The 72,089-nt window shown below is 34.4% G+C and overlaps 1 long non-coding RNA gene across 1 annotated transcript; it reads right to left on the bottom strand.

Moving 5' to 3' along the window:
* Positions 1-29,273: 29,273 nt before the first annotated feature.
* On the bottom strand, positions 29,274-47,983 carry LOC143440178 (uncharacterized). The gene is made up of 5 exons (XR_013108025.1): positions 45,690-47,983; positions 45,444-45,522; positions 44,618-44,718; positions 40,572-40,616; positions 29,274-32,984 (listed from the first exon to the last, which is right to left on the bottom strand). It is a non-coding gene; the product is annotated as an uncharacterized LOC143440178 (long non-coding RNA).
* Positions 47,984-72,089: the final 24,106 nt, after the last annotated feature.

Below are 72,089 nucleotides of genomic sequence, written 5' to 3'. Positions count from 1 at the left end.
GACCTTTCTACAACTCTACGCAGTCCTCAAATTTAACATTACCTTACTTTTGGTTGCTGTAACATACTCAATGATCATTTTGTGATTCTGCTGTTCTAAACCCACAATTCTTATTTAATGTAAGAAAGGTAAAAGTCATATTGTTGAAGAAAATAATTGAGAAAGCATGGTCTGAGTACTACGATCATTGTTGTAGGGGTCCTTTTGCTTTTTCATTGGTCAGAAGATATACATGTACAATAGGTAATGTCTATATATACATTTATAACTCCTCTAATGCTTGTTTGTCTCTTCATGCCCATTAAACCAAACTGTATTCATTAGGTAACCCTGATTCTAGCACAGTTAACACTTCAGTTTATTGCTTGCATATAAATAAGTTTCTTTCTCACAGTCTTGCTTTTAACCTTTAAATATTTTATCCATTTGTTATTAATTCAATGCTTATTTACACATAGAATGCTTTAGGAACTGTTAAAGTGTGGCACCAATTCACCAAGTGTATGATTCATGCACATTACATTCTTGGAGTTTCTGATCAGAGCCCCATAATCTAGTTTACATACATCAGCTTCTTTGTGTTCTTGTGTGCTTACTCCAGTCATTTTTCTGTGGTATACTATATATGTGCAATATGCCTTTGTGTTCTTTTCTGGCCATCTGTGTATCATTTAAGCCTTCTTCAGCATTCTGTTTGATTTATTTTATGTCCTATTAATATTTTAAAATTTTGGTTTAATTATTCTGGGTTGTCTAAGGGTATCACACTTAAAACATGTATTAACTATACATCTAATAAAAGTTATTGATGATAGAACATTAGATATGGTGAAAAATATATTAATAACAAACATAAGAACAACTTTCTGTCTCTGTCTCTCTCTGTCTCTGTCTGTCTGTCTGTCTGTCTGTCTGTCTCTCTCTCTCTCTCTCTCTCTCTCTCTCTCTCTCTCTCTCACACACACACACACACACTTCAGTAGAATACATGCATTCAACAGTTTATTGTAAAGGCAGCATGGTATGTATCCAAGGAGGGTAGGAGATATTATTCAATGATGCTGGTAGAACCATGACAATATGTGCTGGGATGGAGAATGTAAATTATTGATGGTGGTATGGTTTCACCAATTGAGTTCAAGAGGTGATGTCAATACAGTGAGTAAAAATAGACACTAAGTGATTTATAAAATATTGTTCTGATGTGGAATAGAAACACTCATGACTCACTTAAGAGATGCCTGAAAATAAAGATTTTTATTTAAAAGTAAAAGTGGTATTGTATCTGATTTCTATAGTGATATAATTGATTCAGTGTACAACAAAATCATGGCATGAGAAGTGATAGAATTTCAAGAACCAGTCATCAGAAAAAGATGGATTAATGTGTTTGAGGGGGTGGGAGAACCATCATTTACTTTAAACAGGAAAGAGCAGCAAAAGAAAAAAAGTAACTGCATGGGAATAAAATGAATATTAGCAGATACAGTAAAATAATGCACTGAAGGGTAAATTTTCCCCAATTCTCTCCCTAATGTTTCTTCAGCCAAGTGATAACAATGATTATTAGTTACTACTTACAAGAGGAGAAGATAACAAGTTAAAGAAGTAGGGGGAGAAGTGGTAAGTATATTAACAATGACCAGAATATGGCTGTTCATCAGCATTGACTAGTTGCTTAAGAGTATAGTCATGACTTAATGTAGGTAAAGTGAACATAAATTTTTAAAATACTATCTACATTCAACTCCATTTGCTCCTTCAGCAGTCATCAACTACCAGTAGTCAAAGAAGCAACTTTGAGTCTTTAAAAAAAAAATGTGATAATTAGTGATGTGGAAAATAAACTAGTTTCTAATATCTGTGAGGGAAGGTGAACCAAACGTTAAATAATTTAGAATTATAAAGTGTTGTTGCATATAGTTTTATGCTATGCCATTTGCTCCAGGACTGGCCGTGTCATCACCCCCTCCCGTCGTCTTCCTGTTTTGCTCTACCTGCTTTTGTTCCAGGAGGTGACCAGCTCTCACTCGAGACCCTTGAATCCGTGGATAAAACACACACATACCGTTTGTTACTTTACAACTTGCCTTCTTGGCACAATTGCTGTGCTTATATATTTCCTGCCTAGAAACGTGTGCCTTTCCCAATTTATTATCTCTGACTCTCCACTTGCCCTTAACTTCAGTGGCTAGTCTTGCCTAGACCCTGCCAAACATCCTTGGCCACTCACCTATAGCATAGGCCACAGGCCCCAACCTCCTGCAAGACCTCACATGGTTGCTATGTTCTTCTTCTTCCAAGCATGTCAGAAAAGCCCTCTCTCCTTCCTTGTTTCTCCCTTTTCCTCCAGGTTCCCTAAGTCCCACCTGTTCCTTCCACCCAACAATTAACCCTGGCTTTCTTTACTGACAAATCAAGAACCAAACAGGAAGAAGATCTTAGCATCAGAACTGCCCCCTTCAAAGTGTAGCCCCTCTAGGTACAAAAGCACCTTATTTCAGCAGATAGAAAGAACTGTGGTGTCATAATGCGACTAGTCTACAGAGAAGAGAAAACTCCTTAAAAATTAGCCAAACAGCGTTAAGTACTAATTATCTCATGCAGTTGATCAGCATACTTTCAGGCATCCAGTTATGCAAGATTATATGCTTCTGTAACGTGTGCTGCATTTGTTCTTATGCACATATATGGGCATGTTGGATAATGACAACGTGAAAAAGATGGCGTTTTGTCTTTAGTTTCCTTGAATGGTTTTTTAATCATTTATATACTGAAAAGTAATATTTTAAAAACATTTATATATTCTGTTTTCTGAAAGTAAAAACTTTCAAAATCCTTCTTATAGCATTTCTAAATGTAGAACCCATTATCTTCATTGGTACTACTACTCAGAGCATAGCCCCACCGTAACAGGGGCTGTGGAGCATGGTCCACTCCACGGACTTTCTTTGCCTCAGAGTCATCATTCTTTCTCAGTCTCTATTGATCAACATTTTCAGTTCCACATATAAAGGAAATCACATGCTAAGTAAACTAATTGTAGAGATATTTTTATATATGTTAGTGTTGGACCTCTGCTTTTACATTGATGTTAACAATCTTATATTACCAAATTAAATGAATGGCCAACACTGTTTATTTTACACAGGAATAAGTCAAACAAACGGTAACTGCATGTCTCTAGAGAGACTGAAAAAATGTCCGGTAAAGCCATAAACACTTACAAATTTTAATTTAAAGAAAACATTGATAGTATGTTAAGTTTACCATTTACAGTTCTTCTAATAACAAATGTGGTTATGAAGTAGAATTAATGGGACTGTAAGCTTGATTGTATACTATTTTCACCCTCACATTAGATTGGCAAACCGCTTTCTAGATAATTTTGCTTGATGACTACTGCATTAAAAGAGTTATATCTAAAAGATATCTGTTACTTGTGTTTAGAAAATTAGAGATAACTGCAAATCAATTTTAAGTCAAAACACTGTATTTTCCATTGTAAATGTTAGGAATGTGTATATAAAATGTACTACAAAAATTCAACAGTAAGTTCATATACGGAGTTGTGGGTGGGTATATTTATTTTAAAAAACTGTGTTAGGTTATTTTATCATGGTTGTGCATATGATGTGTATATATGTATGTATGTATGTATGAGCACATACTGGCTATGATACTTGAGGTCAGAGGAAATTCTTTTATGAGTAATTCTTTCCTGGAATTTTTATATAGGGTCAAACGATGAAGCTCAGCTCCCTTGGCCTTTAAATGAGAGATTTTCCTCCTGACACTTTTCACTGACCTCCATTAGAGGTTTTCTAAAACAAAGAATCATTTTAAAAAGCATCACAAGGAAACCTTGAAACTTGTTAGAGTTCAACTCTATTTAACATTATACGGGTAGTTAGGTTTAATTATAAAGTATTCATTTTTTTCCACCTTAAGGGAAATGTGTATTTAGTGTTGTTCAATTAGTATAAGCAATTAACACCTGACTATGATAAGATACATTATTTAAATTATTTTTAGATTTCCAAAGTAGAGCATGCCTGTGAGTATTTCCAACTGCTGCAAAGGAAGATTATTTTGAGTAGTCTATTAAGAATTGATTCAACATATTACTTCACCTAAAGAATTTATTTTATCCACAAACAAACCGAAGAAAGGCAGTATAAATTCCCTTACTTCAAGTCTAAAATTTGAGCTTCTGTCTATGAGTCAGTTATTACCCATGTGAATAACTTGTGGTATCTTTGTTAACTCCTAAGATCAGATTCAGGAGCAGCAAAGCTTGTTATTATAAAAAATAAACAAGAAAACCTGATATTACTTTTGTTCATACACTTACACAATTCCACTTGAAGCTAAATTCTAGAGTATAATTTTTTTCCACATATTTCTAATTCATACATTTCAAATCATCAAAATTATCCATCCTCTAATTAAAGAAATATATTAAAAACGTAAAATGGTATTAAATCAAGAATGTGAAACAAACAATTGATATTTTGGATAGCACCAACTGATCGTTAATAACATTGAATAGGGAAGAAGGTACAATTTTAGGATACTACCAAATATGTATATACATTCACTCACTCACTGAATACTCAGACTGGATATTTTCTATGTGCTAAATATTATGCTAGCTGTAAGGTACATACAAAGCAAAGCAAAGAAACAGCATTGTAAATCGGAGCAGGAGAAATTCTCCACTGGTTAAGAGCACTGGTTGCTTTCCTGACTACCAAGTTTTGATTCCCAACATCCAAATGGTGGCTCACAGTCATCTGTAATTCCAGCTCCAGGTGGTCCATTTAGATCTACTGGCTTTCTTGGGCACCAAACACACATGGAGGTACACAGACATATGTGCCAGAAAACTATCCATGCACATAAATTAAAATAACTAAAAATAAAAAAGAAAGAATATTGTCAACATTCAAGCATTACAAGAGTCTAAAAATTAAATTTAAAAAACTCCTCAAACATATATGAAGCTATAAGTTTAATAATAGGTATGTAACAAAGACATATTACATTTAAATGTCACAGAATAGTCAAGTTAACAATTTAAAACATAAATGTGTTTGTTATGATTTAAAGTATTAATCCATAACTTTTTATGTAGTACATATTTTGTGTTAAAAATTCTACTTAGCATGAAGTCCTCATGTTATTCTCACAAACCTTTGTGAACTATGTATTTCCATTCTGTTTTCCCATGAACTGAGATCAAATGAACTAAACAAATTTGTAAAGAATACAAAACCATAAGATGATATGCCTAAGAAGGAGCTCTTATTGGTGTTTATATTTGGAAAGAACAAATTTTTAAAGAATACAAAACCATAAGATGATATGCCTAAGAAGGAGCTCTATATTGGTGTTTAGCATGCAGTTTTAACTCATAATATAAGATTCCCCAATGAAATAAGGTCCCATTAATATCCTAACTGTAGTATCAGTCAAGATAAAGAGTTAATTAGGTAAGACATATTCTGTTTATTAAGCAGGTCATCCAAGTAACACAAAGCCAGTTAAATTATAAGAATCAACTTAATTATAAGTCAAAGAAGCAGTGGCCCGATGAACTGATAAGGGTAGAGATCCGAAGAGAAAATGAAAAACATGGATGATGTCCTGGAGTATGTTGATGAATACACCCTAATATTATCACTTAGCTCCTAACATACAACCTACATTATTCAACTCACAGAATAAATAAATGTAAATCACTATCAATTATCACCCTTGTGATAAGATCACTTGGCATCTCTGAAAATATTATTAAATAAATATAAATGTTCTCAAGAAATTTCTCAAATTCTACTTTGTTAACAATATTCAGGGTAACTAAAATCTCATTTTTGGATCAAAATCACCTAATTTCTTCACATTATTCTTAAACTGACATTTCCAATGTGGGATACATTGAGTATACAGAGGTCTGGGCCTAATGAGGTCCCAGAACTGAGAGGGAAAATGGACACAAATCCAATCCCCTACTTTAGAAGCTATCTTCAGTTGATAACCACTCACAAATGAAAAATTGGAATTTTTTCTAACAAAGTCTTAATGGATATACAAGCTACTCTGACGACCAGACTATATGCCCAGCAGTAGATTGTCAAGACAAAGCTAACTCAATGGCATTTTTGGAAGTATTTTGTCTGAAATGCTTTGAATCCAGCATTTCCTTTTCCAACCAGTCATCAGAGTCCATATTAATTAATGACTAAATAATTTAATAAATAAATAAATAAATTATATAATACTTAAATAGTTTATATTTAAATATAATACCTTAAAGCATAAAAATATTTTAATGTTACTATTTCATGTTATGGTTTGCCTACTATTTTAATTTTCTAGAATCACAGATAAATATGCATAAAATATTTATAATACTATATGATGCTGTAGGTGAAAATCTAGTTGACACTGGACATTATAAAGTTTTCATTTTATAAAACTACTTAATTCCTTTATATAAGCACATTTTCTATAACCATCAGATACTGACAAGTAGTTATTATATATGTTGTTTTCTTTAAAGTGAATATATCATATCATTTTACTGAAAGGATTAAAATGTACTTTCATTTACATGTCCAGGCTCTCAGTAATCTCCGACATGTTCCACATTCCCACAGTTATTTAGTAGTGTATAGTAACCATCCTTCACATAAAATAAGTTTTGTAACTCCCTTTGCTAGTCAAATTTCTCTTAATTTATTTTTAGGTGTAATTGCATTTCTCATCTTTGAAAGTGTCAACCATCTTCAAATGTCAGCTAAAGCCATTACTTAAGAGGTCTTTTTAAACTAATTTAAATATGAATACATTCAGATCACCTTCTTGCACAAGACTCCAATGTTTTTCTTCATCTATCACATTTTACATCTGAGGACTCAGGTCTTTAATATTCACTTTCTATACCAGTGTCAAGCGAGGCTCATGTTCTCTCTCAGTGAAGAGGAAGTTTGTTCGCTGTTATCTAACCAGAGTACCCTGTATAGTTTGGAAAAGCAGATTTTTTTTTGTGAATAGTTGATGAGCATCCAGTACCGTAGTCCATGCTATTGGGGGAAAAAATGCCCCATTATTGTTTCTTTCTCTGACATTGGAACTAATTCAGAATGGTTTCTCATTTCTCTGTGCACTAATAAGTATCTTTTTGACCACAGGTAAAGTCTTATAATTGTAAATATAAGAACTAAATGCTTGATATGTCCACTAGTGGATAAATTCATTATGATTATGAATTTGGAACCATATAATGTGCACACTGGAAGTACAGTAGAGGATTAGGTTCAACTTCTATCTCTCTAACCTATAGTGTCCAAGGTTTTATGACCTAATTTTACGATTTCAAATGATATTAAATATGACCTTTATTTTGTTAAATGTACCTGGTAGATACATTTTTATTCTTCTCTAATTTCAGGCGCATAGTATTCTTTTTTTGTGCTTTATTGATTTTGATTGTAAAGTTTTTTATCTTTTTACTTTTTCTAAGTTGATTTAGGAAAAGAAATTTTAGAAGAAATCTATTTTCCCCCATTTTGCTCTTTGTTGCAACAGTTACAAATGATTTATGGTAAATACAAGCCTGAATGATTAAAAAATATAAACACTAGTCTTGGTCAGCCTTTTTTAAATTTCAGGATTATTTATCAGATGTATTTTATGCATATAGGTATTTTGCCTGCATCTATGTTTGTACAGCACATGTGTGCAGTGCCCATGGTAGGCAGAAGATGTCAGATTCTCTGGAATTGAAATCACAACAGTGAGCCTCCATGTGGAAGCTGAGAATTTAAATTGGATTTTTTGAAGGAAAGCCAATGCTAATAACAGTTAAGCCATCTCCCCAGTCCCTAAAAAGTTAGTTTTATAAAAATCAAAAAATAATTTAGCACCTGTCAGAGGACATTGAGTAACAAATGTATCTACACAGACTGAGTAACTTCACTCAATTTTTAAATAGAGAATTCTCTTGTATTAGCTATTTTGTCATTATGATGACACAGATTCCTGTGAATAACAACTCAGACAGAAAATACTTTGTCTAACATTTTTGGATGATTTTCATCCAAGGCAGAGAAGTCATGATCAGTATGTGGTAGATGTGGCTCAGGAAGAAGAAAGAGCTATAGACCTAGTGTTGGTCCTCAATACCTGCTTCTCACCACTACTCCTGTTTCCTGAGGTTACACAGCTTCTCAAAATCATCTTACCAGCCTGGAGTTAGCATTGGAGCTGTGGTATCCAAATGAGAGCTCTATCTGAAATGCTGGTAAAATGGTGACAGAGCTGTTTTGTGAATGTTATTTCACTGATGACTAATGTTGCTCATTTTATTTCAGAAAATAAAATATTATTTAAAGAAACTGCATGATTGTTATATAAAAATATCCTTCCCAGATTATTCTAAATTTAAAATATATGGAAAGAAAATTTTATAATTTATAGATAATATTTTCTTTGCAACATATCCTCACCAGTACAATGTTGCATTTGTATGTATTTACTTGTATGGATTTTGTACATGTTTGTCCACATTTTGTATGTATTTAGCAATTGCTGTGCTGTGAGTTATCAGCAGCATGATTATACAGACACCTAATTTAAAAACTTGTTTATATCTTGCTAACGTGTATTAATAAGGAATCTATCAATAAATAGTTTGTATAAATTGAATTTTAGTGAAATAAAAGTTAGAACGTTGAATTTTTAAATGTCTTGACTAAAATCAATTCATGTATACTATTTAAAGAGTAGCTACCATTTCATTTTAGAGAAAAACTCAAGCGTTTACCCACAGAGAAATTCTGATTTTGTTCTATTTAGCTTTGGTCATTTGTTCCCAAACTCTCAGGAGCTCCAGAACACAATGCCTCCTACTCCTGGGTTTTGTCAGCAGTATTTTATGAGGCAGCAGTTTTTGAGCTAACCCCGAGGCTCTGTATTGGGCCACACATTGTTCTGTGAGGCTCACAGAACCACATCATATAATACTGTAATTATATCCTTACTGCTATTGAGGAAATTGAAGGTATAGATCTAGGACTTGAAGTAAACAATTCTCAGGCCACTTATGAACCAACATTGCTCACTGACAAAATGGCTCTCTGAATCAAGCCACAGTGAAGAAAAGCATTATTTTAAAACAATGATGAAAAATATACAATTCACCTATTTTAATTTTTTCAGAGATGAAAAATATGTAAGTCATCTAATTAAAATTTTATCAGATATGTTATATCAAATGTTTCTGTTGGTGTCATTAGTGGATATCTGTGTATATTAATATGTGTCATGGCTCTAAGATTTGTAAGGTGTTTCTTGTAGGGAGGTCCTTCATATGTCGTGGATTCAAACATGAACCTGACTTCAAATGTCTATAAATACAGACTTGCATACAAATTGCTCTATATTATTCAAGATTTCATCTCTAATTTATTCCTTCTGTTGCTAGAGTTGAGAAGACCAGATGACACAGACAAAGCCACAAAATCGACTAACTTGGCCTCAAAGAGATTGAACATTCAATCAGAAACCCTGCATGGGTCTGGCCTAGGCATATATGTTATAGTTGTGAAGCTTAGTTGTCTTGACTACTAATGATGGGAGGAGGGGCTCTCTGACTCTTTTGCCTGCTTTGGGAACCATTTGCTTCTTAGGTTGCTTCATCCAGCCCACTAGGAGAGAAAGTATCTAGTCTTGTTTCAGCTTGATATACATTTGCATGTTGATATCCATTAGAGTGCTGCCCTTTCTGAAGAGAAAGCAAGAAACAGTGGGTGGAGGAGGGGAGAAGAGAGAGGTTGGGGAGAGTGACTGGAGGAAGAAGGGGAAAGTATGGTTGAGGTATAGAAAGAAAGGAAGAAAGAAACAAAGAAACAAAGAAACAAAGAAAGAAAGGGAAGAATAAATATACTCTTATAAGACCCTTCTAAATTTTTCATACTTATATGATTTAAATATCCAACATTATTTTATTCCAATAATAATGTATATGTTGAGTTTCTGAAAAACAAAAAAAAAATTATTAAAAGGGCAGAAAAAGTTTGATGTAGGCAACAATGTAAAAAAAAAAAAAAAAAAAGAATCCACCCATCTAAACCAACAATGAAGTTTTCAGCATTGTTGTACTATATATATACATACATATATATGTATCTATATGTATATATGTATGTGTGTATATATATGTATGTATATAGTGTGTATAATTATGTATATTATTATGTATTATACAAACAATTATAAATACATATAACTAACTGAAGAATAGTCTCACTTGCTATTGTCTATTGAACATAAGGCAATATAAAAAATTAGGTAATAATAAAAGATACTTTTATGATTATTATTTAAAAATTTGATTATAGTGTGAACATGGTAGCACAACAGGTCAAATACCTGCCTTGCAATAAGGAGCTATGTTCACTTCCTTAAAGCCCATCATTTAAAAAAGAAGCCATGCATGTTAACATATATTTCTCATCTCTTAGTTCTAGTGTTAAGAAGGTTGAAACAGATTAAGTGCTTGTTCTCATTGGCTGACCAGTCTAAGCTACTTGGCCAACCAAAACCAATGCAGGACATGGTCAAAAGTAGGGTCCAGGGTCCAGGAAATGATCGAACATTTAAAGTTCTACTAGAGAAAGCTTCATGACCTAAGGTCTATCCCCATCTCTGAAACCACCTACAAGTAGAAGGAAAGACTGGACTTTATAAAGTGCCTCTGACTTCCACACACTTACCATGCCATATTTGCTTTTACACACACACACACACACACACACACACACACACACACACCATACTCACAAGTCCCAATAACTGGAAGGAAAAAGCCACACACCGAGGGTTTTCAAGTAGGGACTTGGAAGAATTGAGTTGGAACACCATGGAAGAGTTCTCTCTGTGAACTAATACTTATCAAATCAAAAAGTGTTATCAAGCTTCCCAGGGTAAAGAGTAGTAAGTAATCACACTAAATTAAAGTCACACTCAAATAAAACTTCTAAACCACCATAATTATCAGCATGGCAAGATGTCACAAGAATACAATAGCAGCGTTTGTATCTTGAGCTCACCAATAGCTGTCTAACTGGATTTAAGACATTCTCAATAAAATGTAAATCATGTCTGGTGCTATAAACCTAACCAACTACTTGCAACTGATGAGTTCACCCTTGAAGAGAATCTGCTACAGCCACTTTCTTTAAAAAGACCAATTTCTAATTTTATTTAAAATGTTTATATTTATTCATAGTTAAGAGTAGCTCTCAGCCCTCATAAAAGTGGCTTCTTATAACAATAGACAGAGAATATTAAAAAAAAAAGTCACAACTAGTCAAAATGAAAAGAACAACTAAACATGGTGCCCAACCTTATTTGACACATCTTCCAAGGCAACTCCTAGATTTTGGGACCATCTTGGGAAAAGGGTAGAAATATTTTAAGAACCAGAGCACCAGGACTTCCACTACAATAGTGATTTCTATGTGCAACATAGAAGCTGCTTCCATGAAATCTCAACATCAGAGTTACCAAACAAGATGAGTATAATGACAGCACCAATTGATTAGGCACATGAGCAGAGGAAATGTTACAAGGCTCCAGCCCTAGATACAGAGTGGTCCAGAAATGAATGCTCAGAAAGTAGAATAAGCTATCATCCAATGGATGACTTCCACAACAGATGATCCAAGCCCAAGTTGCATATACATATGAAAAACACTAAAAAGACAAAGCAAATTGTATGTGTATTGTATGCACATATGCATGTGCATGGTGTTTGTGTGTGTGTGACAATACAAGAAGTCATAAATTGGAGACATATGGAGAGTATATATGAGGAATTCAGGTAAGAGAAAGTGAAGGAAAAATGACCTAGTAAAGATTTATGCATGTAATTAGATAAAATTTGATTAAAGTACATTTACTTATGAAACAAAACACAAAGAATCTTTCAAAGTATTTGTCTTAGTTAATATTTAATTAAAACCCATTAATATGGAAAATAAATATGTACAAGATGGTCTTTGGGAAATTAATGCCAATACATGAAAAAAATACAAACGTTGCCTTTACAGTGTGATTTACACAATCCTCTGCATAGTGGTTAATCTGTAGGTAAATATGTGGTCTCAGGACTGTTTGATTCCTGTTTACTGAAATGTACATTTTATTTTGGAAACTCAGCAATCCATTTTTGATAGTGCTACTCAGTTTTGATTATTGCTAATTTATTTTATCAACATGCTTGAAAATTTTGAAGAGATTTCTAAATGGAAGAAAAGGAATTTTATTTTTGCTGTAAGAAAAGATTAAAAGGATGAAGGCCCACGTTCTTTTGTTATTTTGTCTTTCTGTAATTTACACCTCTAACACTCGCCTGCAATGCAGCACTACAAACACCTGCTTCATGGAGTCATTGTTTCCATGGTGCCACTTTTCATCACCTATTTTTAATAGTTTACACAACAAGATCAAGGGTGTCCCAGCTGTTACTGCCACTGTTGCTAGGCAACCTTTAAATCAGAGTTCAAGAAGACAAAGAATCATGCTTGAAATTTTCTCAAGTGTCTATTTATGCTCCCCCACCCGTGCTTTCTTCATGTTACACTCCTTTCAGTGTTCATTCTGTGATGCAGTTTCCATCCTTTAATTATATATGTATATGTATGTGTGTTAAATATATATATATATATATATATATATATATATATATATATATATGCATGCTGCTGGAATGAACTTAATACTTGTGTTGATTTTCAGAAGGTAATAAGTATGTTCAATCACAATCTCTAACACAAAGCAAACAATTGGGATGAATTTACTTTCTTTTAATAATCAGGATAAGAGACTATTTTTCAAGTATAGGATATGTTTTTAGACTGTAGCACTGCTCTGCCTGGGGAGATTGAGAAGTGACACTCAGATCAATGGCTGGAGATTCACTGCCTGCAGAGAATGACAATGCCCTCTGAGCATTCTGTAATCTAAATATCCTCTCCTGCAAGACAGAGGTCAACCGGCTTTAAGAAAACACAGAAGTTGCAGGACATTGAACTTAAAATCCCTGATTGATTGATACTTGTAGCTATTCATTAGAAATGCTAAAAATATACTTCAAATGTTTCTATAAAAATAAGGCCATTTTCTCTACAGAAGGAATTTTTTAGGCCTCTTGACAGTACTCTTTTTATGCATTAATACCATTAATCACTGACCAGGAAGGTAAAGAAAATGAAAGTGAGACCTTAGTTTTACATGTAGCATTTTGAATTTAAAAAAAAAATGGGGTCTAGAATATCTTAACCTATAACTAAAAACTTATGCCTGATTATAAATGAAAGGACTCAATGTTTACTTATGGTATGAGTTGCAATATGCATCAGTGATAGAAGATGAAAGTTCTGGGCCTATGATAGTATCCCACTTTAGGGTCCGAAATTTTATTTTCATCTTCTAATGAAGTACAATACTATAATACCAATATCTAGATATCTATATCTGGATATATATGGAAAGCAATAAACTCATTTACAAATTACTTGACATATCTGTCCCACTTTGGCTTTTCATAATTCTGTTAAAATTTCAAATATTACCTATTTTTAATTTTTTGATTTGTATTCTTTACATGTATTATACCCCAACCACAGTTTTCTCTAATTCTCTCTTTCCAGCCTCTCCCTGCAACCTCCCCTCTCCCCTAGACTACTCCTCATTTTTTCCCATCAAGATAGAAAGAAAAAAGAAAGACGGAAAGAGAGAGACAGAGACGACACAGAGAGGAAAGAAAGAAAAGAAAAATAAAGAAAAGAATGTAAAAGAAAAGAAAGCAGGCAAGCAAGCAAGCAGTGCCCCTTTTACCTCCTAGATATCAACCAAACACAGCATAACAAATTACAATAACAATAGGCTTATACCCTTATACCAAGGCTGGGCAAGGCAACCCAGTAAGAGAAAAAGAACCCTAAGCTCAGGCAAAAATGTCAGATATACTCCCAGTCCCACTATTAATAGTCCCACAAGACCACCAAGCTATATATCATAGATGCAGAGGACCTATCTCAGACCCATACAGGGCCCAAGATTGTCACTTCAGTCTCTATGAGCCACTATGAGCCCTGCTTAGATGATTCTATAGGTCACATTCTAGTGATGTCCTGGACCCCTTCTGGCCTCCACAATCCTTCCTCATCCTCTTCTTTGGGGTTCCCCTATCCTTGAGGGTTTTCTAACCTTGTGTTTGTTTGGCTATGGGTCTCTACATCTGCTCCTTTGCATATGCTGGAGAATGCCTTTCCAATGACAATTGAGCTAGACACTGATCTATGAGTATAGTAAAATATCATTAAAAATCATTTTATTGCCTTTTTGACAGTTTTATACCTGATTAACTCAAAACATAAACGAATAGCCTTCCTATACACAAATATTTCCTACTTTAAGTATTTTACTTATCTATTTTATTTTTTCATATACTGCTTTATCTGAAAAAATATATGTAACTGTCACAATGTCTATCAGTATATTTTTTACATTTTGTACTCAAATCTATGCATATGATGTTGATGAATTTCATAGAGACAGGTGTGAAAACTGTTCATATGTCCTCCAGGACAAAATTGATGTTGCTGGTGACACCCATGAAGGTGAGAGAGAATCCAAAGTCTAAACACCTTATGACTATGGCAGATTCAACATTCAGAAATTTGTCTTAGTGGCTCAAGACAAACATGTAGAACTTGAAGATGGCTATGCGCATTTGCTTTCACCGTAAATTTTCCTAAGAAAGATTATAAAAAGTATTCTCCATTTCAACTTCACCATAACACCACTAGATACATGGTATTCCATGCTTTGTTTTTCCTTCCTTGTTTTAAATATTGCCTCCCTTTTGCATCTATTTATCTGGATTCTTCTCTATTTTTTCTTTAGTTCAAGAAGGAGACTGCATTATTTTACTTAGCTTTCTTCAAGAACATATCACTGATTGGGCTAATTTAAACAGCAGAAATATAGTCCCTCTCAATTACAGTGAAGAGAATTTAAGATCTGGATGTCAACGTATTCTTCAGTGGGACTACCTTTGCCTTGTTGTCTGCATGCATTTTTCTGATAGCAAGTGTTCATAATCTTTTTGTTTTAAAAGAACACAAATTACATGAAAGAAAAGCTCATTCCAATGATGTTACATAACTTTAATCAACGCTTTACAAACCCTGGTTATAAATGCAATCACAGTTTATTGCACTGGAGACTAAAATTTCAACATCTTAATTCTAGAGGATTAAATTTGTACACATTATACACACCTAGAAATTTTTCCTAACCCATATTCTCCATTGAGTCCCTTCCCCACTTGCTTTCAAAGTATATTGCATAGTTCTCATCTCTGAAGAGACGTGCATGGGATAAATTTGCCTTCACACTGCCTGTAAAGAACTTCTGTGTTTCTGAACTCTTTGGAAATTACTTTCTATTAAGAAAATGTATTTGAAACTGCAGCAACATTATCTTTTTTATATGTATAATTGGGTGCTAATACTTTATTTCATTAGAGTTCACACATTTTTCTTTTCCTTTTAATTATATAAAATGTTGTTTATTTTCTTTAAAGTTCTGCTTCCCCTTTTGAAATCTTTACTTCTTGCTTTTTAATACCTTTTCCTCCTGAGAGTACAAATTATTACCTACTGTGATAAGTGGTATTTATCAGATATACTGATACTATTTTCTTCAAAACCTTACAATTTAATGTCAATCTCTGTTGCAGCATCTCTCTGAGATACACTATAAAGTGCATTTGTTTCTGCACGAGTTTTAGGGTTAATAATTTTCTTCTATGTTATGTTGGTGTTTAATTATTATGTTGAATAATGTTTGCAAGATTTTCAGAGCCAAAACTTCATACTGGTCTTAGATGAAAAGACAAGAATTTGAGGACCAAAACAAAGCAAAGAAAGGCGAAAGTGTGGGAGGACATAATCCACATCTGTTAATTAGGGAGTATTTTGTTTAATATTACCAAGGACTACACAGTGTGCTGGGTCCTGCTGAGGGTTCTAATTATGTAATGCATAAGTTTCCACGCAGAAAATAATCTACTTAAGAGTGGGAGACACTATGAATATCAATGCAAAAATACTCAATAAAATTCTCATAAATGGAATTTAAGAACACATCAAAATAATCATCCATCAGGATCAAGTAGGCTTTATCCCAGGAATGCAGGGATAGAACTTCATGTAGAACTTGAAGATGGCTATGTGCATTTGCTTTCACCGTAAATTTTCCTAAGAAAGATTATAAAAAGTATTCTCCATTTCAACTTTACCATAACACCACTAGATACATGGTATTCCATGTTTTGTTTTTCTATGTTATGTTGGTGTTTAATTATTATGTTGAATAATGTTTGCAAGATTTTCAGAGCCAAACTTCATACTGGTCTTAGATGAAAAGACAAGAATTTGAGGACCAAAACAAAGCAAAGAAAGGCGAAAGTGTGGGAGGACATATGGTACAGGGATGGTACAATATTTGGAGATCCATAAATGTAATCCGCTATATAAACAAACTCAAAGAAAAAAACTACATGATTTTCTCACTAGAAGCCGAGAAAGAATTTAACAAAATTCAACATCCCTTCATGGTAAAAGTCTTGAAAAGATCAGGAATTCAAGGCCCATACCTAAACATAGTAAAAGAAATACACAGCAAACAAGTAGCCAACAGCAAACTAAATAGAGAGAAACTTGAAGCAATCCCACTAAGATCAGGGACAAGACAAGGCTGCCCACTCTCATATTACCTATTCAATATAGTACTGGAAGTCCTAGCCAGAGCAACTAGAAAACAAAGGAAGTCAAAGGGACACAAATAGGAAAGGAAGAAGTCAAAATTTCATTATTTGTGGATGATATGATAGTATAGTTAAGTGACCATAAAACTTCCACCAGAGAACTCCTAAACCTGATAACAACTTCAGCATAGTAGCTGGTTATAAAATCAACTCAAACAAATCAGTAGCCTTCCTCTATTTGAAGGACAAACAGGCTGAAAAAGAAATTAGAGAAATAACACCCTTCACAATAGTCACAAATAACATGAAATACCTTGGTGTGAATCTAACCAAGCAAGTGAAAGATCTATATGACAAGAACTTCAAGTCTCTGAAGAAAGAAATCAAAGATCTCAGAAGATGGAAAGACCTCCCATGCTCATGGATTGGCAGGATTAATATAGTAAAAATGGCCATCTTGAGAAAAGCAATCTACAGATTCAATGCAATCCCCATCAAAATTCCAACTAATTCTTAATAGAGATAGAAAAGGCAATTTGCAAATTCATTTGGAATAACAAAAAAACCCAGGATATCAAGAACTATTCTCAACAATAAAAAACTTCTGGGGGAATCATCATCTCTGACCTCAAACTGTACTACAGAGCAATGGTGATAAAAACTGCATGGTATTGGTACAGAGACAGACAGGAAGATCAATGGAATAGAATTGAAGATCCAGAAATGAACCCACACACCTACAGTCATTTGATCTTTGACAAAAGAGCTAATGCCATTCAGTAGATAAAGAACAACAATTTGTTTAACCATTTTAAACAAATAGTGCTGGTTCACCTGAAGGTCAGCATGTAGAAGAATGCAAATCAATCCATTCTTATCCCCTTGTACAAAGCGCAAGTCCAAGTGGATAAAGGACCTTCACATAAAACCAGATACACTGAAACTAATAGAAGAGAAGGTGGGGAAGACTCTCGAATAGCTAAGCATAGGGGAAAAGTTCCTGAACAGAACACCAATGCCTTATGCTCTAAGATCAAGAATTGAAAAATAGGATCTCACAAAATTGCAAAACTTCTGTAAGGCAAAGGACATTGTCAACAACACAAAATGGCAACCGACAGATTGGGAAAATATCTTTACCAATCCTACATCCCATAGAGGGCATATATCAAATATATACGAAGAACTCAAGAAATTAGATTCCAGACAACCAAATGACCCTATTAAAAAATGGGTTACAGAGCTAAACAAAGATTCTCAATTGAGGAAACTCGAATGGCCTAGAAGCACCTTAGGAAATTCTCAACATCATTAGTCATCAGGGAAATGCAAATTAAAACAACCCTGAGATACCACCTCACACCAGTCAGAATGGCTAAGATAAAAACCTTAGATGATAGTAGATGTGGGTGAGGATGTGGAGAAAGAGTAACACTCCTCCATTATTGGTGGGATTGCAAGCTGGTACAACCCCACTGGAGATCAGTCTGGCAGTTCCTCAGAAAATTGGACATAGCATTACCTGAGGACCCAGCTATACCACTCCTGGACATATACTCAGAATGTGTTCCAACAAATAACAAGGACACATGCTCCACTATGTTCATAGCAGCCTTATTTATAATAGCCAGAAGCTGAAAAGAACCCAGATGTCCTTCAACAGAAGAATGGATACAGAAAATATGATACATTTACACAATGGAGTATTACTCAGCTACTAAAAACAATGAATTTGAGAAATTCTTAGGTAAATGGATAGAGCTAGAAAATATTATCCCGAGTGAGGTAACCCAATCACAAAAGAACACACATGGGATTCACTCACTGATAATTGAATATCAGTCTAGAAGCTTGAAGTAGCCAAGATTCAACTCACAGACCATATGAAGCTCATGAACAAGGAAGACAAAAGTGTGGGTGCTTTGGCTCTGTTTAGAAGGTTTAACAAAATACTCATGGGAGCAAATACGAAGACAAAACATGGGACAGAAACTGAAGGAGGAGTTGTGTTGTGACTGTTCTATCTGGGCATCCATCCCATGTGCAATCACCAAACGTAGTCACTGATGTAGATGCCAGGAAGTGTATGCTGACAGAAGCCTGATATAGCTGTTTCCTTAGAGGTCTATTAGAGTCTGACATATTTAGAGGTGAATGCTTAACCATTGAACTGATCAAGGGGTTCTCAATGAACGAGTTAGAGAGAAGACTGAAGGAGCTGAAAGGGTTTGTGGCTCTATGAAGAGAGCAACAATATCAACCAACCAAAGCTCCCCATTGTCTATACCACAAGCCTGGGAGCACACAGGGTTGGACCCATGGCTCCAGCTGTATATGTAGGGGAGGATGGACTTGTTGGGGGTAGGTGGGAGAAGAGATCCTTGGTCCCATGCAAGCTGGATACTGAGTGGGGGGGCGGGGAATTCAAGTGTGGGGAGGTGGTAGGGCAGGGTAGTTGAGGGCACATCCTCATAGAATCAGGAGGAGAGTGATAGGATAGGGGGTTCCTGGGTGAAGGGGAGGGTATTGGGTAAAGGGATAACATCTGAAATGTAAATAAAGTATCCAATAAAAATATAAAAAAAAAAGAGTGGGAGACACTAGGTCAGAACTTATAAATCTTTATAAGTTTATAAGGAAAGTTGGAGATAAGAGCTACTATGAAAAATAAAACAGCATAAGAAAAAGATTACTGTTGGAAGCGTTCTAAGAAGCAGCCCATTTCCACAGTAATAATCCTACGAATCCATGGGCATAGGGAATATTTTCATCATCTAATATCTTCTTCAATTCCTTTAATACAAGTCTTTTATTTGCTTGATTAGTGTTTTTACTGGATAGTGTTTTATGTCAACTTGACACAGGCTACAGTCATGTGAAAAAAAAAACTCCATCTGAGAAAATGCCATCATAATATTGGGCTATACAAAAGCATGTAGAACATTTTCTTAATTAGTGATTGATAGGGGAGAGCCCAGCTATTGTGGTTAGGTCCATCTCTCAGCTGATGGGTTCTGGACTCTGTAAAAAATAAGACTGACAACCACTGGAGTGAATAACGGGGACCCAATATATGAGTTAGGGAAATGACTGAAGGAGCTGGAGGGATTTGCAACTCCATAGGAAGAACAATCATATCAACCAATCAGACTCCCGAGAGCACCCAGGAAATAAACCACAAAATGACCAAAGAGTGAATATGGAGGGATCCATGGTTCCAGCTGCATATGTAGTAGAGGATGAACTTATCTGGCTTCAATGGGAGGGGAGGCCTTTGGTCCTGTGGAGGTTAGATGCCCCAGCGTGGGGGAATGGTAAGACAGTGAGGCAGGAGTGGCTGGCTGGGTGCATGGGGAAGTGCCATCATAGAAGCAGGGGGAGGGGGGAAGAAATAGGGGGTTTGCAGAGGGCAAACCTGGAAGGGGGTATCATTTGAAATGTAAATAAATAAAATAACCAATAAAAAAAGAGAAAAGGAATGAGGCTGAATAATCCAAGGTAGAAAATCCAGTAAGCATCATCCTTTCATGGTCCTTGCATCAACTCTTGCTTGAGGTTCCAATCCTACATAATTTCCTCATCTGTCTTCCTTCAGTGACACACTGTGGATGTGGAAAGTGCAAGCCAAAAAATCCTTTCCTTCACAAATTGCTTTGCATTATGGTGTTTTACAGTGATAGTAACCCAAACTAAGACTGTTATCCCAAGATAATATTTTTTTTTGGCAATTGTGACTCTATTGTTTACCTGATTCCTTTCTCAGTCCATTTGTCGTATGTATGTAGGGAGGTTCCTGACTTTTTTTAATGTTAAATTTATGTCCTGCTACTTTGTTAACGGATGCAGAAATTTCTTGGTAGCTTTTAAGGTCATAAATGCTCTACAATAAAGATACTTGGACTTCTTTTTATTTTCACCCTCGTGATCACTTTCAATTGTCATATTACTCTAGCTAAGATATCAAGTACTAGATTGAACAGGTATGAAGAGAGTGAACAGCATTGTTAAGTTCCTGGTTTTAGTGGAATTGCTTTGATTTTTCTCTTTACTTAGATTGATGTTGGCTGTGAGCTTGTTGTAAACTGCCTTTGCTATTTTTAGGTCTGTCCCTTGTATCCTTATTCTCTCCAGGATTTTTATCTTGAAGGAATGCCACATTTTGCCAAAGTCCTTTTATGCATTTGATGGGTTGATTCTGTGGCCTTTTGTTTTCCAATGTTTATTTGGTGGATTATATTTATTGATTTAATGTGTGCTGATCCATTCCATCAGCGCTAGTCTGAAGCCTACTTGATTATGGTGGGCAGTCTTTGATGACTTCTCAGCAGTTTGCAAGGTTTTTTGTTTGTTTGCTTTATTTTGGGGTATTTTTTGCCAGTTTGTTTGTTTGTTTTGATTTTTTTCACAAAACCTGAACAAGATCAAGCCAGTCAAAATACCAACATAAACCCTGGAGGGGAACTATGAAATTCTGCCCTCAGCTGGGGAACTATTGGTAATTAATGACTTTGAATAAAAGAAAGGGTGTAAATGTTCTTCAGGGACATTGTTCCAGAGAGACTACTCATGACTAAATAGGTGGTACTTATACAAACAGGCAACATATTCCTTGGCTTTAAAATAAAATAAGTATATGAAAATAAAATGTAAAAGTGTTGGAGAAATACGAGACAAATTTGAAGTGAATGAATGGGGAGTATATTTGATTAAAGAATACACTGTTTTTAAAAAATGAAAAAATATATAAAAAAATACTAAGAAAACATACCAAAATACTTGAAGCTCATCAAAACCTGAATGGAGTGGAACTAGACCATCAGCTTTGTAGTCAAATCACACTGTACTCATCATATTGTATTCCTGAGTTTGTTCATATAAATTTGATTTTAATTCGGATATTATATGACTCGGGCCATCACTGGAATTTTATGATGGGCTATATTTTTCAGTAATTACACCAATACATTTTTACCTCTATGATATAATGGCTTCCCCAGAACTAATGATCCCAGCAAATGTGAGAAAAGCTGAGCAAAATTTTAAAAAAGCAAAAACCAAAAAAACTGAAACTAAGTATATAAAAGAACTTAAAGGTATTATAGAATTGACCAAAAGATATGACTACAAAAGTGAAAAAGATATGACGTGGTATCCAACCCTTGTTTCTTCTCTTGTAAGATTTGATGATTTTAGGCAAATCTGTTACAGAGAGCCAAGGACAAAGCTTTCAAGCAAGAATATTTTCTGGACATCTTATGTATTCAAATAAGCAAAACTAAAAGTAAGAGTCACCAGTAAAAGCAGGATGTGAAAATAAGTCAAATGCCTAGGAAGGAAAAGGCAACAATAAGTGAGCTGAGCCCTGAACTCTGCAAATCTCCCACTTAACTTGAAAAAGACTGATGACAAATGTCAGAATAAGCATTGACACAGCAAATACTATGTGAATACCAAGGACATTTTATCTTCAGTGAAGATGTAACATATGGTCCATCAGAATGACAGGCAGTTCCTCAAACCAGATATTTAAGGGCATAGCCCAGAAATGAGGAAGACCAACAGCTACTTTTCTTATCGATGTGACAAAATCCACTTAAAAATAGTTTATTTTCATTCAGTTTGAGAGTACAGTTGATGGAGAAGGTATGATGGTGTAGCAAGCAGCTGAGATTTGTCACTTTCTTACCAAGTGAAAAAGCACAGATCAGAGAGCAGACAAAATTTGGGACTAAATTATAGAACCTGAAAGGTTGCTTCAAATGACCCACTTTTTCTGCTACCATTTTATCTCCTTAAGATGTTGTACACTTTCAAACCAGTACTGCCATCTGGGGACCAAGTATTCAAAGCAAGTCTATGGAAATATGTCACATTCAAACCTCCCAGGTGAAACTGGGAAGTTAGTTCAAACTTTCCTATAGACAATAAAAGTATCTTCCCTTTAGTTAGTAGTCCAAGTCTATAACAGTAAAGATTGATTTAAAATATTTTTTAAATTATATAGCAAGATCAAGAAAAATGAAATAATATAAATCACACATGAGTGATTTGAAAAGAATATATCACTATTGACCAAGTCATCCTGCCAGTAATAAGAAGATCTGAATGTAATTTGGTAAAACTGTAAAATTTGCATAACTATATCTCTAGAAAAATACAATTTTGTATAATTTGCTAAAAAGATAGAAAATTAGAAGATATTACCTATTAAGAAAACTACGCCTTCCAAATCACTCACAATGTCACACACAAAACCACTTAATGTTATTGCTTTCATATTTTAAAAAAGAAATAGCAGAACTTTTAAACTGTTAAGATTAGAAAAAATGAAAGATTGTACAAATTATTATTATTTGAATTTTAGTAACTTTGTTGGTGAAATGTAATAGAAATATTACAAAGAGGAAATTACAGATAAGTGTTACTGTTAATACAAGGATCTGGAATAAATATTAACAAATCAAATAGCATCTATAAAAATTAAAATAATAACTTATAGCTTAGTAATGTCATACTCTTAAAAATTAAAATTGAGTGTATCTCCTCTCTTAGAAGATTAAGCTATAAGACTAATATTGTTCCTCAGTAGCTGCACAAAGAGAGTTTTATGTAATTCAATAGGAACTAATTTAAAACAGTAATCATGCAATTATAAGATTATTTAAAAAGTTGTCTTTCATAATGTAGAGCATAAAAATCTTCCACAAAACACTATATTTTCTGATGGAATTTTTCATAATGATAAGTTAAAATTATCTTTGTGGTTGGAAATGCCAAGGGATGCTGCCAGTCACTATTGTCAGATAACACTGGACCTTGTCAGCAGAGTGAGCTAACAGAATTAATAGCTAAAATATATAATAATTAGAGATGGAAGAATAAAATGAAATTTCAAACAAATATGTCTAGATACAAAACACCTGAAGACTTCTCAAATTTTTAAGTATGTTAACTTAGTGTACTGATAAAAATTTACATAAAATAATATACCAGAAAATCAAAGAATACATTTAAATGTAAATTTATAAGTTTATAAAGGCTTTGCCATCATAAAATAGTAATAAAATTAGTAAAAAATTAACTACAATCTAAATCTAAAATCTAAAATTAACTAATATCTAATATCATGAAAATTTTAAAAATTAGAAATTATTATTGTACAGAATTAGGTGACATATTAAAAATAATAAACACAGGGATTCAAATATTTGATGATAATATTGCCATTGTTCTAAAAGTTCTATGTAAAATCACTGTAATCCTAAGAATAAAAATCTAGTAGAAAAAGATTTATAATTTCAGGCATAAGCATATATATTAGATAGTGAGTAAATATCAGTAGCAAAAAAATGTAATTTAATCATGTTACCAGTTAAAGGTATAAAACCAGCTATATAATGAGAAAAAAATTACAGTCATAACACTGATACAGGACACATAAAGAAATTGTACATTTTAAATTCATGAAGTAACTGTCAGTTATGTAAAAATATAGCAGATTAACTAAGTTAGTGCTTAGGGAGATATATCACCAATGATATGTGTGTGTGTGTGTAATTACTGCAGTGATGTAAAAAGTATGCAAACAGCAACTATATTCTATGCAGTACCCAAAACAATAGATCAATAGATTACACAAAACATAGGACCAAGTATTTCTCAGATATGCCTTATCTAAGAGCTTCATGCACTGCCAAGCCAGGTGCCATTTTAGAGATCTTTGGCCCTCATCTGCTAAAACTTTCTTAAGCATGCCAAAACATTCCTTTTTTTAAAAATTGGATATTTTATTTACATTTTAGATGTGATCCCCTTTCCCCATTTCCTTCAATCCAGGAACCTCCTATTTCATCCCCTCTCCTTCTGCTTCTATGAGGATGTGTTCCCACCCACCTGCCCATACCCACCTCCCTACCATCGAATTTCCCCACACTGGAGCATCCAGCCTTTACTGAACCAAGGACCTCCTCTCCCACCTATGTCTGACAATGCCATCCCCTACATATACAGCTGGAGCCACGGGTCCCTCCCTATGTGCTCCCAGGCTTGTGGTTTAGACCCTGGGAGCCCTGGTTGGTTGGTATTGTTGGTTGGTTTTTCTCCTCATGGGGCTGCAAACTCTTTCAGCTCCTTCAGTCTTCTCTCTAACTCCTCCATTGGGAACCCCATTATCAGTTCAATGGTTAGCTGTGAGCATCTGCCTCTGTATATGTCAGGCTCTGGCAGACCTCTAAGGAGACAGCTATATCAGGCTCCTGTCAGCATGCACTTCCTGGCATTCACATCATCGTCTACCTTTGGTGACTGCACATGGGGTAGATACCCATGTGGAACAGTCTCCAGACGACCCCTGCTTCAGTTTCTGTCCCATGCTTTGTCTCCATATTTGCTTCCAAAGCATTCTAACTCAAGATACATAGCTAAGATAACAATAACATGTTTCATGTTATTAAGATGAATATGAGCTTCAGCCAGCAGAAATACATGTCTACCAATAATGGAACCAGTACACAAATATGTTATGTTGACAAATTGGCATATTGTCAAGAGAAAATTAGCTCTTGCAAAAGGTTTTAAAAAGGATCCAAAGGATACAAATCTGCCATTTGGGTTTTGTATGATAACATTATCACTTACACTGGACACCTAAGTAAACATAAATATGTATTTGGCAATAAAACAGTGAAATTCAGAAAACTATTGCCAAAAAGCCATCTTCCTAGATGTAGTTACTATTTGTATGCTATTAAACTTATGAGACTTCACAAAATTATCTAGAAATAAGTTTATATAGAGAAGATATTTAAGGAACTAAACTGTGGAATTCTTAAATCCACACTCATAAATCTGGCTAAAAATAAATGATACTACAAGAAAGGTTGATGTCCTGAAGTAACATGAAATGATTCAAGAATGAAGCAACAATCAGACATCTATATGCATTCATTAAGCTCGTAGATTAAGTAGAGAGTGCATTTTAGATTGTGCAAACATTGGTATGAGTTCAACAAAATGTGTAGATATTGAGATGTGAGAATACAATCTTAACAGAAGAGCCTAAAAGAGAAAAGGAAAGAGAGGAAATAGGAAAGGTACTTTAACTCAGTACCATGACTACCCCCTGAAAGATCCAACAAGCAGGTGAAAGAGTCAGAGGCAGATATTTGCACCCAACCAATGAACAAAAGCTGCTGACTCTTGTGGTTGAATTAGGAAAAAGTTGGAAGAAGCTGAGGAGGAGGGTGTCCCCCTGTTGAAAGACAATCAGTCTCAATTAACCTGGACTCCAGAAATCTCTCAGACACTGGACCACCAACCAGGCAGCATATACCAGCTGATATGAGGCCCCCAACACATACACAGCAGAGAACTGCTTGGTCTGGGTTCACTCAGAGAAGATGCACCTAATCCTCAAGAGACTGGACGCCCCAGGGAGTTTAGAGGTCTGGTGGAGTGGGTGGTGGTTGGTAAGTGATGGGTGGTGAGTAGTGGAGACATCCACTTGGAGACAGGGAAGCAGGGAGGAAGTAAGGGATGTGGAGCAGTCGTAAGGTATACCGGGAGGGGCATAAAATCTGGAGTGTAAAAATGAATGAATGAATGAATGAATGAATGAATGAATGAAAATCCAGGCTTAATTTCAATACCAGGAGTTGCGGCATCTCAGTGATGAGGGAGCAAGGATAGATCTTTTCTGTACCTTGAGGTGAATGGATTCATTCAGACTATACTCAGAGTACTGGAGACATTTTGGCATATGTATGAGAAGCGAAGGGAAAGCATATGGAGATATATGCAGGAATTGGATACACACCAAACAGAATATGGGGAAGACAGAATTAATTCAACATCTTATTTCCCAAGGTCATTCATTATCGTCTTTATATTTCTGTAGATTTTTGAATTTTTAAATATGTAGCATAGTGTAGATGAATCTTAATTAAAGTTTGTTTTTAACTATATGGTTTCCCAGACAAATGCACATTTATTCATTGAGTGGCAACACAGAATAGAAACAGAACTTTGTCTAAAATTTATTTACTCTCACTGGCCATGGTCTCATCTGGTTTTGGCTGATATTAATACCAAATTCTTACAGCTACTTATGTATGTAAATCTTTCCCCAAGTCAACCCTGTCTTTTATTTATTTTGATCTAGTTAAGTTGTGTTTTATGAATAGAAAAAAGAGGACACCAAATGGGCATGTGACCTTCCCTAAGGGATTTTTTAAGTAATGCAGAGTACTCTTGTCACCTTTTTCTATGGAATCGTATGTTTTGTTACCAAGGGTGATGAAATAGAAAAATCCTCACTGGAAATAGAGATTGTCGGGTGAGAAACTTCCCCCAATTGTCTGTCTACACTGATGTCCCCAGCACAGGTGGCTTATGAGTGTTTGCAATCTACACCCTAAAACCAACAGTTACTGTTGAATAATGTGCAGAATCAATACAGTCTGGAACGCTTTATCCAGACTCAGGCAGGTTTTCACTTTGTCATCTGTTTCTTGTTATTCGTATTTCAAGAAAAAAAAAATCGCCATTTGTTTTTGAAATCTACTTACAATCTGACATATGTTGGTTATTAATGTAAGAATTTCAAATCCAGAATTCTTTATTCAATATGTTCAGTAACCCAATGTCTTCTCCACAATTACTTTGCTGTCTTGTTCTGTCATTGTATGTCGCCCATGAAAATTGTTTATGGAAGTAGCTAAATTTTTCATAGAGCTATGCCAATGGGAGAATAGTCCCAAAGAATTAAACATTGAGTGAATATTTTGCCCATGTCAAATATGGCTGTTAGTTTATGATCTGATGACTCTTTTTCTTAATCATCCACCTTATCCTGCTGAATGATTTCTACTTAGGAGCAGTTGTGGGAAAGCCACTCTCCAATGCTGAACTTTGTACTGCTTTGGTTTATGTATTCCTTTAACTTATGTGAAGACCAGGATGCATAGAGAAAATAAATAAATGTTAATGTTGGGTAAAAAAGACACATTGAAAACATTTGAGTTCAACATAAAATCGAAGAAACTGCTGTCAAAGAATAGTTCTCCTGAGAAGAGCAAGCAGAAAGGGAGGCAGTGGGATATTGATGTCCACATCCTATCCAGACTGCCATGAAGTCACTCACCACTAAGTACCTGACAGTACACATCTCAGACCTTTCAAATTTAGTTGATGCTGATCACTCATCTGTTTGTGTTTGTGGCCAAGGGAAGAGAGAGTTCTATCAAATATGTGGCCAAGGTTGTATGTGGAGAGTTCCAGTTTATGTGAATGAAATACGTTTCAGAGTTAATAAAATACTTACCAACATAGACAACTTAGAGAAATAAAAATTATTCCCCTTCTTCTTCCATTACTTCAGATGATTATTGGGTCTTACTTAAAATCTGATATTATTACCTTATTAGATTTACCTTAAATACCTTGCCTCTGTGTATAATCAAGTTTTTATAATTCCTTTACTGTTAAACCTACCTTTTCAATACTGGCTTTAGTACACAAAGTTTACAATAGAACATATAAAATTCTAGCAACAATCTCAATGAACTAAAAATCAAACAGACCCTTTCCACTTTACTATAGTGGGCTTAAATGTCAAAAGCAATAAAATAAAGCTATTTTTGACAAGAGTTCTCAAAGATTTAAAAAACAAGTGTGGAGGTGTAAGTTCTTTAAGGAGAAATGTGCTTAACAATTTGTTCATAATCATAATTTGTTCACACCAAATGAGAAAAATAAAAGGTAGATAGGTAGCTGTATAATTATAGACTAATAGCTCTAAAGGTCTTCTAACTCCACTTATATGACACATTAAAAATTAGAAAACCAGATTTCAGTTTAAAATTTAGAATCCCCATTCTTCAAAGATATGTACTTACCTAAATGGCAATAAAAGTTTAATTTAAAATCTAGTTGTCTTAATTTTTCATATTTTCAGGACAATATACAATCTTCTCACATCCTCATACTTCAACCATAGTGTCTTTCTCAAAATCATAAATATATAATTTAACAAATGCCATAACTGTTAAGGAACAGACACTCTAATGGCAGAATATTGGAGAGCTCTGAACTATGAGACATTTGTCATTCACAGATGTATATGGAACGTAGGAAGCTGGTTATCATTTACTGGGTGCTTATGACTAGATGACAATTTGAGTTTAAATAATGTCTTTCCTTGAGAACTTCAAATTTCTGGAAATACATATTACTGCATCAACTGTAATAACTACTAGAAAAATCTCAGTTTTCTTTTTATTAGGAATTTGAGAGAAATTAAGTTTAAAAATTCCACAAATCCTCAAAACAATTGAGAGTCAATCTTTATTTACTACTTATTCCTATTTCCTTTATGTTGATATTCATAATTTCACTAAAAGTTATTCTCCCTGTGTACATGCCTCCCTCTATATCTGTCTGTTTCTCTGTGTCTGTCTGTCTGTCTGTCTGTCTGTCTGTCTGTCTGTCTCTCTCTCTCTCTCTCTCTATATATATATATATATATATATATATATATACATATACATATACAAAGATATTAAACATGAGCACAATAAAAAAATTTTATTCTTATTTATCTACTCATTTTCCCTCCTCTACCTTCCAAACATTCAGTCTAAACTTTCTTTTTCTGACCATCAGCTGCACCAACATCTTCTTGTCCGTGCAAAGGGAAAAAGCTTTGTGATGGGCTCTGTTTTGTTTTGTTTTGAAAAGCATGCACAACAGCTCATAGACCCCAGGTCAACAAATTCTAGCAACTTCATCTTTTTGACACATGAGACCTTTTAGAATAGATCAACATTAAGTTCCAGGAATTAATGCTGGTGTCTATTAATAATTCCACTTATGGAAGCCTTCCTTTTAATTCATAAAAGTAAGGTCAACATTTTCACACTGCTCTACAAATTGTCACCACAAAAATCTGCCTTGAATAAGCGAAGCAGAGATACACAGCACCCTCAGCACTTGCTAGTATTGCAGTGTGGGTATGAGGAAAGGACAAGACTGTGAAATGTAGTTCTGAAGCCAGAAACTGACAGCTCCTGCAAATGAAGGGAAAAATGTTAAAACAATAAGCAAAAGAGTAACAATTACTGGCTCATTACAAACATGTCATATTGCATTCTTTATTTTGATTGTGGAAAATTAGCCATTGACTACCAGGAACAATTGATTTTCCTCCACAGCTGTTTTTTAATTACATCTGAACACAGAAAATTCTAGTGCAGCCATTCAGCTGTTCAAAGGAAAATTTCTTTTATTATTGTTGCTCTGCTGTGAGCTTTGCCCAGCAGTATGACTAACCATAGTTTCAGACTCCACTGTGTGGTGACAGTGTTTGGATTAAGAGTCATGCTTTTCAAGGATGTTATAAGACCTGAAATATTTTAAATTACACAAGACTGGACTGGGTATGCAAGTTGTTTGACCTGATGCTATTACAGAGCTTTCTTTTCTTTTTTAATCATGACATCAAAACAAGAAAAAAAACAATAAAGATATCTTAAACCCATATATCCATTTCTAAGTTACTGTATAGTCTTCAATTGGGTCTATTTTTGTCGCTGTGGTTTCTGATGAGAGTTTTGGCACAATCTTGCTGGGAGGGTGGATGGTGATGGGCAGTTTCCTGTCAGTTGATTCTGTGGGTAAATTCTAAGCAAAGAGCATGAGGATTATTAGCAGGCAGGATTCCAAGGTTTCAGAGAAGCAATTGAAATTTTGGATGCCTTTCCTAAACTCTTCAGAATTTCCTCCAACATAATTTCAGTTTGAAAATGAAGCCAGAAATATGAAACACGCCCTTGGGAGTTCTCTAGAACTTGTGGTTAGTGAGAGAGTTCTCGAAACATAGTTCAGTTGTGGCCTTCAGAGTTTAGAACTGCTGATTAATCTTTCCTGTAATTTTGTATAAAATCAAGAATATTTTAAAAAATTCTACTTAAATTTACATAGAAAATGTCAAATAACTGTATATTTTCCCAATGTTACAGCTTAAAAAAATAACCATTTGATACTGAAAGTCTGAGCTCTACCAGTAAGGGCTGAGATCTTTGTTGTTATGTATTGAATGTTTGCTATGTTTGAGACAATTTAGCACACACCTCTTTGCCCATGAAAATTTGTCTAGTCTGATGATATCACTAGTCCTTGTAGTTCTTCAGTCAAGTCAGTGTGACATTAACATTATATTGGCAATTATTGAATTACGTTGTTTGGCTTAAGCCTGCCTCAGTATTTCCAATGGCTATATTATAAATAATATTCAATATTATCGACAAACCAAGAAAAGATTAATTAAGACATATAGTTTGGTTTATTTTCAAATTTTGTTTGTTTGATCATTTATTTGTCATAATAATTTCATGTAGTCCAGGATGGCCCGGAACTTACTACATAACTGGATAATTTTAACATTTTGCCTTAACTTCCTGATTGCTCAAATTTCAGGCATTTGCCATCACACCCAGCTTTGAGTGTGCCCTTGATTTATAAATCTCAACTAATCACTGTAGCCAAGATTCATCCTATTTCATGTTGCCAGTTGATAAGATCACATCCAAAGAAGCAAGTTTTCATGTTGTACTCAATCTAACTTCTATACTTCAGCTCCTCTTCCTTTCCATAAAAACTTCTTGATTGTGTTAATCAACCAAGATCTCTTAGTTACCGTGGTTCAGAAGGTTCCATCAGAAACTGCATACATACTCTCAGAGATTCTGTAATTAACATAGGCTCTTTTAAACTCGACTAATTATAGTTGACTTAATGTTTTACTTCTAAAACATTTTTTTAATTATTTCTATTTTGTATCTCTTTTCGTTTTGTGCTTTATAGAATACAGGAAATAACAGTATGATATTGAAATGAAATTGTAACTCAGTTCAAGCTTTTGTAAATTTTATCTTCTATATGTTATGTGAATGTCTGTATTGCATGCATATACTGCATGTATGTTTGCATACCATGTGTGTACAGTGCCCACAGACCTTAAAAGAGGGAACTAGCTCCACATATGTTTGTTCACCTCCATGCTGGTGCTGGGCATAGACAACAGAACCTTAGTAGTAGTCTGTGCCCTGAACTTTCTCAGATCTCAGGCATTTTCCTCAACATCTTTCCAGCCTCAAGTTTTAGCATAATATTACAAAAGTTAATATTACTATTGAGCTTTAAAAAATGAATAGTTTTGGATCAATCAGAAAGAACGATTGGAACTCTGTGTGTGATAAAAATAGGTATCTGTGGTGGTTTGAATGAAAATGACCCCCATAGGCTCATATATTTGAATGCTTTGTCATCAGAGAGTGCCATTATATGAGGATTGGGAACTTTGGTCTTGTGTCCCTATTGGAGGAAGATTGTCACTGGTGGTGAGACATTGAAGTTTCAAGAGCCCATGTGAAGCCCATTCTGTCTCTTGGCCTATGAATCGGAATGGAGCTCTTAGCTTTTTCTCCAGCACCACGCCTTCCCTACACTTTGCAACCTGCAATGATAATGGACTAAGGCTCAGAAATTGAAAGCAAGCCCCCAATTAAATGTTTTGTATTTATAAGCATTTCCTTGGCCACAGTGTCTCTTCATAGCAATAGAACAGTGAAGAAAACAACAGCTAATTTGATTGGATCAAAGCTTAAAGACACTGTAATTTTTCTCACGCCACCAAAGAAACCAGACTCATTTAAGGAAAACATGAACAAATAGCACATATCCACCAGTGAATAGTTCAGAGCTCAGGCCTTGAAACTGAAGGAGACATTTAGATTGCACATCTTAGATGCCTACTTCCCAGGACTACAAACCAATATAATATCTTGAAGGTAGGAGCAATGTCAAAATATCAAATGAATGTCAGAGACTCTGCTGTTAATATGTTCTGAAAATACTTAATAAGTTATTACCAGTGACTTCACCTACCTATAACAACTAAGAGGGTTATAAAATAATTCCCTAAACCAATTGAACAAATTCCCATGTCTTTCCATCATTAGAACCTGCATACTTACCCTCAGAGAAGAATGAGGTTTGATTTTATAGTTACCTTTTCTTCACTGAGCTATATTGAACATTAATAATAGGAGCAAAAGTTATGTATTTTCGAGTCTTTCTGTCCCTGTGAATTAGAAAATAATTGAGCAAGTTATGGTTCAAAATATATCAACAAGGTATACCACATTTGAGTATAACAAGAATTCACTCCTAAAAGTCATAAACCAAGTATAGCAATAACTGTATTCTCTCTCTCTCTCTCTCTCTCTCTCTCTCTCTCTCTCTCTCTCTCTCTCTCACACACACACACACACACACACACACACAGTATAACATATATATGTGTGTGTGTATTTGTGTATGTGTATATGTGTGTGTGTGTGTTTACTAATTATACTTACTATCATCTATCCATATCAGCAACAGTAAAATTCAAGGGAGTTGTGGAAAACAATATCATATGATTGATTTTTCTCATCTTTCTGAACAAAACCAACAATAACAACAAATTCAATTCTGAAATAGAAGTATGTATGATGTCACATAAATTTAGAAACAGATTCTGTGTTTTTCTAACATGTTTGGTAAGTATAATTTTAAATAAATTGACAAGAAATACCTATGTTAATGCTCAGTTTGAGAAATTGACATTTTATAGGGTTTGGTTATCAGGAAAATAATCATTTTTATTTGGTATCAGAACACACATATTCTTCATTTTCCAGATGGTAGATCATATATGTGCATATGTGTTACTTAATTTTCAGTTTCTTTGATAATACACCATAAGCAAAGGCAATTTAAGGAAGATAGAGTTTACTTGGCTCATGGTTCTAACTGGATGAAAATACCTCATGGTAGGCCGAGGTAAGGAAGCAAGTAGCAGACTTGCTGACAGAAGCAAGAAGTTGAGTGATAAGATCTTTAACTACAAATGTGAAGAAGAGGAAGCAAACTGGAAGTAGGACTGGACTATAAAATCTCAAGGTTCACCCTAGTGACATACATACAAGCCTGAACACTTTCATAAAATCTCCAAGAGTACCCAGCTGGTGACCAAGTATTCAAATCCTGAGACCAAGAGGGACATTTCTAAATCAAATCACCATTGTATATTAATGAAAATATACCTTGGGTAAATTTTAGGAAGATATCCTAAATTATTTAAGTAAATTTAATTCATAGTTTACTGTACCCGGAAGTAGAGCACAATTTTCAAATCTTGCTAAGAAGCATATAGAGCTTCTTAATAAGCCCTGGCTTATAAGCATATAGAGCTGATAAGCCCTGGCTGGTTCCAATTAATAATCCAAAACTCATAAGCTATGATTAGGAAACTTGTAATATAAAGCTTTAAGAGCACTCAGATGAAGATCATTTATTCACATATGGTTTTCAAAACTTCTTAATAGTCACCCAGTGGGTGATAGGTTTCGGGTAATTTATTCTAATATAGAGTTGAGTATAGAATTTGGAGATTATGAATTCAATATTTATGCATTTTTCTGAGAATACATTTTGACCACATAATGTCCAATAGAGCTATATATAGAAACAGTACTATTAGGAAGCAAGAAATATTAAATCAGGCCATACAATTATAGACTTTACACAATAGAATTTGAAGAAAGTGGACCAAGGTGAGTTTATGTGCAAGCATGTGTGCATTGTGTGTGTAAGTATGTGTTTGCATATGCATGTACTCATGTACCATTTTTTTGTGATTCAACTACCTCAATTTATTTCATTTAATAAAAAACATTGTATGAAAAATAAATAAGTGCACAGCCTTATGAAACAAAAGCAGCAAGCCCAAGTTCACACACTACATCCAATGTTAGCTTCATCTTGGGCATCCAGTCTCTAAAACTGTGAAAGGTATTTCCTTGATTAAGCTACCAACCCTATGGTAATTTTTATGAAAGATTGAAAATTCTAATAAAGAATATAATAAAATTTAAGTGTTGCTTCACAATGCTAATATTGGTTTGTTGGACTTAGGAATAGATATTATCATGGCCCTTTCTTCAGAACTTGATATATGTGTTCTAAAGAATGTGTTTAATCTCATTCCATAGTTGTCATTTGATTTTATAGATTTTTGTAGATTGGGATCTACATTAAAAAATGTAATTTCTCCAATTCACAGTGTGAAACCAATGGAAGTTCTCAGTTCTAGGCATAAAAGTAAATTATTGAGTTCTTTGATAAATTATTAAACATAATAAAATGAAGCCACGTGAGTTTTGGTAGGCTCACTATACACATCTTAGTAGAATGATCTTGCACATATTTTGTTTAGTTTGAGTACTTGTGCCAAATTCCAGTGAGTCAATGGCTTGGAGACACAGTTTATTTTGGAGGTAATTCCAGTACTACAAATGAAAAGAGAGAAGGAGAAACAGGCACAAAAGAACAGACAAAAAATTGTGCCTTAGTCAACTCCATTACTCCTGAGCAATGTGGATGGGAAACCACTGAAAATTCTGTGGAACATATTTTAGGTTAGTTCTATGAGATTAATGGAACATTAGAGCATTAGAGCTGTATCCCAGTTACTTTGATGAGAGTTATACCATTGTTACCAAAAGAGGCTGCCTGATTGTTTCTGTGACCTTCATCTCTCTCTCATTTTTTTAAAGAATTATTGTTTCTTCTTTTCCCGGGAAATAGAGATCCTAAAGAATGAGGCTCTGCTATGGCAGCAGGTCAGAGGAGTAGAGGAGCAAGCAGAAAGCGATCCAAAGCTGAGTATCAACCACATCCACCAAAAGAGCATGTAATACATACCAAAGTGTCTTTAAGGTACCCACCTAGTAACAACATGATCAGTTGGGTAAGGCTGCTTAGTCAACTTATAAGGCATTGTCAAATAACATGACATCAAGATGGTGCTGCTCAAGGAGAGTTTTGTAACTAACAGATCTAGTAGCTTAAAATTTCTACCAGTATTTGCATTTGGTGAATGCTTAAAACTTCCTAGCAATTTATTCCCGGAAAGGATGATCACCTGAGAACTAGTGTGTTGACCGTCTTCACATAAACTTAATTTCATTTAGCTTTTTATGTTCTCTAAGTTGACCTTTCCCCCCAGTTTTCAGAGGTACTTTATTGTTCTCCATAGTCTATTAGTTAACATCCCTTTAATTTCCAGAGACTTTTAATGACTCTCTTTGTATATTGTCTTTGTTTATGTTGGTTAATTGTGTATAGAAAAAAAACTAATTAAATCCTCTCAAAGAAAATGAAAACATATGCTCTAGTAAGAAAAAAAGTCAGTATTCTTTTGATAAATGTACATTGTCAAAATTTGGTTTGTTATTATTCAAAAATGTAGGACTTTGAGAATCTACATGTACTATTTAGGTATTTTTATCTCCCAACTTTTGCATGTTATTATGGTAAGTTTATGACCCAAATATTTTTCTTTGCTTACTTGCCTATCTGGGCCATGGTAAGAAGTACATCATATTAGTGTGTTTGTTTTAGATTGAATTATAGAGGGCTCTCCAATTTTTAAGGAGCAAATCACTGAACAAATTCACATTTTGGATGTTCTCTCTTCTGGAGACATATGAAAAGACAAACATAATCTGGGGAATAGTGTCACACTTTAGCTTTTCATTTTTCAAAATTAATTTAGGCTTATAGGGAAAGGCAATGATGGTACAACAAACCCTCACTGAACCTGAAAAAAACGAACATCTAATAGTAATGTATTTAAAGTGCTTTAAAGATATGTAAACTAAAGTTACTTTTTGCTTGTATTTCGGGTTTTTCTCTATAAGAAATTCATCAACGGATCTTGTTTATGGCCATAACTTATTTTTTATTAATCATTTTATTTGTTTTTACTTCAAATGTTACTTCCTTCCAGGTCATCCCTGGACGAATTCCCAACCCATTTCTCTTCCCTTTTGCCTCTTAGAGGGTGTTCATCAATCCACCCACTCCTGCCTCACCCTTCTAGTATCCCCCTTCTCTGGGGCATCAAGCTTCCACAGGAACAACTGCCTCACCTCCCATTCAGATAAGGCAGTCCTCTGCTATATATGTAACTGGAGCCATAGGTCCATCCACGTATAGTCTTGGTTGGTGGTTTAGTCCATTAGAACTCTGAGGGGTCTGGTTACTTGATACTGTTGTCCTTTATATGGGGTTGCAAGCCCTTTCAGCTCACTCAGCCCTTCCCATAATTCTTCCAATGGAGTCCCTGTCTCAGTCCAGTGGTTGCAAATGGTACTTGTATCTATCTTAGTCAGATGCTAGCAAACCCTCCTGTCTATAATCAAATCTTGTCATCAACAATAGTGTCAGGGTTTGGTGTCTGTGGATGGAGTGAATCACATGGTGGGTCAGTCAGTCTCTAGATGGCCTTTCCTTCAGCCTCTGCTCCATTTTTGTTCCTATACTTTCTGCATTGAATAGATAGGGAGAGAATGAACAGCCTTGTCTTGTCCCTGATTTTGTGGGATTACTGCAAGTTTCTCTCTATTTAATTTTATTTTCTCTGTTTGTTGCTGTATATTGCTTTTATTATGCTCAGATATGTGCTATGAATTCTTGATCTTTCCAAGACTTTTAACATGAAAGGGTATTGATTTTGTCAAAGGCTTTTTCAGCATCTAATGAGATGATCATGTGATTTTTTTCTTCAAGTTTATTATTTATATAGTGAATTACATTGATGGATTTCTGTACATCTAACCATACCTGCATCCTTGGGATGAAGCGTATTATTCATGGTGAATGCTCTTTTTAATGTATTCTTAGATTTGTTTTACAAGAATTTTATTGATTATTTTTGCATCAATATTCATAAGCAGAATTGGTCTGAATTTCTCTTTCTTGGTTGAGTCTTTGGGTGGTTCAGGTATCAGTGTAACTATGGCTTTGTAGAATAAATTAAGTAGCATTGAGTCTGCTTATATTTTGTGGAATAGTTTCAGAAGTATTGGTATTAGGTCTTCTTTGAATGTCTGATCAAATTCTACACTAAAACCTGGTCCTGGCCTTTTTTTTTTTTTTTGGAAATTTTAATGACTGCTTCTACCTCATTAGGGGTAATGGGACTGCTTAGATAGTTTATCTGGTTCTGATATAATGTTGGTACCTGGTATCTGTCTAGAAAATCATTCATTTCACCTATATTTTTCAGTTTTGTTGAGTAGTAGGATATGATGGTTTTTTTTTTTAAATTTCCTGAGTTTCTGTTCTTATGTCTCCTTTTTCATTTCTGATTTTTTTAATTTGAATAGAGTTTCTGTGCCCCTTAGGTTGGCTAAGAGTTTATCTATCTTGTTGATTTTCTGAAAGAACCAGTTCTTAGTTTTATTGATTTTTTGTATAGTTCTCTTTGTTTCTAATTGGTTGATTTCAGCTCTAAGATTGATTATTTCCTGTCTACTCCTCTTTCATGTGTTTGCTTCTTTTTGTTCTAGAGCTTTCAGATGTGCTTAAAGTTGCTAGTGTAGGATCTCTCCAATTTCTTCATGAAGGTACTCAGTGTTATGAGTTTTCCTCTTAGCACTGCTTTCATTGTGTGCCATAAGTTTGGGTATGCTATGCCTTCATTTTCATTAAATTCAAAAAAGTCTTTAATTTCTTCTCCATTTCTTATCTGACCAAGTTATCATTTAGTAGAAAGTTATTCAATTTCCATGAGTATGTTTTTCTTATTGAAGACAAGCCTTTGTCTGAGGTGATTTGATAGAATATATGAGATATTTCAATCTTTTTGTATCTGTTGAGGCTTGTTTGATGTCTGACTATATGGTCTATTTTGGAGAAGGTACCATGAGGTGGTATATTCTTTTGTTTTAGGGTAAAATGTTCTGTAGATATCTGTTAAATGCATTTGATTAATTACTTCTGTTAGTTTTACTGACTCTGTTTAGTTTCTGTTTCCATGATCTGTCCATTCATAAAAGTGGGGTGTTGAATTCTCCAATTATTATTGTATGAGGAGGTCAATGTGTGTTTTGAGCTTTTAGTAACATTTATTTTACAAACGTGGGTACCCTTGCCATAACTGATTTTCTAATGACCACTTTCTTTCTCCTTATCCTTTCCACAAGTTTGGTTTAGAATTCTCCACATTTACACTACTTCTATCTTGTCCCTAACTGGTGTTACTTTAAATCCATGGCTATTCACTTGATACTTTGTAAGACACTTTATTGTTGCCTTTTATTTTTCTGGTTCACAGTACTACATAAGCCTAGAATCAACAATTCTCAGGTTTTGCCTTGTTGTATTGGGAATGGCATTCTGAGGCTGAAATCTCAGGATAAGAATGTTCCATGGTGTGTGCCAAGTCTTCTGGGCAGACAGATTGAGAAAATATGTGTGCATGATTATGCACATCTGCATTTACTTTATTTCCGTCATTGCATATGCATTGTCATTTTCCTGATAAGGGTATATAATACCACAAATTTAATGTGATACAAACATGCAAATAATTTGTATGCTTGTGTATATACAGATAGTATACACTATAGTGTACCTCAGGTAGTGAGGCTTCATGATTTTATATTTGTAGTTTTCAATGGAACAAAAGCAATGATAATTTGAAAGAAATTATACTATACTTTTTGAATTTTGAACTTTTTCTAGGCAGGTGATGTGTAGCACACTACTTCTTTAGATACTGAGCAACAGCAATGACTAGAAATTCCTTTTCAGTCTCATGGTCAAAAGGGTACTGGCCCACAAACTATAACACACTGAACTTCTAAATTATGTCACAGATTAGGTATATAATATTCATGTTGTCAAGTAACAGTTATGGTTCACAGCAGGTTTATCATGATGTCAACTATCACATATAATTATATTACATGTGATATATAAGACATATACTCATATATGTCTTCATATACCAGTAAATGTGTGCATGTTTGTATTTGTTTGCATATATACATATATATGCATGTATATATGAATTCATGTTTTAAATTATCTACCAATATAAAACCATTTATTATTGCCTTTCTTTATTGTATTTCTTCTTTCGTTCCCAGTGTGAAATTTGGATATAATTATATATAATCCATTTATTTGTACAGTAAAACACTTGTAGCATATACAAAAGTCTCCAAAGCTGATAAAAATATCAAGTATAGTTTATATATATATTGTATTTATAATAATATATGTAATTCATTGTATATTTATCTAGATAGTATTTAATAAATCATTGAATTCAAAAATTAGTTCTGTCAAAGCCTTTCTATCTTAGCATAGCTAAAGAATTCAAGTATATACTAGAGGAACAGATTCTTGTGTCATAGTCTCATTCCATCTTGACATTACACAATGTAATAATTGAGCTTTAAAAATGTACTCTTGTATTAAACAACTCTAATTGTCTTTTAATAACTCACAAGCAAATATTAACCATTGCTAAATTACTTCCCAGAAATGATATTATGCTCTATAATTTCTTTGGAAATTTCTTCAGCAGAAAATCCCAGACATCGCCAATTCTAACCAACTGCTGACTTTCTATTTTTCTATTCATTACATATTCTTAATTATTTCATATAAAGAGAATTATTCAATATATGGTATTTGGATTTTGTTTCTTTCACAAAGAAAGTGTATTTGAGTTCCATACATTTTAATACTTCCTTGCATTAGTAATTCATTACACTTTTTTGTTGAGTATAATTTTTATTGTGTGGAAGGTTAAAGTTTGGCTACTCACATTTTGTGTTAGTTTTCTTGATGTTGCTATAATGAAATGCATGAGCTGTGGAAGATAAAAAAAATGCTTGTTTAGTTCATGAATTTGAAGGTCCAAGATTGAGTGCTGCATTGATTTGACCCATGACTAAGGATATGGCCAGAATCAAGTTGAAAATGATTAAATGTCAAAAAGTGAGAGAAAGGGATTTTTTTGTTCTTTTAAAGTAACAATCCATTTTTACAAGAAGTAACTCTACATCTAATATCAGTTTATTAATCTATTTCAAGGGCAATGGTCACAATGGCCTAATTATCTTCCACTAGGTTCAGCCTATAAAAATTCCGCCATCCCCAATAATGTCACATTGGGAACCACGTAAGAACAAGTTTGTAACACATGAATCTTTTGGAGGATCATACAAAAAATACATAACCTTAAATTTATACTAAGGAACCTTCATTTATTCTACAGATCCAATAAAATAAAGTTTGTATAGACAATCGCATACTCATTTGTGTGTGTGTGTGTAGAATAATTTACCAAGTTTATAAGAACTGGTAATAAATTTAGCTTAGGATACATTACAAATAAGAGCTTTTTGCGTTTTCCTATGTTTGTATATTATCATTAAAATAATTATTTTAAACTTTAGAGATTTGTCAGGATGAAGAATTAAAAACCCATTTCTAGGCTGGCTTAAGAGGTGATTATTTGTATTTTATTCTACACATTGTTTCCCTCATTCCATGCCTTTGTTCACAGGCTATAAGAGACAAATCTGATATACTCTTCAGGATTGATTCATTTGAAAAATCAATCTATTTTCTATTACATTTTTATTTTGCATTTCGCATCATTAAATTGAATAAGATAATATAGAATTTTAGCTTCTTTCATTGTATTCTTTGAATTTTTCATTTTTCTTTAGTGTCTGAGAACCTTTGTGTCAGTCACCAATTTTAAACATTGACCTTGATTTTTTTCAACTGTGTTTCTTTACTCTTACTCATTTTGTCTTAATTGTCTAAAAATTTAGTAAAGACGTGTAGTCCTCAGGTATTGACTTTCTTTGTTCTTTCTTGCCTCTGACTTTCATTTGGATTTCCCAAACATTGGGAGTTTTCTGTGTTCACACAAGCTGGTTATTTCATAATTTCTCCATAGAACACTGAAAAGTACATAAAAATCTTCAATCTTCTTGAATTTTTAAAATATTTTAATTTAACTACTCTCAAGGGTTTCCATCTTGATCTTGAATGTATCTATGTGATCTTTCAAGTGACCTTTTTTTGCTATAGACTTTAACACACCAACCACAAAAATTAAAATACATTCCTGATAGGATAAAACTTATTTGATTCCTAAATTTAGTCTTAATAATTCATTATTTGTTGCCCCCCTCTCTCTGTGATGTGTGTATGTGATTGAATGTACATGTATGTAATTCATTTTCTTTTCCTAAAAAAAATTTAAATTCTTCTAACTGCTTGATTGACTATTCTGAACCAAAAAAATACTCATTATTTAAAATAAAGAAAATTGAAAGTTTAAATGGGAAATGGGGAGATTTATTAAGAAGACATGGCCAGAATCTAAGATTTATAAATCCTACTCTGAGATATATCTGGCTAAACAAGTTTGTGTTATTTTCTTTTAGCTTTTTGTGACAATGAGAAGCTTTAGAAGGTCAAAATTTTGAATCCTAGATTAAAACTTTAATATATTGCTTATATTAAATTTGAATTTTTAGTGAGGTGTCTGAGGTGAAGCACCCACATTAAATATTAGTAAAACCAATTTACTCTATATCCGTGGAGTGAAAGAACACAGAACAACAGGATATTTTAATGAATACATTACATAATTTTAAGAGAACATTCTCTAATACATTTAAGAGCATTTACACCAGAGAATTGTTTCAAGATCTATTATAGATCATCATATGTTTAGTTTTGTGTATTTACTTCCTTAATTCATGAAAATATTAAAAAAACATTTGTTCTTTTAAGATTTGTCTCCTCAGCAATTAAATATTGTTGAGTTGTTATCAGTCTCAGTCTATATGTAGAAGATATCATTTAATCAAAATCTCTCTAGTGCCCATTAAACATGATAGGCTTCTATTGTTTGAATACATCCCATTTCTCTCAAGTTGTTTGTGTTTTGCTTTGTGAACTTTATAATCTAAAGACAGTTTTGCTTTTAATGAGTTTTATTTATTAGAAGCCAATAAAATCCAACCTACAAAATGAATTTGGGCAACAAGACTCTATTTAATGAAAGGAGACTGAAACAACAACAGCAAAAAAAAAAAAAAAAAAAAAAAAAGAAAGAAACAAAACTATGCGATTGATTTTTAAAAATTAAAATAATCAATTTTCTTTTATTTCTAAGCATTTTTTTGTTATTTCTTAAAGATTTATTTACTTTATGTATATGAGTACACTGTACCTTTCTTTAGGCACACCAGAAGAGGGCATCAGATTCCATTACAGATGGTTGTGAGCTACCATGTGGTTGCTGGGAATTGAACTCAGGATATCTGGAAGAGCAGTCAGTGCTCTTAACCCCTGAGCCATCTCTCCAGCCCCAAATGAGTGATTTTCAAAAACTCTTGAAGAATTAGTTCATCCATAGCAGAACCTCATGACATCACATCCTCTACATATAGCCCATAAGCTCTAAGGAAAAATAAATAACTAATATGAAGACAGAAAATTTGCTGTTAAACCCATTATTTTAAATTATGGAATTATATACAGAAGTGACAAGTATGACATGTGAAGGGGAAAATATATTGTACCAATATTAGTAATACTTGGTATAAATTAACAATAAAGTAGAGAATGCCAAAGACATACTTGAAACTGGTTCTGAGGATCATCATGGTGAAGTTAAATCAAGGTGGTCTTGCAAAACACCAGGTGCCTACTGTATCATTTTTACATATTTATCAAGAGTTGGAAAAATACCAAACTCATGAGAAATCTAGTTTAGGGTTAGATATCATATCTCCAGTAATATAGAAACAACCACGATGTGAGGGTACTCAAAAATATGGAGTAGAAAATTCTTAATGCAGGTGATCTGTTCTTATCTACTTTCAACTTGGCATCAAACTCCCTGGATCAGGCAGTTTTAGCTTCAGTGTTTATATCTAGATTCTATTTTCTACTCCCCTGCTTGATAATCCCCTACAAATTGTAAATTGTTAGTACACTGGGAAAGGAACCAAGTATTGGAATAACTGGGGGAATAAAGCACTATAAAACATTTCCGAGGGATAAAAATAACATGATAAAATTGTAAAGAAGAGACAAAGGAAATAGTCTCTATAAAAAATAAAATCATACTGAATGTTCTAACTTTAATAGGAAGATTTTACAGCAGAATAATTCACCCCAAAGTGGTATTTTATTGAACAGAAATACAGAGCTTAAAATCTCTTTGAGAAATTATCAAATCAGTTAAAATATAGAGAATAAAGATTAGAACTTGTGGTGTCAAAAACCCAGAAATAGAGATGCAATTGCTGAAATAGGAGTCTTAGAAGGAATAAAAATACATATGTTGAGTGGAGAGGGAATATAAAAGCTGTAGAGATCTAACAGACCCAAATACTACAGAGACAAAAAATTGTGTTAAAAACTCCAGGAGCATTAAAGCAGAATCTTTTAAAAATCCTGAACAAGGATTTCAGAATGAGACAGTCAAATCAAATCAACCTGGAACTATGGGAATCATTTGCAAGAGCAGTATAGCTTACGTCCTCTGGTTGGGTACGTCCTCTGGTTGGTAAAAAGCAAAACAAAACAACAATGACAAACTCTTTTGTGTTCTTAGAATTTCATTTGTAAGTTACAGATTCCAGTGGACATCAAGAGAAGTCTATAAATGGTAGAGCATCAAGGCTTTCTTAGTGATTCAGGGAAGTACACCAAAGAAGTTTAATGGGTTGTGGATAATTATGATGAGAAGATAAATTTTAGTGTGTACTCTTGGGTCAAATGCAGACAGGCACAAAATGCAACACTGTGCCATGAAAGAATCTAAGGAACACAAACCTCAGAATGCTCACACTTGCATCTTCCTGTAGAGGGTCAGTCAGTTCACAGAGCACTCACTACCACACCAGCTGCCTCCTGCATTCCTTCTGTAGATGTTCCTTCACAACAAAACAGGTAGGTAGATGAGGGGACAATGTTTTCCAAGAGCAAAAAGTGAAGAAATACATGAAATCATAGTTAATATTGCAACTATGACAATTTAAAATCAATTAATTAAAATATATTGAGAGTTTTATATACAAAAGTACAAGTTTATGCATAAAACCAAAATATATATAAATTAATTGAGATGTATTCAAGGGATATGTAAAATTTGGGTGAGAAATATTTTTATTTATGTTTTTACACTTCAGATTTTATTGCCCTACCCTCATTGACCCTCCGACTGTTCAACATCCCATACTTCCTCCCTACTCTTCACAAGGATGTCCTCCCCACCCCCACCTGACCTATAAATTCCTTCAGGCCTCCAATCTCTTGAGAGTTAGGTGCATCATCTCTGACTGAACCCAGACCCAGCGGTTCTTTGCTGTATATGTGTTGGGTGCCTCATATCAGCTGGTATATGCTGCCTGGTTGATGGTCCAGGGTCTGAGAGATCTTGGGAGTCCAGGTTAATTGAGACTGCCCTCCTCCTCAGCTTCTTTCAGGCTTTCTATAATTCAACCTCAGGGGTCAGCAGCTTCTGTCCATTGGTTAGGTGCAAATATTTGCATCTGACTCTTTCAGTTGCTTGTTGAGTCTTCCCTAGTGTGGTCATGCTAGGTCTGTTTTTGTGAGAGCTTCATAACCTCAGTAATAGTGTCAGGTCTTAGGGCCTCACCTTGAGCTGGATCCTATTTTGGGCTTGTTGCTGAAGCTTCTTTTCCTCAGCCTCCTCTCCACTTCCATCCTTGCAGTTCCTTCAGACAGGAACAATTATGGGTCAGAATTTTGACTGTGGGATGGCAACCCCCTCCCTCCTTTGATGCCCTGTCTTTCTGCTGGAGGTGGACTCTCTAAGTTCCCTTTCCCAACTGTTGGACATTTCATCTAAGGTCCCTTCTTTTGACTCCTGAAAGTCTCTCACCTCACAGGTTGACTGAGGTATCATCACTTGGTTCCTTCAGCTTGTTGACCTTTTTGAATTCTGTGGGCTGTATCTTGTGTATTCTGTACTTTCTTTTTTCTTTTTTGGCTAATATCTACTTATTAGTGAGTACATACATATACAATTCATGTCTTTTTTGGGACTGAATTACCTCACTCTGGATGATATTTTCTAGTTTCATCCATTTGCCTGCAAAACTGGGGATGGTCTTAATAGCTGAGTAGTATTCTATTGTGTAAACAAACCACATTTTCTCCATCTAGTCTTCTGTGGTGGGACATCTGGGTCGTTTCCAGCTTCTGGCTATCACAAATAAGGCCACTATGAACATAGTGAAACACGTGCCCCTGTGGCATGGTGGGGCAACTTTTGGGTATATTCTCCAGAAGGGTATTGCTGGGTCTTCAGGTAGATCTATTTCCAATTGTCTGGGGAGCATCCAGATTGATTTCCAGAGTGGTTGTTCCAGTTTGCAATCCTACCAGATATGGAGGAGTGTTCATCTTTCTCCATATCCATGCCAACGTATGTTGTCACCTCAGGTTTTGATCTTAGCCATTCTGGTTGGTGTAAGGTAGAATTTCAGGGTTGTTTTGATTTGCATGTCCCTGATCACTAAGGACTTTGAACACTTCTTTAAGTGCTCTCAGGCATTTGAAATTCTTCTGTTGTGAATTCTCAGTTCATTTCTATACTCCGTATTTTAATTGGGGTGTTTGATGTTTTGATGGCTACCATCTTGAGTTCTTATATACTTTGGATATTAGCCCTCTATTGGATGTGGGGTTAGTTAAGATTTTTTCAGTCCCACACTTTGTCTCCCTATTTGCTCCCATGAGTATTTTCTTACACCTTCCAAGAAGGGCCAAAGCACCCACACTTTGGTCTTCCTTCTTTATGAGCTTCATGTGGTCTGTGAGTTGTATCTTGGATATTGCGAGATTTTGGGCTAATATCCAATTATCAGTGAGTGCATTCCATGTGTGTTCTTTTGTGATTGGGTTACCTTACTCAGGATGATATTTTCTAGTTCCATCCATTTACCTAAGAATTTCTCAAATTCATTGTTTTTGATAGCTGAATAATACTCCATTGTGAAAATGTACCACATTTTTTGTATCCATTCCTCTGTTGAGGAACATCTGGGTTTTTTTTCAGCTTCTGGCTATTATAAATAAGGCTGCTATGAACATAGTGGAGCATGTGTCCTTGTTATATGTTGGAGCATCTTCTGGTTATATGCCCATGAGTGGTATAGCTGGGTCCTCAGATGATGCTATATCCAATTTTCTGAGGAACTGCCAGAGTGATTTTCAGAGTGGTTGTACCAGCTTGCAATCACACCAACAATGGAGGAGTGTTACTTTTTCTCCACATTCTAGCCAGCATCTGCTGTCACCTGAGTTTTGATCTTGGCCATTCTGACTGGTGTGAAGTGGAATCTCAAGGTTGTTTTAATTTGCATTTCCCTGATGACTAAGGATATTGAACATTTTTTTAGGTGCTTTTCAGCAATTCGAGTTTCCTCAGTTGAGAATTCTTTGTTTAGCTCTGTACCACATTTTTAAATCAGGTTATTTGGTAATATGGAGTCTAATTTCTTGAGTTCTTTGTATATACTTGATATTAACCCTCTATCAGATGTAGTATTGGTAAAGATTTCTTCCCAATCTGTTGGTTGGTGTTTTGTCCTTTTGACAGTGTCCTTTGCCTTACAGAAGCTTTGCAATTTTATGAGGTCCCATTTGTCAATTCTTGATCTTAGAGCATAAGCCATTGGTGTTCTGTTCAGGAACTTTTCCCCTGTACCTATGTATTCAAGGGAGGGTCCTTCCAGAGACTGTTCCACCTGGGTATCCATCCCATGTGCAGTCACCAAAAGTAGACATTGATGTGGATGCCAAAAAGTGTATGCTGACAGGAGCCCGATATAGCTGTCTCCTTAGAGGTCTGCCAGAGCCTGAAATATACAGAGGAGGATGCTCACAGCTAACCATTGAGCTGATCATGGGGTTTCCAATGGAGGAATAAGAGAGAAGACTGAAGGAGCTGAAAGGGTTTGTGGTCTCATGGGCAGAGCAACAATACCAACCAACCAGAGCTCTTAGGGTCTAAACCACCAACCTGGGAGCACATAGGGAGGGACCTATGGCTCTAGTTGTATATGTTGGGGAGGATGACAGTGTCAGGCATAGGTAGGTGAGGAATTGATTGGTCCAGTGAAGGCTGAATGCCCCAGTGTGGGGGAAATCGTGGGTGGGGAGGTGGGAGTGGGAAGGTGGGTGGGGGCATATCCTCATAGATCAGTAGAAGGTGAGATAGAATAGGGAGTTTCTGGGTGGGGGGAAGACATTAAATCTAAAATGTAAATAAAATATTCAATAAAAAAGAAAAAAATGATAATTGCCCAATTTGTAGGTTGCCGATTGGTCTTATTGACTATGTCCTTTTCCTAAGAGAAGCTTTCCAGTTTCTTGTGGTCCCTTCTTGATCTTAGAGCATGAGTCATTGGAATACTTTTGGGAAGCTTTCCCCTGTGCCAATGAGTTCAAGGCTCCTTCTCACTTTCTCCTTATTAGATTCTGTGTCTGGTTTTATGTTGAGATCACTGATCCACTTGGACTTGAGCTTTGTGCAAGGTGACAAATATGGGTCTATTTTCATTTTTCTACATATAGTCATCCAGTTAGACCAACACCATTTATTGAAGATGATTTCTTTTCTCCATTGTATATGTTTGATTTTATGAAAATACTGTCACCTACAAACAATAAACAGAAAAATAGAAATTATATTTGCATAATTAAAAAGTATAATAACAGTAGATACCAGTATTGTATGGTAAAGAGCCTAAAGGATACAAGACAATTCTTAAGTAGTATCTGGTCTGTTAAAAGAAAAACAGTTAATGACTAAAATCTTTAAGTGAAACCTTTCATAAATTAGCATAGCTGATGGGTAATCACAATACTAAAAACAAAATATGTAATATGTTCAAACAAGCAAAAGAAAAGATTGCTTCTGAGAATGACAAAAAGAATTTATGTAATGAGCATCAAATGAAATATTAATTGAGCAGTGATTAATATATATGCAAAGTGATTCAAGTCTGCCTTACCTGCAATGGACCAAAGTATATGCACTGTCCATGGGCCATGGCTTTGTCAGAGCATGGACACATCAAGTATATTATATTGTTGTTCTGGTTAGCCAGCACATGTGTTCAAAGGTAACCTGACAAGAGCAACACTGCCTTTTATTACTAACATTTAGATATACAAATGTCCTTATTGCTGCTAACTAAACTGGAGCAAATGCACTCCACTCTTGATTAAAGAGTTATAAATTTATATGATTCAAAAGGCTTCATGCTACTGGAAAATATTATTGTGGGTATGTTTGCTGCAGTTTAATCTGTAAAATTTCTTCATATATATAAACCATTGAAGTACCTGTTTCCTTAGCTGGTTTATACATTATGTCATTGGGTCCTTGTAGTATAAGATTATATTAAGTATATCAGATTTAGCTCTTGATGTTGTCCCATAAGTATTGTCACTTGCATAGAACTTCAGTAATGTAGTTCAAATTTAAAAACAAATAAAAAATTATTTATCTTCCCCCCGACAGAATGCAATAATGAGATAGCCACAAATTAACAAAAATAGACACTCCTACACAAGAAAGACATTCTCAACAGTTAGTGGTTAATAGAAATTCAGGAATCATATGTACATATGCTGCCAGTTTACATTTGGATAAATATTTTTCTGACAAGCAAATAAAACTAGATATTATGTCTTTCCATGAGCTCTGAATTTGGAACTCTGAGGCACCAATTTTTATCTCTAAAAATTGTACTTGCAACTTGGTGCATTTCTGTAGTTTATTTCTTCTTATTTCTTGCAAATAGCTATAAAAGGCCATATATATATAAAGGATATATATATATATGTACTTACATATACTTCATAATTTATATGTTTAAAATAATGTATTTGCATTATTTATGGTTATATTATTTTTGTATTTTATATTGTATATACAGTTTGTTATTTATATATTTATTTGCATTAAATATAAAAATTTAAAAATAAATATATATTTATGTAATATGTTTGAGATATTTCTTATTATATTTATATGTTTATCTTAATATATATTAGTATATATATACTAATTTGTATATATATATACATGTATATATATATATACTCTCCCCTACTTTCAACTCAGGATAATATCTTTCTAAGAATGTGATCTTGATGAATATCAATTGGAACCTAATACATTAAATAAAAGTCACATCAGGAAAACACTTTCATTGGCATCTCCCTTTGAAAAACTTTTCCACTTGGGAGAAAGCCTTTGAAAAGTATTCAAGACTCAAAGAGCTTGTTCTTAATATTCTTTGAAGGCCTTTGGCATGTTGAAGACTGTGATATCTTTGAGTTATTTAACAAATGGTTTTAATTTTTTGTGCTTAGTATCATCTTTAGCCATGGGAAATTTTCATTACAGTAACTCAGAGTGATCATAACCTATGGCTATCACTGGCTTTAAAAATTTTCCTCTAGTAGAACTAAAGAAAAAGAAATTTTCATGCACAAACTCAGCAAACCAGAGAGCAGCTATAGCTGAATTTTTCCTCTCATTTTATATTCACAGCTAGAAGCTAGTAAAATGTGCATTCAAAATGTTGCTTAGAAATATCCTTAGCTAGATTATCTTTATATGTCCATTTTTTGTACTCAAAGTTGTAAGTTTTACTCTTCCTTTTTTTTTGCTTCTTCCTACAAATTGTCTGTCCAACCCCTTACAGAATTTTCCTACTCTTTCATTAATCCCCCACATATAGCAAGGTCCTTAAAGCATGGGTTCATTAATACCATCTTTTACATACCCTACGCTTTGAGTAGCACTCTCCTCAAGGAGCTTGCCACTGTCTCTGACCAACCAACCAATTAATTATAAAACATTTTAGATTTTTTACATGTTTCTATACTATATCTTTACTACTGATATGCATGTGTGTGATAAAGAACTGTAGAAAGTTTATGACTTAACCAACTCTTTCACTGAACTCACTGACTGTGAAAAAAATTGTGATAGGTATACTGGGAATGGTTTCTTTTCATTCTGTATTAATTAAAATTGTGTGAAAGAGTTTCAGATAGACACTGAATAGCTGAGGCAATAATATCTGGAGACTTCCATATAAATATGGAATGTTCTATATGCATGTTAAATGGTTCTCATTCTCACTAGATATCTAATGACAACTAGTTGATAGATAATCCCTCTGTCACATACATTCAGGGTCTCTACATATTGAGCATCCTGATATCACGAAGATATTGCATTTATTGCATGATATTCAGAGATTTAAAGTTGAATGTTTCAAAATAGTTTACTTGGAAGGCTTTGTTTTTTTGTTACAATGATTTGATAGTAACAACTTAAAAGAAAAGATAAGATACTTTGGATTGCTGTAAATCCAATAGATCAGAAGTGTTAGTCCCTGTTTGCCTGGTTCTCTTGATAGGAGCCTAGGGTGATGTTGAAAGTCATGATGAAAGAATTAAGTGCAGCAAAGCAACTCACCTTAAGACAAGGAGAAAAGAGAGACAGAAAGGACTGGGAACACGATGCATCTTTTTAGAACCTGCTCACAGAAGCTTATTTTACCCAAACTACCATGTCTTTTACTTTTCAGTTCCCAAAGATGCCAAAGATGTTATATTATTTGTAAATACACCCAATGATTCATTAATTTATTGTGTCAGAATAGTTAATATTTAATCACTTCCTAAAGGACCACCAGCTGGCAGTCAAATTCCAAACACATGAGTCTATAAGATAAAATGATACCCAAACCATAACATAATAAGAAACATCAATTACCATGATTTGGTTTTCTGATATGACATGTTGAAAAATCAAAACTTGAGCTGAGGAAAGTTGGTTCATATGCTTCAGTGTGGCTTTTTCTGAGGTTGTCTGGTAGAGACCCTGTAGGGTTATGTCAACATGGCTCACTCATATAGCTATTATGTTAGTACTGGGTACAGTATGTGACTTCATCCAGAGACCTGGTAGTAGAGTAGAGGATCTCTCTCTCTCTCTCTCTCTCTCTCTCTCTCTCTCTCTCTGTGTGTGTGTGTGTGTGCATGCATGTGAGTGTGTGTATGTATGTGCAGGCATACACACACATGTATGTGTATATTAAGTGGCATGCATTCTTTGCAAGTCTACATATTCATGATTTATGTAGGCTTCCCAGTACACAGTTTTATTTGAAAGCGTAGTGCTTCAACTTCAAGAAATGATATCTCAGTAGTATCAAATGGAAACTATTTTGTCTTTGTTAATGCAACCTGCCATCATCTCTCCCATATCCACTCATTGAGTCAGATATGAAAGGGAAAATATGCTTCAGACTGAAATGAATGTCAAAAAACATCAAAGGAACATAATGGACATGTAGCATTTAAAGCTGGGCTTAGACCAGGTATACAGAGAGTTAGATGTAAGGTAACCAAGGAAACAGCAGCTGCATCTTGGTACCTTGGTTACAATCATAATAAATCTCTTGTGCAAAAGCATCGTCAAATCCAGTCAGGTACTCTCTGCTACATGAATGGAACAGGACAATTTCTCAAATGGGGTTCATCTGTATTTAAATCTCTTTAAAGATCCAAGCTTCATTTTAATATCTATTGCTTTCTGAGTTTTTCCTCTTGCTTACATTCTAATGTATCTTGGGAAGAGATGTCCACTATGATTTGGGAAGAGGTAAAAGCTTATCTTACTCCCATGAACATGCCACTACTCACTGATGTTCATAACAATATTGACAAGACAAGCCCAAACCCATTCATGACTGTTTGAAGCAGCCTGCAACAGGATTTCTAGAGTATTGTTTCAGTTCTGCTTTGCTCAATTAAACTGGGCTTAAAATTTCTCTTTATTAAAATATTTCCTTTGAGAAAATTAGAACTATAGAGATCTCCAGTCTAGTGATAAATATGTGAATATATATGCATATATATATGCATGGATATGTATAATGTATATGTGTATATGTATATGATGTATATGTATATCATATATATGTATATGATGTATATGTATATGTATCTGTGTGTGTATATGTGTATGTATATATGTATATGATGTATATGATATATGTGTATATATGTACATCTGTGATTAAATGTTATTATTACTGCAATAATTTTGTAAATTTGGGTATGTTTACAGTTAGGGGAAATCTAGCTGTCTGTTTTTTTTGAATAGTTTCAGTTTATTGCATCAAACATAACTATGAAAATATGTTTTTAAGATAGAATCATTGTGGTTTATTTATTTTTGTTATTATTGCTTCTTCTAGCCAACATAGGAATTAAATTTTGAATTTTTTGGAGAGAATCAGTAGATTTTTACATTCCCACAAAATGTTATAAAATAATAAAAAATTTATCTTTACTAATATAAACAGGTGAAAATAAACATGGCAAAGATTTGACCTCTCTGATTATAAAAGTTGATAACAATATATAATACTGAGAAAGATTTAATTGAATTTTGACTTGATTTAATTTTTATTTATTGAAAATATATTTTCATGTATTAAAAAATGTATTCTGATTATGGTTTTCCCTCTGTTTACTCCTCTAAATTTCTCCTCATATCCTTTCCCATCCAGATCCAACCCCTTTTGTTTCTCATTAGATTATAGCTAGTCCCTGATACTATTGATGATACTCTGCTATGCTTGAAGCAGAAACCTAGTATAACTGTCTCCTAAAAGGCTTCATTTAGCAGCTGATGGAAACAGATGCAGACACCCACAGCCAAACATTAGATGGAGTTCAGAGCTTTGTGGAAGAGGAGGGGATAGAATTGAATGAGTTGGAGTGGTCAAGGATACCACAAGAATACCTACAGAGTAAATTAACCTGTGACCATGGGGGCTTACAGAGCCTGGGCCACCATCCAGAGAGTATGGGGTCAAGATCCCCTACACATTTGTAGCCGATGTGCAACCTGGTCTTCATTTGAGTACCCTAACAATTGGAGCAGGGGCTGTTTCTGAGTCTTTGCCTGCCTTTGAATCCCCTTCTAATTGAATTGCCTGGTTGGGCCACCATGGAGGAGGATGTCCTTATTCCTGCTGGGATTAGATGTCCCTGGGCAGTGTGGTACCCAAGGGAGGCTTCCCTTTCTTTGAGAAGGGGAAGGAGTAACTGGGGAAGAAATTTGTAAGGGTGGGACTGGGAGGAGAGGAGGGAGGGTTGCAACTGGGATGTAAAGTAAATAAAAAATTATTGAAGAAAAATAAATAAAGCAGCCTTCTAAGGAATATGAATAAAATAAAATAATATAAACAAAATCAAAGACATTGGAATAGGACAATTTTTTTTTAAAAGGAAAAGTGTCCAAGGAAATGTGAAAGAAAGAGCTATAGACATATTCATTTCACACTCATGAATCTCAGAAAGTCACAAAAATAGAAGCCGTAATATGGACACAAAGGAACTGTAAGGTAGAAATAAAGAGAGAAATTAAAAGTAAAAATAAACAATATAAAATAAAAGAAAGGAAGGAAGGAAGGAGGGGGAAGGAGGGACAGAAAGAGAGGATGGAGGGAGGGAGAGAAAGAAAGAAAGAAAAGTAAATGACCCCTGACAGGACATTAGGAAACAAGGACCCTCCAAAGATGTCTGATCTCCTTTTCTGTTGTACATCTTCTGCTGGGCAAGCAACAAGTCATTCTTAAAGAGTCTAATCATGAAGTGTGTAACTCAGCAACTACTTTATAATGATAGAAAAATAAAAGATTTCCAGAAGGTGACAAAAGAGAGCACAGCTGTTTTATTTATCTTTACATAAAGCTACGTTTGACACCAGCCAATCATAGAAGAAAATCATAGTTAAATGATACCTTGTCAGCTCTACTCTTAAATAATATGGTATTTGTACTTCCTGTACATATACATTTCCCTGTTTGGCACATAAACATTTGTGGTGCTTTTGAATATTTGGCATTAGAGAATATGACTATGGTCTTTGATACCAGACTTAACATAGTATTAAATATGAATTAGGCTCTGACTATATCAAAGACATAATACGGATTTTAAAGGGTATTTATTCTGTTTTTTAAAGCTATGCTTTTCAGCTGTCTAGTTATAAAATCCCTAACCAAAAGTATGATACAGAAGAATCCGACAGGATTCTTGATACAAAAACAGAGCTTTATTTGTAGTTGCTATGATAAAATTACAAAGATAATACCCATATCCAAATATATATGCATGCTTGTCTTCAATTACGGATCTACCCCTCTAAGTTTTTCAGCATCCCCCACCTCTTTGTATTACCATCCCTATATTGAACTTTCTCTTTCATGTTTCTCTCATTGGTGTTCTTCCTTGGCCAAACTCTAACTGATATACCTATCATTCCAGGCAAATCAAATCTGAATTTATAAATATTACATAAGTTGCAAGTTCAGTTATTAGGTTCTGATAGTCTGTGCATGTGACATTGTTTCTGTTCTCTCTCAGTATGTCTTTTTAAGTGTTAAACACACACAGAAGATATTGAAGATGAGTAATTGGGTGAAGAGATAAGCATGTGGAAGAAAGAATGAAATATTGAGCATCTTCAAATATGTATTACAAAATAATAATGTACTATTGTCGTATTTTATTTTCATGGGAACTTTCAGACTTTATCTGGAGCAGTGTTCATACAAATTGATATAAAAACATATAAAATGACTATATGATTAAAAATGCTAATAATTTCATTCACTTATTACCCTTCTAGGTAAAAGCATAAAGATTGATGTTGCCAGCTAAGTAAATAGTGTCCTGAACCTTTTGTGTGTGCTCACCATGAAATAATGCTGCTGATAGTAATATAAGACTATCTCTTCCCTGCAGAGTTAAAGTGTATCAATTATCCAGTGCATCCAAGGATTGCATGTGAAATGGACATTGAATAACACAAGATGTGTTCTAGTTAGCAAGTGATATTCACATACATGTAGTAGAATAAATAATGTAAGAACAAAGAGTTCACAATTTATAGATATTATAAGGATCCTGATTTACATTAAAAAATACTCAAAATTGTGCCAGGCCTACTTGAACAGGGGGGTGCACTCAGTTTCTTGAGAGAGTGAAGCAGGAACTATTTAAGCTTTGCTTGAATTACAAAGTAAGTTTAAGGACACAATATTTCCTCCAGGGTAATTACTATAAAGGACTGGAGACAAAAATCAGAGATAGAGAACTTGTTATCAAATATAAGGGCTTATCAAAGACGACAGTCTTCTTCGATGTAGATAGACAATTCTAAATTAATGAGGGTAACTTAAAGGGAGTGGAATTTTTAAGGATGGATTGCTGGTTTGGAAATTTAGGCTTTCGTCTATAGGGGAGAGGTTTGGTTTTTATAATAAGCTTGAGATTCTTAAAGGATAATGATATTGAGAAATCTAGAAGACTGACAAGTTTTGAGGATTAATTGAGAAGTTGTCATTGCTGAATAAAATTCATTAGTCACCATTAATTGATAATAACAAAATAGAACAAATGACACAGGAATCTGTATACACACTCTGCTGTGCCTCAATGATAGAGCAATTGCCTGTGTAATTTTGCAGATCTCTATATATGCAGCTCTGAAAGGGGAAATAAAAGAAAAGGAGAAACGGAGATGAAATGAGAGGAGAGAAGAGGAGAGGAGAGAATAGGGGTCCAGAGGAGGGTGAAGGGAAGGAGAGTGAAGGGGAGAGAAGAAATATAGATAACCAGTCTAGAAAGATTTGCAAATGAAATCTTCTTTCCAATTTATTTCTCTACTTGAAATAAATTATAAGCCAATGCTTAATTAAATCTCCGAATAAAGCTAATTGACAAGAAAGATAAATTTATCTAAGTAAGAAGATTATTTAACAATGACATCACAATGTTAGGAACAAGGTGGTGGCTTTAGTGAGCCTGAGGTCCCAGATGAATTTTATTTGTAAAGGATTACACTGCAATGCCTCATAGACTTAGTCTGAGGTTATGGCTACTCTACTCCACAAGCTACTAAAAGAGAAATAGAGTCAAACACCTTGGGGACATGATTGAATCACATGAAATGTACATCTAAGAAACTGTTTCTCATAAACCAATATTAGTACAATACCCATAAGTTATTATTTGACTGGAAATGGACTTTTGTCAGAGAACTGGTGTTACATTTAATTTTAACCAAGTATCATGCTGTCCTTGAAAGCTGCTTCTAATGCTCTTTGGATTATATAACACCTTAAGGAAGCACTGATTGAAAAGTTATTCAATTCCACTTTTGGATCATTTTTGTTCTAGGAAATATTTTCTAAAAGTACTTATAAAATAAAGAAAAATCCCTCCTTTTTATACCAAAATTAACCCATGTGGAAAGATGGAACCTGTCTAGACAAATACACTGATTGACATATGGCAAAATAGAACTCATCCCGGCCACTGTTACCTGGACTAGATACCTGTGCCTGGCTACATTATAGGACATAGAAAATCTAACACTAGACTATCTTCATGTACATAAATCAGTGTGTCACACAATAATTAGGTCAGCATGTAGAGAACAGGAAACTATGGATAACAGTTCTAAATGAAACAGCTGTATCACTTCCTTTATTTCACAGGCTGAGGGATTATCAGTTTGTGAAAAAATTAAAAAAAAAAAAAACACAAAACTGTAAGAGTCCAAGAATAATAGATACCTTCATTAGACCAGCATTTGATAGACATAACATGTTGAATGCTTGCATACTCATAGCAGCTGTGGCAACATGCAGAAAACTTGCACAAAATTTAGCCATTCAAAATTCCAATGCAGACAGACAAGAGGCTTATAATGTCCCACCCTGAAGTGGGGAGTTATTGACAAGTGATACCTACTAGGGGAAGGAAAGCCAGTTCTCTTCAGATATAAAACCTCTGAGAATATCCATATTCACATTAATGATCCCACAGTCATGTATCTGCTAGCAAAACTAATTGATTCCGTAGATTTACTTTTAAAAAAGAGAGAGAGTGCAGGAGGTTTCGAGAGAAAAGTGATGAGGTGCAGAATCACAGCAAAATTTGAAGAAAATGAAGGAGAGTAGATTTGACTAAAACACACTTTATACAGATAAAATTTTCAAAAATAAATTAAGTTAATGTAAAAGACATTGGATGTCAGAATATTGCTGAAGAAATATAACACTCCATGAAAAAAATACACTTTGTCATACAATGACATGTGTGATATTATGTAACATAATACAAAAATCAAAGGAAAAAAATAAACGTTTACAATATATGATAGGACAAAATCATTGAAACTAAATTTTCACGATCTAAATGAAAATATTTTAAAATCCTGAGAACAACCTAAAAATCTACTTGTATCATACTTGTCTTTCTTTTTCTCTTATACATTACATGCCAACAACAGGTTCCCTCTCTCCACTCATCCCTGTCCTGCCCCCTTACCTCTTCTCTCCCTCAGACCCATTTCTTTTAATATGAAATGGTGCATTAAAACCCAGGAATGGGAATTCTTACTAATTTATTAATTTAATGCATTGAGTACACACTAGTACCATACATTTTTTAACCCAAAAAATATATTTCAAAAATATTGGCATCCTCTTTCAAACTGTTGTTAACTGCAGTTCATATATAGAGTGAACCCTTTCCTTTTGTAGTACGGAAAAATTCATTGTCAGTTTTACTTAAAGCAAAACAAACAAAATTAAAAACAAAAAAAAAACCCTTTTACTAAACTGTTCAAAAAAGATTTTTTACAGAATTAAATATTTTTTAAAACAAACAGCAAGGGACTGGAAAAGGTATCCTAATGTTTAAGAAACTGTTGATTTTGCAGAGCACTGAGTTTAGTTCCCAGAATTCCAGGTTGTTCACAACCACCTGGAACCTCTAGGGGCACCTAGCAGTTCTGACCTCTACTGAATCTGAACTCATGTGCACAGGCTCACACACAGACAAGCACATATATACATAATTAAAAATAAACAACTAATGTAGAAGCACTTACTACGAAAATGTTACAAATTTATCAGGTAGGAAAGAAAGAATGTTTGGGGTCTTCTCCAGTAATTTTAGTTCTGGACAATTTTTTTTTTTTGAAAGTTCAATATCTGAATAAGACATCTATATCACATCATCACCCCAAGGCTCAGAGATCATCATTAGTGGAGGAATAGAAAGACTGTTAAAGCCACAGGTCAGGGAGACTTCAAGTGAAACCATATGTTCTGAATGTGCTAGAACTACTACTGTCATCCCTCGACCCTCAGAAACCTAGCAGGAGAGATGGGCCCCTGGATTCTACTAACTGGGGAACAATTAACAACTTTTGAGGGAGGAAGAATTAGTTTCTTCAAGGAGGGCAGATAGTAGATTAGCAGGCTCTAATGGGTGTTTCCATTCTCATGAGTATACAGGAAGTGAGCATTGTACTCATTAGGTAATATTTTTCCAATATCACCCATTTTATTTTCAAGTAGACTTGATCCATAAGTTTAAAAAATTAAATTCATATGGATCATGCTGTTCTTTGTAAGAATTGTTCCTTTATATAATCTTTTATAAGTTTTACTATTTCATTATCTGTAGTACTCTTTTAACTTAACAGTTTCCAATGATGATTTATGAAAAGTTAATTACAAATTTCCCAAAATCAACATTCTACAAAGAATAGATTTATTATTTTTTATTTTGTTTTCTTTTTTTGAAAATAGGTTTTTATTTGTATTATATACCCTTTTCTAATTAATTTTTTTATTTACTTTACATCCCAATATCAACCCCCCTTTCCTCTCAATACCCCCTCATGTAGATTCTCTCTCAATTCATGTCTCCTAATCCCCTTCTACACTACAGTCCCCTCCCCACCTCTCCAGCACATCAGGTCACAGAAGTACTAGGTGGTCATCACCCACTGAAGCCAGACAAAGTGCCCCAATTAGAGGAACAGGAGCTTCAGGCAGGCAAGCAACAGGTTAAGGGACAGCTCCTGCTCCAGTGTTTGGGAGACCAACATGAAGACTAAACTACACATCTATTACATATGTGCAGAGTGCCTGGTCTAGCGACTGCTCAATAAAGAAGATGTCTGAGGAAACCTGGGTGATAGAAGTATACAAAAACATTTTTGAACTATTTCTGTTTTAGGATTAACATGAATAAATTTTATAGAATATAAAAATATTTAATCAAATTACCTAATAGAAAAAATAAATTTCTTAAAAATGATAACATAACATTGATTTGTAGTTTGTCTCTGAACAAAAGATACTATGACAGTGGCATAAACCCCATGTGTTAAATGACAGATCAAATGTCCACTTAACAAGAAAGCTTTGAAAATAATGTTTGACTTATTCAGCTAGTGTATTAGGTTTTCTGAATTTTATTGGTTCTTTGACAATTCTATAAAATATTTGATCATATCCATTTCTTTCTTCAAACTCCCTATAGACCCATTTCATTTCTCTATTCATCATTTTTAATCATATATATATATATATATATATATATATATATATATATATATATATATGACTATGTGGTCTTCCACTGGAGTGGGTTGACCTTGTCACAATATTAGATGGCTGACTATCCCTTGCCCAGAAGCTCTCAGTTGCCAATAGCTACAGAGCTAGCAGTAGTCCTTGGTGCCAGTACCTACTCTCATTGTAAGATTTTTATCTGGCTTGAGATTGAACAGGTACTGAGCATGTTGTCACAACGGTATTGAATTCATGTGTGCAACTGCCCTGCTGTGTCAGAAATCACATTTCCCTGTCTCACCCACACTTCTGGCTCCTATAATACGTTTGTACTCTTTTACACAATGAGCTCTGATCCTTGGGAGGAGATATTATAATTGTACCATTTAGGGTTGAGTATTTCATAATGTATTATTTTCTATACTTTTAACAATTCCAATTGTGGGTGTCTACTTGATTTTGCACCTACTCCAAGGCTTTCTATAATGTTGAGAGATGCACTAGCATATGACTATAATAATGTTACTGGGGTTTGTTTAATATCTTGTCTATTTAATAATATAGTAGTATTGTAATGCTCTCCCAAGACCTATAACCTGTTTAGCAATAGGTTCTTGGTGTGGATAATAGTATCAGGTATAGATTTCAACTTGTGATATAGGCCTTAAATTCAATCATAAAGTTTTGGGCAGCTACAAAGAATTTGTGCCACTCTTACACCAGCGGGCACATCTTACAGACTGGCTCGTTTGATTACTTTTAAGAATTCATAGCTGGGTAGGGTCGATGATTACTACTTTCTTTTGGTAGTCTGCATTGAACCATTTAGCACTGAGAAAGCTAATCAGTAGGGATAAGGCTTCAAAATGGCTACCTGCATTAATTTTATGACTCAAATATATTACATAGAGAGAAATAACACCACAGACTATATAGTATGTATATATATGTATGTATGTATATATGTATGTATATACATACGTATGTATATATATGTATATATACATACGTATATATACATACGTGTATATATACATATACACATATATATGTATATATGTATATATATACGTATGTATATACATACATACGTATATATATACACATATATATACATATTTATATACACATATGTATGTGTATATATATACATATATATATATATATATATATATATATATATATATATATATATATATATATAGTCTGTGTGTGTATGGGGCTGTGGGGCTGCAGCTTGCTCGTGGGCATGGGTTCTGTTGGACTGTGTTGTGGATCCTGCATGTCTGCTGCCTCAAGTGGCTGGAACCACAGCTGGAACCGTTGCCATGGGGAGCAGAAGCATGGTAATTTGACTGAGTTCACTCCATGAGGCGCTGGGCCAACACTGGGCTTTGAGAAGCTGTGTGGCTCCACCCGGGCATGGGCATGGAGAAGTTTCAGCCTGAAGTCCGCAGGGGGCAGCGCTTCTGAGTGTGAGTCTCTGGGCCAAAGCACCTCACCGGCTGACCTAAAGATCAGTGGTCTCTATCTTTGGGCTCCCAACCACACCACTGGGAGCTGCAGAACAACTGAGATGTGAGGACATATGGGCTGGACCCGCTGCAGCCAAGAGAGGCAAGAGGGAGAAGCTCTGGCAGCACTCTGCGGGGTAGAGACATCACTTGGCTGGGTTGCTGGCCTGGCTTGGCTAGCTTGTTTGGGTTGGTGGCCAACATGGAGGGACTTAGAGAAGTCTTCTAGTGGGAGATTAAGCAGTGGCTAGGTAGTCAAAGGCCCTCTCCTTGGTTCCCCATGGCGGGGCCCCCAAAGATATGAGGAAGTCCATGGCTTTAAAAGGTTTATTGTCATGGCAGAAAGTGGATGAGCTGTGCCCCCTCACCCACCATTTCTCAGGGCAGCCCTGAGTTAAATAGGGAGGGAGGAGGGTGTGGAAAGGAATGTTTAATAATGAGATGCTTAATTAATGAGATACCTTAATGCCCTCTGGCCTTAAGGTATCTCATTAATATGGAGATCTCTCAAGGAGGCCCTGAGGCCTGTAGTCACACCCTCTCCCTGTGCTAAGTGACACAAACATCTCTGTGGGAGGGGCTGTAGGGGCTACATGACTGAAAGGCATGGATCAATGAAAGTCTTTAGCCACCTGTCAGGAGCCTGGAGTCTGGGGGTGTGGCGAAATGTATGCCAGCACTTGCAGTGTGTCCGGCCATCTCTAGCCAGTGCTCCACCAGAAACCAAGCTATTCTTTCACAGTTCTATACATACATACATACATACACACACACACATACACATGAGCACACACACATATTATATATGTGTATATATAGTGTATAATAGTATATTAATATACTATATATATTATTTATATATAATATATACTATAATACTATTATATATGTATGTACATATATATATATACACTACTTAATGTTTCCTAAAATATATACACTTATGTTTTATTATACATATGTATTAAAATATAAATTATATGTATAACAACACACACTTATATGCAAATTTACAGCATTTCAAAGGTGTTTTTTTGACGTTGGATATATTTATATATTCAAAAACATAGTGTGTTGAAAAATGATGTAACTTGTTCATTACATTAAAGAACTTGTGTTGATGCAATAAACTCAGCAAATGTGTAGCTCTCTATACCTTTCATCTCCTTCCCAATAAATCTGGAGTCTTTCACCAGTTTTACTTCTCAGGGTTCAGTGTTGTGCTCTGTTTGGATAATGGGAATTTCCTCATTTCATCAACTGTTCTTTTATAATTTATGCAACTCAAAAGTGTCTTAACATTATAATCCTTGATATATGAGTTTCCTAAGTTAACTTTCCTGACTATGTAAACTGTGAAGACTTACAGAGTATCTTCTTAAAAAGCAAATTATTAGTATACATAATTTATAGCACTTATTTTACTATTAAAGGAATTTACCTTCTTTGCCTTAATGTTCCTATAATACATTTGTTAAGCACAATGAGGATTCAGTTCAATGGATCAGAGCATGCCAACTACTGGCGTGCAGGAACTCCTGGATTCGGTGCCTTTCACTAAGGGAAAAAATAGTTTCCTGTGCTCCCGATTCCTGCATTGCCTCTGAAAGAGCACAGAGATTTATGAATAAGTAGCCCTGAGATAAATGTAAAAGAAAATCTAAATTAGCCTCCATCTGTATGTTTTGTGTCAAAATAACATTAACAACTAGTGAAACACATATAGCAGTTTCACTTCAAAATACATCAAATTACATACAATCAAATTGAACGGCATTTTGTATTTGCATGGGTTCTGTCACTGTAAATTTAATATATTCTTAAAGGGATTCAGAAAGTTAAAATGAACACAAATATGCATATGTTTAAAGCTAAGCAAAAGCATCAAACATATGTTGAAATGCATCTGTAATTGCCCACAAAGTAAATGATGTAGATTCTAATTCAATCTAATTAAAGTTTGCAATTTTCAGTGGAAAATTGTGTGGGCAACATTCATTATAAGCCAGTATGGTTAAGGTAATGAGTAAGTCATTTTTGAAATTTTATATATATATATATATATATATATATATATATATATATATATATGTGTGTGTGTGTGTGTGTGTGTGTGTGTGTGTGCATGTGTGTGTGTATATATATATGTATATATATACACACACACACACGCACACATATATATATATCCATCCACATAAATTAGAGCATGGAGGAAAATGTTTTATCATTAGAAGAGCTAGAAGATCTCTTATGATTCTGGCATGACAGGACCATCAATCTGAGGCTATCAAAGTCTCTTAGGGTAATGGCCACTGAGGCACAGGATCAACTATTTTCTAAATTGGAAAGAACTACAATAAAGAGTTCTGCTCATGATTTGTGAACACGTTCCATTTTATCTATGTTAAAGCAGTTATTGAAATAATTATTGGGGTTTTCTTCTTGGGAAATTGCCTACAATAGTTTAATTTCATGACAATGACTGCATGTGGTGTTTGGCCTGAAACTTAGGTAGCAACTTGAAAATGATTTTCTAGGGCGTGATGATTGAAAGCCAAGGAAAAGGACAAGAATATTTTCACAAATGTCCTGACAGCTGGACATTTTGGCCATGTGAAAAGAGCTGTCTTGGCCTCATAATTAAAATTTCCACTTTATTTTTCCTTTACATGTATTCTTTTTGCATGCTTTTCCTAAATAACCAACTTAAATATAGCTCACTTTGATCCAGAGCAAGGGAAAAGTTATTAAAGCTGTTTATGATTATTGGACTGGAAACTGTAATTACTTCAGAATCCTATTTGCATTCATCAACTGTATCATTAGGATCAAACTCCAACATTCTGAAAATACAGGTTTTTAATGAAAAAAAAATTGTTTTTAAAATCAAAAAGCCATATGAGAAGCTCATATAACTTACAAAATCATTTTGCTATTTCCTTTTCCATTTTATGTATAATCTTTAACTAAGAAAAGTCATCTAGTGAAATATCTACAAAAATTAGGAATTTATTTTTAAAATCCTTTTGGCAATGAGATTATTTGAGAATCTTGAATATTGATGTGGTAAAACGTCCCCAGTATATTAAAGGAATAAACATGGGCTCCTTTGAAATGATCTTTTTTTATATACAGATGAAAATGAAAGTTAGTCTACATTTCTCTACATTCAGAAAAAAGTATTTAATTTTTCTGATTCTAGATACACTAGTATTTAGAAAGCCATGTCATTCATGCAGCATTAATCTGTAGAGCTAAAATTTCTCAGATTTACAACCCCTCATTTGACCTAAAAATAATAATTAGCTAAAGGCGATGTGACCATGTCTACGATAGATTCTGGTTTGCCTGGCCTCCTTGCTTTGTTTTTACGTCTTTGACTTAAAATATCATGTGTCAGAAGAATCTACTATAGAATCTCAGTGCAACTAATAAAAAATATTGAAAATGACAAAAAAAACCACATGGACTCAAAAATGAATCATAATAAAAGAGTAACATTAGAATATAAAATCTATAAACAAATGGGTAGTTAAATAATAAAATAATATTTTTAAATTGGAAATATTTGTATATGGACCATGAAAGTAGTTTAAATACAAAATAAGATTATTAATCAGGATCTATATACCAAACAACCACAAAATATACAAGATATAATTCACTTAAAAAGTTAAGAGAAGAAATTTAAAAACTAATAAAGAAAAACTAGATACCATGTTTTGTGTGAAACTTTAACGTGAGTTGTGTCAAATGACATGGCAAATTAGAAATACAACATTTGGAAGTTCAAAAGTTAGAAAAACAATACTAAAGCAATTTAGAAGTAGAAATAATGATGAAATGTTAAATGAGTATCATTTGTAGTTTTGTTATCAATATTAGCACACAACTTTAAGACTATAGTGTTTTAAATCACTATAATACGTATTTTTTTCTTATAACTCATGTAATGAGTACCGAGCACCAAGAGCCTTAAAACACTCAAGTTCATTGTCACACTGTGATGGCAACCTGTAATTCAAGATCAAGATGTGACCAGTCTTTCTTTCTTTTCTGAAAAAGCTCACTTTAGATAGTATCAGCTTTTTCATTGTTTTATTTCATAGGATACTAGTGGGGAAAGATTGGCAGAGCAAAGCTAACACTATACATATAAAGGGTTGGCATGTTCATTCACACAAAATTATCAGGAATAACATAATAAAAGAGAAGGTAATTTTTTAAAAGGTTATAACAATACAGAAGTTTATGTACCTAACAAATGCTTATCAAATTATGTAAGGTATAAACTGATTAAAGAATAGAAGTAAATCAAGACAGTCATACTTGATAATTCAACACATATTTCAGAGACTGACAGTTCAAGGAGACAATCATCATCAAGGACATGTTTGACCTGGGAAGCTCTATTTATTCTCATGAAAATGGATGAAATAAATCTTTTCTAAGTAATTTTAATTTTAATTCCACTTGAACAATTGCACATGATGGTAAAATCAACACAGAGTCTCAAAATATCTAATCTGAGAACTAACATCTTTTTTTTTTTACTTGCCCAGGTCTAGCTGTTAAAAACAAGTCAATGTATCTAGACTACCTGCATGAAGACTAGATTATAAGTAATAGCAATGTCGATCAGAAGAAATGAATGCCAAGGTATGGAAGGGAAGTCAGTAGTTATTGTTTAATAAGTAGATTATGACAAAGTGTTAGTTCTTCTATTAACCTATAAATTATTACTATATGAAACATGTACTATTAGTTTTCTTTAAAGCTGTAGTTTTTACCTTCTTAATTGCTACAACTCTTTAAAAATTTCCCTCATGTTGTGGTGACCTCCTTCCATAAAATTTTTATTGCTAATACTTCATAATTTTACTACTGTAATGGATTGTAATGTAAATATCTTATATGCAGGATATCTGATATGTGGCCCTGGTGAAAGGGTTCTTTGATCCCTTCCTTCTAAAAAGATTTTGTAACCCACAGGTTGGAAAGTACTACTCTAAAGAAACAGAACCAGAACTGATATATGTGATTATTACCTTGTAGGTTTTGGTCTCCTAGCCCATCGATGGCTGTATCACAATGTACAAGTAAAGATCATAGTACTTATTCAAGCCATAAGACTCAGTGTCTCAGATGCCCAATCTGGCGCTGGAGTTTCAGACATCATGAATCCATTTTGGAATTCTGACTAAGTAGGTTCTAATATCAATAACAGAATGCCTCAGCAACAGAAATGAAGTAGTTATTGAGAGTGAGGATAATCAAGCCAAATGAAAAAGCCTCCTTTCTCCTTGTCCTTCTATGTGGGATGTCACCCAAAGGTGTGGTCCACATTAATGATGGATCTTTCCACCTCACTTCCCACCTCAATCCAACCTTGGAAATCCCTCCCCGGAGTGCCCTTCTGATTGAATTTTAGCTGATTCAAGATGTAGTCAAGGTGACAACCAAGAGTAGCCATCACACTGTTATTAAAACCAGTAATCTTTCTTCTTGATATAAAAATCAGTATATATGATTGCCCTTTTAATTTCTTGAGTAAAATTGAACAATAATTTGCAGGGTGATCATTCATTTTCAAGTTGGCTGTAAAAGACTGCTGCCATCTGCTATAAATTAAAATGAAAATTTTGTACTGTTGCTATGATAGAAAATGTTTGGAAACTTATATTTACAGCATAGAACACAAAAAGCATTTTAAAAGAGAAGCATTTTCCTAAATGAACTTGCTCTTGTGGGGAGGTGTAGCCAATGTATTTTTTATGAAACTTTTGTTAATCACTATGGATATATATATATATATATATATATATATATATATATATATATATGGCCTCAGTCCCTACAATTCTCTATTTTCTCAAAACAAACTTCTACTGATTAGATGTGTTTCCCGAGTAAAAGACTGAGTACTCAATATGCACAATGGCTGGAAAGATCTTAAAGTCGATTGTTTCTTCTTCAACAACTAATCAATGAGACCTATCTCTAGTTTAGTTACATCCATTGTTTCCCTCAATTTTGTTAAATCATCCAGTGAGCTGAATCAAACTTTCCCTCAAGAATTATAATTTTTTGGTTTGGAGAAATGGGACAGCAGTTAAGGACTCTTGCCACTCTTTCAGAGAACCTGAATTTATCTCACAGAATTTAGGTACAGTGACTCATAACAGTCAATAACTCCAGATCCAGGAGATTCTATACCCAGTTCTGGCCTTTACCACTATACACGAACACACACACACACACACACACACACACACACACACACACACAAGCACAGAGGAAAAGATAATAGAGAGACAGAGAGAGGTAGAGACAGAGACAAGGAGGCACAGAATTATACTTTCATTGTGATGTTTCATTTTACTAATATAACGTTAGTTGTTCTCTATTGTTTAACATTGTATTTTCATGAAATAGATAAAAACAAATGTACATGAACCCATTTTAAAATGATATATATAAAATATATACTTCCATGTGAACAAGAAAAATGAAGGATGAATTTAATTCAAAGTGAGAGCTTATAAAAATTTCTCATGGTTTTTATTTTATAGTTCTGGATTTGAATTCCTCTAACACTGATAAATGTTAAATCATAGAAATGTCAATCGTTGGTTCTAGTGAGTAAAATTCTGCAGTGCACATAATTGTGAGGTAACCAATGAAGTATCTTGTTGCATTAGAGAAACATCAGGTAAATTATCTACATTTTAACATTATTTTACCATTTTCTTCTTTCACTGATGTTATCACATCTGTCTTAGACAGATATTTGAGTAGCATCCCTATGCTTTTTCCTTAGCTGCTTGTGTTCTTCTTATTTCCTCTGTTTCCTTCCTTGTGGAGGACAAGCACTAGACTTTAACTTCTTCCATTTTCTATCTCTTCAGCTAACTTACAACAAGGTTAATTATTGAGAATTATGATTTGCCTATTAGGGTCACAGTTCAACTATCACGTCTTCTGCAGTTTCTCTTAAGAATGAATTGTTGTGGATTTGGGGTCATTGAAAGATTCACCAATCTCATCATTAATAAATTTTAACCAACCATTGGGCAAGGCAATTGAAAAAGGTAAGAAAAGTCCCAAGAGCAGGCAAAAGAGTAAGAGATACACCTGTTCCCCCAGTTAGTGTTCCCCCAGTTAGCAGTCACTCTACAACACCAGGTTAACAGCCATAACATCCCTGAAGATCCCATGCTTGCAGCTTCAGTCTCTTGTAGGCCCTTCTGAGCCCTGCTTAGTTGTTCTTGTGGTTATGTTCTCCCCATACACTCATATTCCTGTGACTCCTATAATCTTTTAACCCCTTTTCTGAAGCATTCTCCCATTTCTGAGGGAAGGAGCCCAATGGTTACAAATTTAGATGCTCTCTCAAACATAATGTCTGGATATGGGTCACTGCACTTGTTCTCTCTGCTGCTGCTGGAAGAAGCCTCTCTGATGATGAGTGGGGAAGGCACTGATCTATGAGCATAGAACAATATCACTAGTAATCATTTCATTGAACTTCGCCTTTTTAGCCAGTTGGTTTCATTTTATACTTAGTCTCTGGGTTATCCAGTCTCTGGTTCTTGTGTTCTTGTGAATTGTTTGTTCTGTTTGCTTGTATTTTCAAGGGCTGTTCTTTTTTGAAGGGAAATGAAGGGAGAGTGTATCTGAGGGGTGGGAAGGGTTGGGTTGGTTTAGCAAGGAGGAGTAGAAGAAGAAAAAACTATAGTCAGATGTATATATTAAAGAAGAATCTATCTTCAGTAAAACAAAACAAAAATGAAAAAAAAAAAAAAAGAGGCTTTATTCTGATACTTGTCTTTCAAGTCTATAGCTGAGATTCCCAAATGCATGACTATCAATCTCAGTCAGGGTTTTATAAGGGCAAAGAACACAAAGTTACAATTTGTTCTAGTGCAAGCAAAAGGTCCTCTTGTGCAAAACAAACTTGTTTGAAGAAGCAGAAACAGCAGGAAACATTAAGCTTTCACAGTCATTAACATTTAGAGGTCTAAATTTGCTTTATGGTTTTTAAGCACAGATATTTTAAGCTTTTACACATAAAGTGAGCCATCACCATAATATTATTACAGGATATGTCCTGCTGTGGCCCTCTACACTGTGAATCATAGAAGAGCAACCTGTCACATTGGGTGCTTTACAGACAACCAATGCTATCAAGTCTTAAATTAATTTAATGCTTAGGTTTAGTGTGAAGACAGTCACATTTCTACAGATTATTTATATCATTTCATATCCGCCTGTTGGAGGTGAACATGGTGTTATGTTCTATAGTTAGCATCATGCTTTAAGAATATTCTTTAAGAAGTTTACATAGAGGAAAACATGATTGAACATCTAGGAAACTTAAAACTCAATAATTACTGTGAAGAGTTATTTTCACTATATATTTCAGTTTGTTATTACAATTACAATATAAACTATTAAATCATCACACAATAATTAAATGATGGATAAGATTACCTGTTTATATGTGAAAACAGTATCTGAAATTGGGAATGCTATATACTGACTGCTACCTCATCATATTTGCAAAATTTTCCAGTGACTGAAAGGAGTAAAATCTTATTGTTAAATTGACTTACTATTATAGCTTTATAATTTTTTGTGGGAAGATATTAATAAACATCTACCCTCCCCAAATAGGGTTATTTATGATAGACTAAAGCAAAGATTTCACCCAAGTCTTACTTTGTAAGCCAGTGTGTTCTTTGGAGTTCCTTACTGTTGTATGGGTATGTAAGTGTTACAGCTCTTGGGAGAAAGGTTTCCTCAGTGGAAATATGGCAGCTCTGAATGGAAAGATTTCTCCCAGTAGACGTGTTACACAGCTCTGAAAAGAAAAAGATCCTGCCATGTGAGAGCCCAAGATTACTACAAAGTCACACTGTACAACAAACCTCACACAAAAGATTTATTGGGAAAAACACAAGAGGATGGATGTGTTTCCTTAGGCAAGAAACAACAGAGAAAAGAACAGGACAGTTAAGTAGGGTTTCTTTGTAGAGGCATTTTCCAGGATGGAGATTTCCAGAGTAGAGATTGGTAAGATTATTAGTCCTGAAAACTCCAGGAATGGGTGAGATTTCAAGCTCAGAGATTGGTGGATTTTCAAACATGGAAGTGAGTGTAGGCCATTTTTGTTATATGATGAGGATTTTTTTACAGAAGCATCAGTGATTCAAATGTATAGACAGGATGAAATGAAATCTACATCCATGCAGCATCCTGAGCAATGTGCAGACATCTCAGCAGATCCCATTGACTCTCCTCTTATGAGCAACTGCTACTGCTTGTATTAATTACTCTTTGGGAATTCTGTTAGCTTCATGAACTTCCCTGGTCTTGTATGTTTGTTTACTTCCAGAGCCTTAGGCAACTCCTTTTTCACTATAGGGAAACAATGTTGCAAATCCAAGAAAATAGCTTAACAATGATTTCTAAACATAACACAAGTTTTTTGATAGAAAATAATTTTGGTTAATGTGATTATTATATTTGCATTCTCCTTTTGGCTAAATTTTATGTTCTTATATTAATATTACTTCATTATGAGACAAAATAATTCCTCCAAAATAATTGTTAGAGGAATGATTGATTGATTGATTGATTGATTCACTCTACATCTCAGTAACAACTGCCCTCCTTTCCTCTCAGTTTCACCTCAACAAATCCCTTCTATCTATAGAAGGGAAATCCTCCTATTGGGTACCAGCCCTCCTTAAGACATCAATTTGTAGCAGGACTATGCATTCTTTCTCTATCTGAGGTCTGACCAGACAGTTCAGCTAGGGGAAGGGAATCCAACTGCAAGCAACAGAGTCAGAGACAACTTCCATTCCAATTGTTAGAGGACTCACAAGAAGACCAAGCTGCACATTTACAAATGTGTAGGGGGCCTAAGTCCAGCCCCTGTTTGCTCTTTTTTTTTCTGTTTTTCAGTACCTTTGAGCCCCAGGGGACCAGGTTAGTTGACTCTGTAGGTCTTCTTGTAGAGTTCCCAATTCCAAGACACCATTTTTTTCTCTGAATTTAAATGTTACAAAATTGTTTTTAAAATGTTAGTCAGCTCCCATATTTTCTAAAATTAACTATTGTGAAAGTATACTTTATGATTTTCATACACAAAAACCTGTTTGGTTGATATAAAATTTAAGATTGCTTTTAAGGGTTCCACCATAGTACATTCGTAGTGGTGATATACTATGTCATTTATTAGCATGCTGTGTGTTTGTCGAGATTCTA

This window comes from Arvicanthis niloticus, chromosome 28 (assembly GCF_011762505.2).
Source record: "Arvicanthis niloticus isolate mArvNil1 chromosome 28, mArvNil1.pat.X, whole genome shotgun sequence".
In the NCBI taxonomy this organism is placed as follows: Eukaryota; Metazoa; Chordata; class Mammalia; order Rodentia; family Muridae; genus Arvicanthis; species Arvicanthis niloticus.
Note: the sequence above shows the minus strand (reverse complement) of the source record. Positions and strands in the feature narration are given on the sequence as shown.